The sequence below is a fragment of the Sardina pilchardus genome, chromosome 14 (genome assembly GCF_963854185.1).
Source record: "Sardina pilchardus chromosome 14, fSarPil1.1, whole genome shotgun sequence".
NCBI lineage: Eukaryota > Metazoa > Chordata > Actinopteri > Clupeiformes > Clupeidae > Sardina > Sardina pilchardus.
The window spans coordinates 11,667,751-11,739,427 of NC_085007.1; the positions used below are offsets into that span (position 1 = coordinate 11,667,751).

A 71,677-nucleotide genomic window follows, 5' to 3' on the forward strand; every position below is an offset into this window, starting at 1 on the left:
TGAATATAGCCTTGGTGCTCTGATGGAGGACGCAAGAAGTTAATCCTTTCTAGCGTCATAGCCCCTGAATCTGGCTAATTTGTGGCTTTAGAAATGTTTATCGCAGACTAATTTATCATGGAGCTGCATTATATAGGGTAAGGCCGGCAAAAACTTTCTCTAAGACAAGTGTTTGGAGTTAATTTCACACAAAGAAGACTTCATTGGTGGCAAAGTCCTGCAGTCAAACACTAAATGTAAAACAAGTCAAGGCTGCGCTGTTAGCTGTAGCCATACGTTACAATATTGTGGTGTGTAGGAAATGTCCAGTGCCCTTACAAAAGTTAAATGTTTGCTGCAGATTTTCAGCAAACTTGTGGATGATTTATGGGAAACAAATGAGTTCATCAGAAAATATTGGCAGAAGTTCGCCAATATTGGCTGCTAGAGGCAAACTTCCAGCAAAGTTCTGGCAACAATGAGTTTTGCCAGAACTTTGCACTAACATGTTCACCAGTGATTTGCCACCACACTTAACCAATAATGGTAAACTTCCGGGGAACTTCTGGTGATGAGCCGAATTTGCATATGACATTGCTGCAAATTTGCTGCAACCTTGCCAAAAGTTAACCACAACTGTTTGCCAGAAACCTGAAATTTCTGTAAGGGTATCCTCACCTTTACTGATGATCTAGGTTATTATAGACGTGTAACTCATGTTTATAACCTACACAGACACATTGACACGCTAACTGTTGGCTATGTGGTGTTGGAAATTAACTATTAGTGAATGGGCTGCCTTTTTCTTTTTACCCTGAGTGCCTAGCTCCCAGTATGTCTGAATAGCCCTGCATGACCGAGTCTTGTTCTCAGATGGTCCTCTCTAAAGCACTGGCCTCCAAAATGTTTGTGCATGTCCATGCAGGGAAAAACAGGGACAGTCCCTCTTGAGCAGCTGTGGACTCTGCCCATTATGACTCAGCTTACAATAACCAGCTTTTTGAAGTGGTCTTCTCATGAGTTCCATTATACTGGAATCTGCCATTGTTTCATTTTTGAACTATTCATATTACAGACATAACATTTTATAGAGAGATATTAATGTACAGTATTCCTTGTTATTTTCCAGTATACGGATTGATTTAGCAGGGGGGTTGAGCATGATGAATATGTTTATGAGGCACTGCATATCAGTATGGCTCATTCAAAAGGGTAGAAAGGACAGTACTCCACCAAAAGATTGATCTGACCACTTGTAATAATTGGTGTCATTAGCTTTTGTTTGTTGATGTAGGCCCTCTCAAAAGATCTTCACCTCAACTGAACTTAGTAGGCCATTTTTTTGGATTGATAGCCACTGTCTTTAGCGGCCCCCTAAAGGTCTGATCCTAACTGCCCCATGAACTGCCCCTGTGGTGCGTATGCTGTCAGAGCAAAGAAAACAGAAACTACTCTGCATGCTGATATTTAGTAATGTATAGCCTTCCCTTTATCATCCTGCAACTTTTATAGGAAACCAATATCATGAGATATGGCATATTACAAAACAACAATAATTATGTTTCATTCATAGTCTAAATTGATCAAAAAGACAAATTACAAAGATAGCAGTACACAATAATTAAAAGAGCATTTTTGAAAAATATTAAAACTCTGGGTGGGTATGTCCCCAACTAGCTTCAGTGAGCATCATGTAACCTATGGATATACAATTTCATTTCAAGATTTATATGTTGACTGGCCCAGCCACCGATTTTCCAACTGTTGCAGTTGTCAGAAATACATTTAGCAGCCACAGCAAAAATGTTGTTGTCAAAGCTGCCATGTGTGCGTGAATAAGGGCCTGGATCAGACACACTTTATAGTACCTTGTATGGGACAGGGTCTTAGTGATTTAGTTTCAAGTTGGGCAGCAGCTGCTGTCAGTCAACTTATATCTTCAATTATTTATATACTTCCATGCCCATGACAGAAATAATTTGGCAGAGTCTGTGGGACATTTCAGTAAGTCTTTGTGTAAAGATCTAACAAGGTTTATGTAACCCACTAAGGACTATACAGTCATATGGGGCTTACATGTTAAATTCTTGTAACAGATGGCTAACTGCTAAACTTGGCAATCTTGGTAGCCATTTGTTTACAGATTATGAAAGTGTTTCTGAATGTCCGCTTTATGTTTTAGCAACACAATATTTGCTTATATGCCCCCATTAAAATGTTTTGTTTTGTTGTTTGATCCATAAAATATTAGGTTTAAATGATAGATTTGGTTTGGTCAGATGTACATATGAAACAGGACTGCCACAAAGATACGCCTCAGACATGAAAACTATTCATTACCAGAGGGGAACATTATTTTTGAAACAGATGATCCATTTGTAATGACTTATGTGGGAACAGGATACTGCCAGCTGTAAATGCTGAGGAGGAGGGTTGAAAGCTTGCTGTCACACCAGAAATAAATCACTTACGAGGAGAAGTCGTAACGAGCAGCTGATAACCAAGTATCCACAAAATGGACCTGTTCCAGCAGCCATCAAGATGCTGAACTGTCGCTACACTTCCTCATACTGTGTTCAACTCTCACACCTCCTCAGTATTGTTTGATTCATAAAACATTACATTTAAATGATAGATTTGGCTTGGTCAGGTGTACATAAGAAACAGGATTTCCACAAAGATACAGTACATCTCAATTTATATATGGAAATAATTTATTTCTTATTTAGAGGGGAACATATTTTTTTGAAACGTATGATCTATTTATTATGATTTATATGGGAACAGGATACTGCCAGCAGTAAATGCTTAGGAGGAGGTTTGAGATCTGGCTGTCACACTAGAAGTAAATCACTTTCGAGGAGAAGTCTTAACGAGCAGCTGATGACTAAGTGTCCACAAAATGACAAGGAGGGAAGTTGTGGATATTACAGCACTGCCAATCCCCCTCCACATCACAAGCTTGACTGTGATCTTAAGTCATCTGCTATTGCAGGTACTCCTGTTACACATAAATGTTTCATTACCACGGTTTCAATAGTACACATATATTTATATGGGAAATTTCTTTCATTATTACATGCAATATAAACTAAAGAATAGCATTGTTTTGTTACCATTATTGGTAATTATATTAATACTATGAATGCTAACAACTGCTTTGGAGGGAGTCAATCCACAGCTTTAACTGGTTTATGTGTACTGTATGTAGTTTCAGAATTATTTCTCATATTTGGAAACATAAAGAATAATGTAGCTGTTTCAAAATGCAGCTGAATTTGACAGTGTCTGATGGCTTAACTTAACATTGTAGAGTGTGATGCAAAATTTAACATTGATATTCATTTTGGTTTGCAGGATTACATGGACAAAACTACAAATTAGTTGTGCGGCCAGTTGTGCTGAATATTTTGAACACTGGATGCTCTTGCCTCCTGCTAGTCGAAGAAAATAAAGCATGTTTCCAACTCACCAGCCCTTTCTCTCCTCAGAAAATCACTGTCTTACATACTCTCTCTTCGGTTAATCATTGTTTTTTAACAATGCAATACAACAACATACACTATCATGCTCACTAACCACTAGTTCTCCTTAGCACTGGGACATACAGCATGTATTTGTCCTGCAGTTTTAGATTAATAAGCATTTCCAAACGGGACCGCAACATATCTAGAGAGGCATGTATGCAGACAAGGAATATATGTAGTCAAGACATTATTTTAATCATATGCCCTATGTAACAGTTCAGCACCGAAAATTATTCGTCCCAGCATAAGGGCATCAATTATTATGACTTTGTTTTGAGTATGTGTGACATTGTTTGATGGGCATGACATGTAATAATGATAAAATATGGTGTGTAGGCGACATTCATATTTTATAGGGGTTCAAAATGGTAAAAGTTAAAATGCATTCCGACATTTTGTTTTCCTTTTATTAGATGATCAGATCAGCGTTACGAAAATATGACTTACAAATGTCAATGTCAATGTCAATTTATTTATATAGCACATTTAAAAAACAACCACAGTTGACCAAAGTGCTGTAAAATAAAATAAAATAAAAATAACATAAAAATAAAGTAAAATAATTATAAAATAACTTTAAAGAAACATAGTAAAGATTAGTAAATAATAATAATAATAATAATAATAATGAAACCAAAATAGCAATGCAAAATGGTGGTAGAGTAGATACAGTGAGAATAGTATGTAAGTAAATATTAATAGTAAAATAAAGTATAGAAAAAAAAAAGGTATAGGACAAAGGGTATAGGAAGTTTCAGGGCATACAGTACGTCCACATTGGTTGGAGCTAAGGAATAATTCTCAAACAGCGTAGCAAAAGATTTCAGGAAACATGTTTCTGGTTCCTGCAGGATCAGAACTGCATTTGGCAAGTTGTGGTAATAATGGACACTTGGGTTACAATGGTAAGAGATTTTCACAGTATGATCATGAATCATTGGACAGGACCTGTCTGACATTAATGCTTAAAATGAGATGGAAAATAGTCAACGACCACTCTCATCTTGCCAGTGCCCTTTTCATTCCTGTTCCTTCTGGGGAAAATGTTAAAAAGCATTACATCCAGAAATTCCCTATTCACCAACAGCACATATAGCCCCAGTGAGGGCCTTCAACACACATCATCCCTTAGTATCTGATCCTGACTCCCTTCAGATTCCGTTCTAAGGCACCAGCAGTTTTACTTCATTCATCTATTTTACTGTTCTTACATATTTATTATACCATATGGCCCAGACTTTTTTTGTTTTGTTTTTATGAAATCTTGTATTTTACCCATTTGCTTTATGTCCTGTCTTTCTGTGATATACATATCTTGCACTGTTTGTAAGGAGTTGTGTACAGTATGTTGTAGGCCTACTGTCTGTACTGTATGTTCTGTCTTCTGTCCTGAGCAAAACACCAAACCAAATCCCGGGCGATGTTCCATCGTACTGACAAGATTGACTTGACTATGCTCAGATGCCTATCTGCTTACCTCAACCTGTCACTGAAACCATCACCACGGGCCTTCACAATCGAGAGAGAGAGAGGGAGAGAGTGAGAGAGCGAGAGAGAGAGAGCGAGAGAGAGAGATCTATTATCTGGAGCAAAACAACACTTTTGGAATATGGTATTATGCGTAATTTGTGAAATGGAATGAAGCTGTAACTTGTATTGCTGTCACACTAAAAAACCAGGCTCAGTATCAAGTAGCCTAATCACGTGAAAGTTTTCGTTAACAAGATCTTTTTCACGTTTTAACAGGATAAGTTTCGTGTTATTACATGGAATGATCACGTTATTTTATGATAACGATATTGTCATGTCATAGCATGAAAATATTGTGTTTTTTCAAGATATGATATTTTCATGTTTTTACATGATATTTATCATGTTATTACATGAAATTATCACATTATTTCATGATATTGAAACTAAACAAAAGGAGAGGCAAGAGGCTGATAGGCTAGGCTACTGTGGCTCACGAGTCAATCAAATGGTATGTTAAGATTATGTTATACGTTATGGTGCATTCCAGACAGCATTTAAACTAGTGGGATGTGGGATTTATCCTACCTCCAACTACGAAAGATGCACTGGAACGCCTGTCAAAGTGGGAGCTCTTACTTGCGAACTCGTATGAGCTCAACCTGCCCCGACCTCAACAAAATGAAGTGGGAGGATTATGGCGGCGCCCATGGAGACATGTTCCGTGAGGGATAACTTCAAGGAATATGCTATAAACTTTAGGGTAGGGTTGTTTTAGACACAATAATTAACTTGTTCTTCATATTATGACTTAAAATTGTGTCAACAAAGAATACAACGTATTGTGAGAGTAACGTTATAACGTACAGTTAGCCTAGCCTAATATGCTAACGTTACGACGGTATGCTAACGTTACGTCGGTCACCCATGTTTTCTAAACCTCCCACTCCAAAATGCTTGGAACGCTTTGAAGTGGGAGGTAGAACCTTTCAGGTAGGGTAGGTCCCACCTCCCACTTGTTTGGATGAGGTCTGGAATGCAGCATTAGACCGGCACATCCGGGAACTTCACTTGCGAGAAACGTTCCAGCCCCTTCTGGGGGGAAAACAAACAACGTCTCTCATTAACTCCAATACAAATTAGGGTCAATAAACGTAATTCGTACCGAAATCGTAGGGGTAAATGATAACAGAAAACACAACGAATCAATAGGACCACTCAATATATTACCACTTTGACGGTCGTTGAACGTGAAAAATACGTTCAAAAGCTTAATTCAATCAAAGTAAAAACATGTCCCTTCGATCTCCCGAGTAGCCTGCTAGCAGTAGCAGTGGCCAGTGTCATACCCGGACATACTCGTATCTCATTGAATCTCCAGTTAAATAACTAAATTGTTTTCCTGTATTTTTGGCCTCTTATTTTAATTGTAATGTTGTGTAGTTGACTGACAGGTTTGGATGTAAAGTATGTTTGTTAGATAATTCCAAGATATGATAATTTCTGTCATAGCCGATAGCCTAGCTGCTAGTGTTAGCCAAGTGTTAGCCTAGATTTCCGTTTTCGTTGGTCTGATACATTTTTGGTGTAGCCTAATGTTAGGGGTTCTTAGCTTTGTAGTTGGTACACCCAACCACACAGCAACTTCTCGGCATGTCTGTCTACCGCGAACACTGATCTATAAATGATAAGTTATTCGTTATACTGTAGATCAGTGACCGTGAACAACACCTGTTCACTTTGGCTTGTTTCAGGCTTGTTCTGAGGGCTTGTTTTCCCCCAAAAAGGGGCGTGGCGCAAACAACCTGCTCTGTGTGACGCGGGTCCGGTCTAACGTATGCTTGGTAAAATTTCCTATTGTGATACGCTATTTGGAATGTGCATTATTTTTCGATAGTACGCACGTCGCACGGCTATGAAGAAGTTCCTTATTTTGGGGCTTATCACACTTGAATATTAATTCGCCAATGTGAATGTAACGGTAAAAACGTTGCATCTAAGACAGCGGCAATATAAACGAAACTGATAGTAGCAGTGGTAGAAGCGGGTTAATGTGGGATAATTATCAACTCCACGCCGTGCGTTTTATCTAAGGGATAATGTATAGAACGCCGGTCATTATCGGAAAATAATTCCCGACAGGATGAACTGAACCCCGATCTTTCAAAGTTAACGTTCATCAGAATCCTGGGATGTGCCAGCTTGACAACGGGAGATTAGAACTAACGACTGGCTTTTGGCCATAGCAACCATCCATTTAGAACTAGTAACCGCAGTTTAAGAAATTAGTTGAAATGTGTCTGGGAAAAGTAGTTAAATTAACACCGGAAACGAACACAACGCAAGTGGCAACAGTGGAATAAGCGGGATAATGGACTTCACGCCGTGCGGTTATTCAAAGTTAATGCACTTTTCTAGACGGGCCGTATCACCGTCTAGAACGTGCATTAACTTTGAATAACCGCACGGCGTGTCGTCCATTATCCCGTACATAATGCACGTAAGACCATGCTAAACAAACATGCCTTCAGTTTCTGCTTATTTATTGACACTTTAAAAATATTAGCAAAAAGGAACCAGTAGCTATTTAAGATTGAATAGTTCCTGCAGACATTATCAGTCAAGTACAGTAGGTACAGTACATTGAATAAACCCATTAATGGGTGGATTGGCAAACAACTATTACTTTAAAAAGTAATTTATTGGTAGGATTGGGATAATGCAGAGACCACATTTCCCTCACAGGATCAAAAGCATATACACTTACTGTATTGACTTATATTACACTGCCAAAGTTAGAAATGAGGTCCTACATGTATGTCCTAATTCCATACTAAATCAGGTGCATATTTAATGATCCTGTCATTTCAATGCTATACGATATGATGGTGGTAAGGAAGGTAGGCATTCCATTGCCACATCAATATTTATGCTGTACCTTTATATTATAAATTATTCATTTAAGGCAATCATGATGATTATGAAATCAGTGATAATTTGTGCATGCTAAATACCTGACACATTCATGGTGGAAACAAAGCATGGTTCATCTCAAAGCATAACATATGATACAACTCGCCTCCAAAATATACTGGGGCCGGTTTCCCGATAACGTTCACTCTTAGCGAGCTACGAAGACTCCAAAGGTATAACTTACCAAAGTTGTTTACCTTTCTAGTCGTGGTTCCCGAACTATCACTTAAGAGTCTTCTTACGAAAAGCTCCTTACGTCCGACGTATAAGGCACTGTCCACCATGAAGGTGCTGAATTAGGTGACATTGATTGCTCAGAAATCGATTTTTTATTTCACGCGGAGGCTTGACAGACTTATGAAAGCGTTCTTTGCACCAAAACCATTGCTTATACTATTGCCCCCACAACATTCATGCAACTTCAACGTGGATGAACTTATTAGCGCACAATGATAAAAAACGTAGTCTAGAAATGAAATGATCTACGTAGGTAAGTAGGTTATGTTTTCATCTGGGTTTGTTTGTTGGTGTGTTAGTTTGTTTCCCGCATGGATAAAAAGAATCGAACGCTTCATGTTTGAAAGCAGAGGTCTGCGCTCTCTGAGTGCTTTTCTAGTTTGTTTGTTTGTTTGTTTGTTTGTTTGTCCGTTAGTTTGCAAGATAGGCTAACTCTAAAAGTTAAAGATGGATTTCGATTAAATTTCCAGGGAAGATCTGAAATGACCCAAGGAAGAAACTATTTAATTTTGTGAGTGATTCGTATCACCGTCTGGATGCAGGAGGCGTAGGCTACATGTGTTTGCTTGGGGGAGGTTTGTGCTTTTCTAGTTGAAATAGGCTATGTAGACTTTTTTTAATCACAGCTGATTGACCAACATCCTCATTCAGTATTGTGTGCCTTTGGTTAACATTAAACATGACAGCAAGCCCGCACATTAGGCCTAAACATTGTAGGACGGTGGGGGGAAGCAAAGAATAAAGCGCTTTTAACTATTTTCAAATGCGTGCACGTTTGATATTTGCATGAAAACATTTCCAGAAACTATTTTCTAAATTAGCATACTTACATAAAATCATTGGCGAACCAAAATAGTGATTTTGTATCATATGAGTTGCATGCGTAACGGAAATTGCTGTAGGGTACAGTGGCGGCGACTAGCGTCGCGAGTCGAAACATTGCTAAGGTGCAGCTAAGAGAGGTCTGAGAGTGCTCCAGACCACTCTTACCAACGAACGACGTGCGAAAGACATTCGTAGCAAAGAAGGTTTCGGGAAATGCGTGAAGTACTTAGGGTAGAGCTTAAGATAGAGGTTACGAACTACGTAGCGTTAAGAAGGCTTCGGGAAACCGGCCCCTGGTCTCTAAGCATAACCCTCTTTAAGAAACTCATGTGAAGACCTTTGGCAACACTGTTAGCTGCATGATTATCTGTTCTTGCAAAGGCTCATGGGAACAAAATGAAAAGGTGAAACCATGTGTTCATTTGCATACACTGGTTCAGTATGGCAACCTTTTGTTTTTTTGCTTCACATTGATCTAACATGATTCTGTTGGATGAATTTATTGCTGTGGCAGATAAATGTGTGTCAGTTCAAATGTAATAACATTGTGTTTGAAAGCAAAATCATGAGTTTGTTTAACTTAATGTTTTGTGATCTAATAAATGCGTCAAACCCTATTCCTTTTCTTGACAATGATATTATATACAGTACACTTACCTTAGGTGATTCAATGAGATACATTGATTGCTCAATTGGAATGACTATTTGATCACAATAATGTGTCATTCAAAACTAGGCTGTTTTATGTCACTGTAATGTAATATGGTTCAATAAATTGGACAGCCCTGACTTTTCCTTTTGGATGCACAAAGTATCAGTTGTTTGATGGCACATGTTTTCAACCTCAAGGAATTCTTCTGAATACTGTGACACAACATATTAAGCATGTTTCATTTAAAGACTTCATCTTAAACATTGAAGATAATAAGTACATCTGAATAAGTACATGCCACCTGTATAACACAATCCCTTTGAAATTACATGGACATTTAATGTAGGCCTAAGCCTGATCAATTTCATTAGAATTAACTGATCAAATTCAGTGTATATCCATCCATCTGTTCACCCATTCATGTATCCATCTGCCTATATCCATATACATCCAACCATGATTTGAAGAGACTCACCTGGTGCTCTCACAATCATTTGACTTCATTTAATAAGAGATTTATTTTATGACTTCTGATCCTAAAAACACATTTGGCTGCCAGTGCATTGACCAAATTGGTCTTGATAAACTCATATTATATTTAAGTACAAAATGTTTTGACAAGAGAGTGCTAGGTAAGTCTCTTTACATTTAAAAGAATAGCAAAAAGATATATAAGATTAATAACACTTTGGATTAGATGGGTAAGATTTTGTTGTTTTGCAGTCTAGACTGAAACAGTTTACAAGTCATGTGGCAGATCAAATCAGTGGTGCCTTCAAACTGAACGGAACATACCAGTCTCATAATAAATATGTCAGCATGGTGTTTCAGCTATGGAGATGGTTGGTTGCAGATGCTTGAAGAGCCAACATAAAAAATAAAACACACCTTAATAGGCCAACACGGCTAGCCTGGAAAAGGGTAACAATTATATAAATAGTTTCAAGAATTATAGAATTAAAGATTTATAGATTAAAGAAGAATACAACAATGATTGTTTCTTATAACTTGTGATACCCACTCTTGAGCTTTACTAAGCTTTAAGCTATATCTTCACAGTGATGTCTATTTGCACTTATGCCCTTATATCTACGGCGTTTACAACTGTCACTGAGCACCAGTAATATAACTGCTGCGCTCTTCGCTTTTGGAACACTGACAAAACTTACTGCATGGTGGGCATATATATACGTAGAATGCAGCACATTAATATTTAAAGGCTGTATGAATTACATGTGATTTATTTCAAGGGGCCTACAAGTCAAAAGCAAAAATGCATAGACAAACAGAAGTGTGGGGCAAGCATTGCACTCGTATATGGCAACTGAACTATTTTAAGTTGATTTTAAGTGAAAACCTATTGATGGAAATCATTGCTCAATGTGTTCCTTCCATTAACTTCTTATTTCTGTTTTTCTTTCTGTCCAGTTAAGCCTAGCCAAAGATTTTTACCTACAGTTTTTTAATATATGTATTATTAAATCCGAATTTATCCCATACATTAATCAGTTAAAATATACACAAAATCATTTCACAAAATGTGTCACAAATGAGCCCTCACCACGAGGTAAACCACCTATTTTGTCGATGTGTGTGACAGTGAAGTTGTGGCAATGTTTAAATAGATCCACAGACATCAATCAAACACACCTTGCCTTAATAGCTCTGCTTAGTTGACAGAATACAGCCAATATAAGGACCTGCTGGGAGTATGGGAGGACTGCAGGGGGGTTCCAGTGCACAGTAAGTTTATCTTTACATTCACAGACAAACAGACAGGAGGTGGCTCCTAGTCCTTGTCATCCTCTCTAAAGCATGTAATTAATGAACCTAAGCCTACTACATTACTGTACATGTATTCCTTTACTAAAATAATTGACTTTGTAAATTTCATCATTTTTAGATAATCATAACAACTGAGAACATTTCTTCTGGTTTTGGGAGGAAAAGGTAAGGTATAGCTGTACATCTGATTTATCTGAACAGTCCAGACTTCTAACTTTTACAGTATTGCTGTAAACTTAATGTTTTGAGAGGCATTCACTGATTGCTGGTGCGACACTGTAGAGTCAACACAACACCAAAAAGATTGTGTGTCCGTAGAAATCATTTGTACATGTGCACTCACAAAATATTTCTACAAGTACAAGCACAATTTTATACAAAACTCTATTACACATGTGAATACCTTTTCACGGGCACAAAATCTTTATGGCATTTTTTTTACTCCATACACAGGTGTAGCTTCTTTTCAGGTCTAATTTCTTTAGAAATATTCAGTCTTTGCAGATGGTGTCCAGATGAAACCACTCTGAGTGCACTCATTAAGATGTTCAAACTTACTGTTTGAAGTGGAACTCTAGAAGGCGCAGAAACATTTTTCTTGTGTAAAGGACAGCAAATAGCCAACATGTTTGAGGGTTTTCCAAAGGGATGTGATTATATCTGACGATGATGCAGCAAATAAATCGGTTCAATTATTATTTAGATATAGACTGATTTTACAAAAGACTTTACAAAAGTTTGATATTTTATTACCCTTTGAGTTTGAGTACCCTGTTTACATTGATAAGCTCCATATATGGACGTTAGGCAAGCAACTGTGGCTTTCCATCTTTTCTCTCCTAATGACTGTCAACCACTTTATTTGCCATACTGTGTTTGTACGTGTCTGATTATTATATAAAGTGTGTTACGTTGAAACTGTCTGCTCTTCACGTTTATGATTAATGCAGTAACCAGCAACCATGGGGGACGGTGAAATGGCCGCGTTCGGCAAAGCCGCCATCTACCTTCGTAAGCCTGAGAAGGAGAGACTTGAGGCCCAAACCAAGCCCTTTGATGCAAAGAGTGCTTGCTATGTGTGTGACAAAGAGGAGTTGTACATCAAGGGTACAATCAAAAAGAAGGAAGGTGGCAAAGCCACTGTTGAAACGCTTGAAACCAAGGAGGTACTTTGGAAAGGCTGTTAAAATGATTCTGGTAATACAATGACATTTTCATAGAAAGTTTCTTGAATAAATCTCTTTGTTAAAGCTGTTTTCTACATTGGTTTTAGGAAAGGACAGTAAAGGAAGATGAAGTCTTCCCCATGAATCCTCCCAAGTTTGACAAAATTGAGGACATGGCCATGATGACCCACCTCAATGAAGCCTCTGTCCTGTATAACCTCAAAGAGCGTTATGCAGCATGGATGATCTACGTAAGCATTACACTTTTGACCAAATTAGGAAAAGAAAAAACATAGCTGTAAGCAGCAATGTGGGGGTCTAACAGTACAATCGCAGAAATGCCATGGCATGAGCAAGCACTCAAAGCCACTTTCATGGCAACTTTGTGCTACTAAAAATAGCACTTCGAAGTAGGCATATGTTTCTAGATAAATGGCCATGCAACATGCGTTAATAGTACCAAACTATGCAACAGCCTATATCTGCAATTAGTTTTACCAGAGGATATCAAGAATTAGGTAGCCTAATGTGAAACGTATAGAGATAGTGCCTATATTTAGTTCCATACATGATTATTCACCTGCTTATCAAACATTTCAGATTTAGAAGAGCTTTCCTTCCTCAAAATCTGCGAGGAATGGGGTCGGCTTCACGAATAAGTCCATGCTTAAAACATTTTCCGTGTGTTTTCACATATTTCCGACAGTTTTCAGTACAGCAAAATACAAATGGGACAAGATGATCCGCGTGAATAGCTTAGTGCGAATTGAATACATTTCCCTGTCTGACTGCATAGGCTACTTTGATTTTCCTCGAGTAAGCATTCATATTATTGTTGTCAATCTTGTGCAAAATATAGGAATATGATCCAGAAATCGTTGTGGCAAAGCCAGGATAAACTTCTAGTATGGGTGCGCGATGTGTTCTTACTCGGACACGAGTTTAGAGATTAATATGGTGAAAGAATTTAGGGTCAAGGTCATTCTGGTATGGATTCACTTTTTTTTACAATAGCTCCACCTTTGGATGCAGTACACAATTTTGGGTTATGGGGGTATTGGTTAGTCTGGTTTTCACCATGCTAAGCTCAATCTTTTAAGATTGAACATTAGTCTGGGGAAGATGCCCTTTGATTCTACTGCAAAAAAGGCGTGATCAATGTGCATCGTTCAAATGACTCCGTACGAGCGGGGCTAGTTGGTAAATTAAACTTTTAGCCTACCAAAGCCGGTCGGTAGAATCGCAAACACGTCCTTCTGCTGTATGAACTGTTCCGGGTCAAGTTTTTGTTCTGTTTTCAAAGAAAACGTGCCTTTTTCATCTTCCAAAACAAAAGCGACATCGGCTACTGCTTTTGTTTCGTTGCTGCTTAAGTTTCGGTATCGTCACGTCACCGGCCAATAGTGTGCCAGGACTAGAGTATGGCCATTTCTGATTGGAGCCAAAGATTCTGGCAATGCAAACTAGACCTGCTGGTATCCAGCCTGAGCTGCCGGGCGAAATTCAGAATTTGGGGAGAAATTGAACAGCACAGAAACAATAGGGTTCCTGCAGCTGCGCTGCTCGGACCCCTAATAATAATAGGAAGAGTACTAACAAAAACAATGGGGTTCTGTACCTTTGCTGCTAGACCCCCAATAATAATAGGAAGAATGCTAACAAAAACAATGGGGTTCTGCAGCTTCGCTGCTAGTACCCCAAAAATAAAAAGCTGAGAAACCAATCTTCTTTATCTCTTTCTAGACCTATTCTGGACTTTTCTGTGTCACTGTGAACCCCTACAAGTGGCTCCCAGTATACGACGACGAAGTGGTGAATGCCTACAGAGGCAAGAAGCGCGTAGAGGCCCCACCCCACATCTTCTCTGTCTCTGACAACGCATATCAGTTCATGCTCCAAGGTATGCTTTCAATTTTAAAGCCAACACTGAAAAATACATTACCTATTTGATCCATTCATGTACATCTCTATTTTGCCCCACAGACAGGGAGAATCAGTCTGTCCTGATCACGTACGTGTCAAAGTATCCCTTATAACTTTTTACAGGTTTTAATAAAGGGCTAAATTTTGCATAGCTTATAGAGTATACTCTTCTGGTACACTTTGTAATTGTAAATTACAAATATTGCAATATCTTCTATTCAATACAGCGGAGAATCTGGTGCTGGCAAGACTGTAAACACCAAGCGTGTCATCCAGTACTTTGCAACAATTGCAGTGTCTGGTGGGAAGAAGGGAGCAGCAGATGCTCCACCAGCCAGTGCTGGAAAAATTAAGGCAGGGGCCCCTTGCATATTTATAGGCTAATTATCATAGCACCAGACATGAACTTCAATAACAATATATCTATGGACTTGCAGGGCTCTCTTGAAGACCAGATTATTGCTGCCAACCCACTGCTGGAGTCTTATGGTAATGCTAAGACTGTGAGGAATGACAACTCTTCACGTTTCGTAAGTTTAGTCTCTTATCAAAACGCCTACCTCTATTTTGTTGTTTTTAGACAGAATGAACATCTTTTCTTTTAACAAAACACACTAAAACTTTATTTTATATCTAATAGTATTTTTTTTAACCATTCTCTGGTTTTCTACTTTCTACTCTACACTATCATATTTTACTTTTTGTATCAGTAAAGGCAGTATTCATTTTTACTCTTAGGTCTATTACTGAATATTTTAATATTTCTTTAATACTTTAATAGTTTCCTCATTTGTAACTTGTAACCTGCATTGGTTAACAGCTTCAGCTAAACAAATACATGTCATTTCAAAATGTAATCTCAAACAGGGTAAATTCATCAGAATTCACTTTGGCACATCTGGGAAACTGGCTAGGGCTGATATCGAGACTTGTAAGTATAACGAAATAATTCATCTGTTTAAAGAAATATTTAATTATTGCCTTAAATGTATCAAATGAAAATGCATCCTTTCCTGCTTAACAAGATCTACTGGAGAAGTCTAGAGTGACATTCCAGCTTCCTGATGAGAGAGGCTACCACATCTTCTACCAGATGATGACTAACCACAAGCCTGAGCTCATAGGTAAGGTTAATATTTTCAACCAACATTCAAAAATCAATACATGTATGTCATTCTGAATTCATAATATAATTTGACCCCTACAGAAATGTCCCTCATCACAACCAACCCCTATGACTTCCCAATGTGCAGTCAGGGTCAGATTACTGTGGCCAGCATTGATGACAAAGAGGAACTGGATGCCACAGATGTAAGTCTTCCACATAAGTATTTCCCCCCTTTGATTTCTTGAAAAAGCTCCAAAATAATCAAACAATTTATCATTTCAGGATGCCATTGATATCCTGGGTTTCAGCGGAGAGGAGAAAGTGACCATTTACAAGCTGACTGGTGCTGTGCTACATCATGGCAACATGAAATTCAAGCAAAAGCAGCGTGAGGAGCAGGCTGAGCCTGATGGCACTGAGGGTAAGTTACACTAATGGACCAGTCACTTCTAGTAATAACTAAAGGGTACTCTACTCTTATTTATTTATCCATTCACTCATTCATTTTTGACTGATTCTCAAGCAGAACCATTGTCACTGCTACTGTACACCATGCCCAAAAATGAAATACCGCCATGTGATTATATCAACATGGATATTCATGTATATTCATATTCTAAATTTCCTTCTGGATTAAGAAACTATCTATCTTCATTTAAAGACAAACATTTACAAAACAATGGTCACTCTGATACCTTTCTTTTTGTGAGACTTGTCTATCTTAGACAAATGTTCTGATTTAGGGAGAGGAGATTTAGGTGAACAAACGTGTTTCATAAGTTGTCCCGAATTTGTTTGGAGTGTGGAGTATGAAATTGGTTGCTACAAATGTCAAAATGCTACACTTTGGCACTTTTTTTTAGATGCTGACAAAGTCGCTTACCTTCTGGGCCTGAACTCCGCTGACATGCTGAAAGCTTTGTGCTACCCAAGAGTGAAAGTTGGAAATGAGTTTGTCACCAAGGGTCAGACTGTGCCACAGGTATTATTCTAGTCACTAAGAGCTTCACAAGATCACAAACCACTTGGCAGAGTTTGGACAGAATTGCTCATAGTGAAATTACCTGTTTTTATCATATAAGCATTTTAGTTTTAGGTTTGAATATAGCATGACCGTTGTTTGAATATTCTGTTTCAGGTCAATAACTCAGTTTCGGCCTTGTCCAAGTCCATCTATGAGAGGATGTTCTTGTGGATGGTCATCCGTATCAACCAGATGTTGGACACTAAACAGTCAAGCCAGTTCTTTATCGGTGTGCTGGATATTGCTGGCTTTGAGATTTTCGATGTGAGTGTTATTCACCAATTCAATAGTTGTTCACCAACTATTTATTTCTAGTGACTCATGTTGTAATATTCTCCAATTATGTATGACATTTCTCCTACATAGTACAACAGCATGGAGCAGCTGTGCATCAACTTCACCAATGAGAAACTGCAACAGTTCTTCAACCACCACATGTTCGTTCTGGAGCAAGAGGAGTACAAGAAAGAGGGCATTGAATGGGAGTTCATTGACTTTGGCATGGACTTGGCTGCTTGCATTGAACTCATTGAGAAGGTCAGTTTCAATGAATCAAATGAGTCAAGCACTAGATTTGTGTTGTTTTATAATTCCTACTTTTAAAACTAAGCTCATTTTCCAACAGCCAATGGGAGTCTTTGCCATCCTTGAAGAGGAGTGCATGTTCCCTAAGGCCTCTGACACCACTTTCAAGAACAAGCTGTATGACCAGCATCTTGGCAAGAATAGGGCCTTTGAGAAGCCCAAGCCCAAAAAAGGCTGTGCTGAGGCCCACTTCTCCCTGGTGCACTATGCCGGCACTGTGGACTACAATGTTACTGGATGGCTGGACAAGAACAAGGATCCACTGAACGATTCTGTTATTCAGCTGTACCAGAAGTCGGGAGTTAAACTCCTGCCTACCTTGTACCCACCTGTTGTTGAGGGTAACAAAAAACCTATACATGCCTTCAAGCTCATGCAAAAATATCCTGTTCATGAAATACAAAAAACTGCATATACATATACCTCAACTATTGAATAAATTGTGTGTCACCAGAGCAAGGTGGTGGTGGTAAGAAGAAGAAGAAGGGTGGCTCCATGCAGACTGTGTCATCACAGTTCAGGGTATGTACATTAAACCAAAAACAAAACAAAAAATCATCCTACTAAAAAGCAGAGCGGATCTTTTGATTGCATTTTTATCTCAACAGGAGAACTTGGGCAAGCTGATGACCAACTTGAGGAGCACCCATCCTCACTTTGTGCGTTGTCTGATTCCAAATGAAATTAAGAAACCAGGTAAAGGGTGTTTGGTAGTCAATGAAGATATAGGCATTATTCATCTATTATGTTGAGAATATGAGATCTCATCTCTATTTGACATGCAGGTTATATGCAGAACTTCCTGGTCATCCATCAGCTCAGGTGCAATGGTGTGCTGGAGGGTATCAGAATCTGCAGAAAGGGTTTCCCAAGCAGAATCCTCTACGGTGACTTCAAGCAGAGGTGAACTGAGAAAGCCAATGAAGTATTACATATATTCAATATTGTCTTTAGAGAGGAAAAGGTAATGCTTTATATGGACATTTATTTCATTCAGATACAAAGTGCTGAATGCCAGTGTCATCCCTGATGGTCAGTTCATTGATAACAAGAAGGCTGCTGAGAAGCTCTTGGGATCCATTGATGTTGATCACACACAATACAAGTTTGGACACACAAAGGTAGATACCATGCAATCTAGAGCACAATTTTTCTGTGTCAGATTCATCCTGATATTTTCCTTATTATTGTAATATTTTTTCTCTTTTCAGGTGTTCTTCAAAGCTGGTCTGCTGGGTACCCTAGAAGAGTTGCGAGATGAGAAACTGGCTTCTCTGGTCACAATGACTCAGGCTCTCTGCCGTGCATACCTGATGAGGAGGGAGTTTGTGAAGATGATGGAAAGGAGGTACATTTGTATATCAAACACATTCAGAAGTTTGTAACCCTCTGAATTAACAATGCAATTGTTGTTTGTTAAATGAAAATCTTAAATATGCCTGAGAAGATCCTATTATATGTTTTACTAGGATAATAACGGTATTGTAAATTTCACAATATTGCGATATCAAAAGTGTCTCGATATCATTGTGGACATGTGATGGTATGAAAGGATATAACAGGCAAAAATGTAGTAGTTTAATTTCATTTTGTATGCAACAATGCACTGCATACAAATGAGAGTTTGAATTCACAGAGAATGTTTCATTATCTACCAAATTACTAAACTATTAAGCTTCTTTCAATCTGATGTAGGCAATTGATATCTTAGTTCATTGCCTATAGAAAAATGTCAGATTAGCATGAAGCATATAATAACAGACAGTTTTCCTTTATGCATGTCATAATATCATCATCATATCATGTGTGAGATGTGATGTGATGTGGTATCTAATGACCACGTTTTGCCTATTAATACCAAAATTACCATCCATATTTATGCCATTTAACTACCCGTTTATGGTCTAATACCAAAAGTAAGTTGGTACTGCGGATTGTCAATGAGGTATTATCCTATTGTGTGATTTTGATACGGTTACATCCCTACTTTCTAACCATTTAATGTAATCATGATTCCACAAAGAATATTTAAGTATACGTTTCACCACTCTTCTTGTGTAGGGAGGCTATCTTCACCATTCAGTACAACATACGCTCATTCATGAATGTCAAGACTTGGCCTTGGATGAAGGTGTACTACAAGATCAAACCTCTGCTGAAGAGTGCTGAAACTGAAAAAGAGCTGGCCGGTCTGAAGGAGAGCTTTGAGAAACTCAAAGTGGACCATGAAAAGACAACAGCCAGGAAGAAGGAGCTGGAGGAGAAGATGGTGGCTTTGGTGCAAGAGAGGAATGACCTGGCACTGCAAGTGTCATCCGTAAGTGTATACCATATGATTTCAACATTCAAAGCACTGCCCCGTCTCAGCATTATGTTCTCAATAGCATCTAATGTCATGCTTGTATCGTATGTTTACAATAGGGATCTGAGGGTCTCAATGATGCTGAGGAGAGGTGTGAGGGTCTTATCAAAAGTAAGATCCAACTTGAGGCCAAGCTCAAAGAGACAACCGAGAGACTGGAGGATGAAGAGGAAATTAATGCTGAGCTGACTGCCAAGAAGAGGAAACTGGAGGATGAGTGCTCTGAGCTCAAGAAGGACATTGATGATCTGGAGCTGACCTTGGCCAAAGTGGAGAAGGAGAAACATGCCACTGAGAACAAGGTCAGGAATAAAATGCTGACCAATGTAATCTGTAAAAAATAAAACATCTAAGTCACATTGTTAACTAATGTTAAACTTCCTCTATGCAGGTCAAGAACCTAACTGAAGAGATGGCCTCTCAGGATGAGTCCGTAGCTAAGCTGACAAAAGAGAAGAAAGCCCTCCAAGAGGCCCACCAGCAGACTCTTGATGATCTTCAGGCAGAAGAAGACAAAGTCAACACTCTCACCAAATCCAAGACTAAGCTTGAACAGCAAGTGGATGATGTAAGTACAAATATCAACATTTGACAATGTACAGTATCCTACTGAAATTTGACCATTTCTTACATTCTCACCTCACATTTCAAATTTGCAGCTTGAGGGTTCCCTGGAGCAAGAAAAGAAGCTCCGTATGGACCTTGAGAGAGCCAAGCGAAAGCTTGAGGGTGACCTGAAGTTGGCCCAGGAGAACATCATGGATCTAGAGAATGACAAGCAGCAGTCTGAGGAGAAGATAAAGAAGTAAAAGCATTACTTATTACAAAATATTACTGTTTAATTCCCATGTATACAGCCAACTTGAGAAAGTATTCTTCCTTTTCTCCAATCTGTTTTTAATCAGGAAGGACTTTGAAACAAGTCAACTTCTTAGTAAGATTGAAGATGAACAGTCCCTTGGTGCTCAGCTACAGAAGAAGATCAAAGAGCTTCAGGTTTACTTGTTATCCACAAACTCAAAGTCTGAGCTTTATTAGTTCTCTTTCTAACTTATAATTTTTTTTCCCAATAGGCCCGCATTGAGGAAGTGGAGGAAGAGATTGAGGCTGAGCGTGCAGCTCGTGCCAAGGTTGAGAAGCAGAGAGCTGATCTCTCCAGGGAACTTGAAGAGATTAGTGAAAGGCTTGAGGAAGCTGGTGGTGCCACAGCTGCTCAGATTGAGATGAGCAAAAAGCGTGAGGCTGAGTTCCAGAAGTTGCGTCGTGACCTTGAGGAGTCCACCCTGCAGCATGAAGCTACTGCTGCTGCTCTCCGCAAGAAGCAGGCCGACAGCGTGGCTGAGCTGGGAGAGCAGATTGACAACCTCCAGCGTGTCAAGCAGAAGCTTGAGAAGGAGAAGAGTGAATACAAGATGGAAATTGATGATCTCGCCAGCAACATGGAGGCTGTTGCTAAAGCTAAGGTTGGTGAGATGATTAACCTCATGTTATCTTGTAAACAAATCAATTTACATTAATTTGAATAATGTTTTGCTACAAATGGACATTTTGATGAACAGGGAAATCTGGAGAAGATGTGCCGCACCCTTGAGGACCAACTTAGCGAAACCAAGGCCAAGAGTGATGAGGGTGCCCGTCAGGTCAATGACCTTAGTGCTCAGAGAGCACGACTTCAGACTGAAAATGGTGAGCTTGGTCGCTTGGTTGAGGAGAAAGATGCCCTTGTGTCTCAGCTGACTAGAAGTAAGCAGGCCTTCACTCAGCAAGTTGAGGAGCTGAAAAGACTGAATGAAGAGGAAGTCAAGGTACTAATACCTTTGCATGAAATTAAATTGGATACCATAAATCACCTTTTGGGAAAAGCTTAATAAACACCCTTACTTGTTAACAAACAGGCCAAGAATGCCCTGGCTCATGCAGTTCAGTCAGCTCGTCATGACAGCGACCTTCTAAGGGAACAGTTTGAGGAGGAGCAGGAAGCAAAGGCTGAGCTTCAACGTGGCATGTCCAAGGCCAACAGCGAGGTTGCTCAGTGGAGGACCAAATACGAAACTGACGCTATCCAGCGCACTGAGGAGCTTGAAGAGTCCAAGTGTGTTAAAGAACGTAATTTGGATATAGATTTTGTTCACCTTCTATTTACTGGCACATATAAATCTGGTGTTTTTCTTTTCAGAAAAAAGCTTGCCCAGCGTCTCCAGGAGGCTGAGGAGCAAATTGAGGCTGTCAACTCTAAATGTGCCTCTCTGGATAAGACCAAGCAGAGACTCCAGGGTGAGGTTGAGGACCTCATGATTGATGTGGAGAGAGCCAATGGTCTAGCTGCCAACCTTGACAAGAAGCAAAGAAACTTTGACAAGGTAATACCAACAAAACATCATTCAAATGTGGAATGTAGGTACAAGTTTAATAAGTGTAAGCCTTACATCAAAATTATTTGTTAAAGGTCCTGGCAGAATGGAAGCAGAAGTACGAAGAGGGTCAAGCAGAGTTGGAAGGTGCCCAGAAAGAGGCTCGTACTCTCAGCACTGAGCTGTTCAAGATGAAGAACTCCTATGAGGAGTCTCTAGACCACCTTGAGACCCTGAAGAGGGAGAGCAAGAACTTGCAACGTGAGTCAACAATAACATAAAAAAATCCCCCTCAAAAAATATTTTTATAACTTAAAACAAATCCCCTTCAAAAAATATTTTTTAAACTGCCAGAATATGTTGTCTTTAATATAACTGCATATTTTCAGAGGAGATTTCTGACCTGACTGAGCAGCTTGGTGAGACTGGAAAAAGCATCCATGAGTTGGAGAAGGCCAAGAAAACTGTTGAGACTGAGAAGTCTGAGATCCAAACAGCCCTGGAAGAGGCTGAGGTAAAAAATCAGACGGGCTTTTCTATACAATGAGAAACTGAGATGAGAGATTAAGATGTTTTTTACATTATAAAATCAATCTTCTTTTTTTAGGGAACTCTTGAGCATGAGGAGTCCAAGATTCTTCGTGTTCAACTTGAGCTCAACCAGATCAAGGGTGAGGTTGACAGGAAGCTTGCAGAGAAAGATGAGGAGATGGAGCAGATCAAGAGGAACGCCCAGAGAATAGCCGACTCCATGCAGAGCACTCTGGATTCTGAGGTCAGGAGCAGAAATGATGCCCTGAGAATCAAAAAGAAGATGGAGGGTGACCTCAATGAGATGGAGATTCAGCTGAGCCATTCTAACCGCCAGGCTTCTGAGTCCCAGAAACAACTGAGAAATGTGCAGGGTCAACTCAAGGTCAGTTATATCATAAAATATAAAAAATGATCCCGTCTGATTTAATCCTACTATTACTATATGGTTAATAGTAACAAGTGTGTCCTTAAATCAAATCAATAGTATATGATTTCTTCTGAGCTGTCTGTTGGTAGCATGAGCATGACATGTCTTTTGTCATTGCATGTTTTTCTTTTAGGATGCCCAACTGCACCTTGATGATGCTGTCAGAGGACAGGAAGACATGAAGGAGCAGGTTGCCATGGTGGAGCGCAGGAACACCCTGATGGTGTCTGAGATTGAGGAGCTCAGAGTTGCACTGGAGCAGACAGAGAGAGGCCGCAAAGTGGCTGAACAGGAGCTGGTTGATGCCAGTGAGCGTGTTGGCCTCCTGCACTCCCAGGTAGAGAGACGGATGTTACAAAATGAATGAACTAAAATATACAATATAAGATATATGAATTACAATTGACATGATCTGGTTTGTGAATTTTAGAACACAAGTCTGATTAACACCAAGAAGAAGCTTGAGTCTGACCTGGTTCAAGTCCAAGGTGAGGTTGATGATATTGTCCAGGAGTCTAGAAATGCTGAGGACAAGGCCAAGAAGGCCATCACTGATGTAAGCAGGGTTTTTTTTCATACTTTCGCATTATAAATACTGTATGCAGCTAGTGTGATCTAAAACACAATGTTACATTATTCAGGCTGCCATGATGGCAGAGGAGCTGAAGAAGGAGCAGGACACCAGTTCTCATCTGGAGAGGATGAAGAAGAACCTGGAGGTCACTGTAAAGGATCTGCAGCACCGCCTGGATGAGGCAGAGAATCTGGCCATGAAAGGTGGCAAGAAACAACTTCAGAAACTGGAGTCCAGGGTGAGTGACTAATTGGGTGAGAAAAAAATGTGGAGAATGTAATTAATAAAATGGAGACATTGTCTTGAATTAAAACATTGCTTATGTTAAGGTTCGTGAGCTGGAAAATGAGATTGAGGCTGAACAGAGACGTGGTGCTGATGCTATCAAGGGTGTCCGGAAATATGAGAGGAGAGTGAAGGAGCTCACATACCAGGTGCAAATTTTCTTTAATCACTATTGAACAGCATTTCTTCAGCTTGAGAAGGACCACGACTGACAGGTTGGTTGTCTTTTCAGACTGAGGAGGACAAGAAAAACGGAGGCAGACTGCAGGACCTGGTTGACAAGCTGCAGCTGAAGGTCAAAGCATACAAGAGGCAGTCTGAGGAAGCTGTAAGTAGTTTCTTAAGTTGCCAGTATGGTCAAATTTGCCGTGGATCTGCCCAAGGTTTCTTCCTGAACAAGGGAGTTTTTCCTTGCCCCTGTTGCTTCTGGGTGTTCCTTGGTGCTCCCCAACCCCTCTTTTGTATAGTATCCATTTTTTTCTTTTTAATGTATTTATGGACACTTGAGCAAAAGGAATTTCATTACTTATAAATTATTTTTATGAGTACAGGACAATAAACTTGAACTTGAACTTGAACAAATTTTGTATAAACAAGATAGTTTTTTTTTAGCTTAATTTGAAAACACTGGACTTAAAAGAATAACGTGTTTTCAATTTACTCCTTTTAAAAGAACCTGGAGCCTAAATTAATCTTCACAAATATGGGTATGCTTCAAAACAGAAGCCTTGACACTCATCAGACATGTTTGCTCATTAATAGGAGGAGCAATCCAATTCCCACCTGTCTAAGTTGAGGAAGGTTCAGCATGAGCTGGAGGAGGCTGAGGAGCGGGCTGACATTGCTGAATCCCAGGTCAACAAAATGAGAGCAAAGAGCCGTGACTCTGGAAAGGTAAATCTAATTTACTTTATTTCAATGTATTATGTCAGCCATCACCATATGTTTATACAAAATTTTATTTAATTCCTCAATTTCTCTTTTTCAGGGCAAGGAGGCTGCAGAGTAAATCCTGTGAACTGTCTGGTCACTCCTTTGGATTAATATCCTGATTACTGTGTCCATTTTGTAATTCCTACACAATAAAAGTCTCTTCAGAGTATTTGCGTATATTGTATTTAATCAGAATCAGAATTAGCTGTGATCAGAATCACACTCAGAATAATATGGTTGTTTTTGTAATATGTTTCTACCTCCCTATTTAAATATAAAGTCACTTTTAAAGGTAAACTATGCAACATTTTTCAGTTAATCAATTTGTTCCATACTGTTATATACGATTAAATGAGTCATTACCAATCGAACGGTGTTTTTTTTTCGGCCGCCCTAGTGGTCTGTAGCGGTAGAACCACGCTTGCAATTTCAGGAGCCGCCGGGCACGCACCCATGCTCTACTCCAGGAAGTGTCATGTAAAGTCTCATGAAAAGGCACGGCAGACTGACCGATTGACGAGTTTTGTAAAATATACACGCTAAAGCTGTAGGGGAAGCTCTGCAGAGAAATATACAAGCATAAAATGAGCGAAAACGAAAAGTTAAAGCGAAACCGCGATGAAATCGCCAATCCTGCATAGTTTTCCTTTAAAATGTTTCAACCTCCCTATTTGAATATAAAGTCCCTTTTAAAATGTCCCGGTCTACATTAAGTTAAAACCGACTTCTGCTCCCAGTCTAGCACTTGGTCAAATTAGGACAGACTGTGGTTTATGGTTTAAAGAAACACCATGTAAGTTTTGCTCTTGGGGTCCCCCTACAGTTGGGAAACAGTATTGTCTTCTACTACTGTCATAAAATCTGTCATCCTCACATCAGGGAAGGCTAAACGCAAGTCCACCTCTTAAATTTCAGAAATCGAGTTAATCATTTATCATCTTTTAACATTCAAACATCACACTGTATTACCCACATTCACAATATGTGCACTCATCAACACTCTAGGAACCATTTAATACCACTGGAATTGATATAAACATTAGTCAATAACCTCCACCATCATCAAAGACGTTCTGAATGCCTTTTTTAAAAATCTGATACTGTACGTCGCAGTCCACCTCACTGAGATTGCAGAATTCATAGTTTACTCACCTCTTATTTTACCACTACATCTCTGGATACACGTGCATCTGACAAGCCAAAACCCCCGAACTCTGAAGAAGGAGGCCTCACATCTTGGGCAGACTGCCTGCTTTATCCCAGGTTTTGGCAACACTGTTAGCTGCATGACTAACTCATTGGAACACAATGAAACGGTGATACCAAGACATCCCAGGTGTTCCTTTGCCTCATTGGTTCAGTGCGAATCTGTTGGATAAATGTATTGCTGTGACAAAATATGTCAGTTCAATGTAATAACATTGTGTTTGATAGAAAAACATGGGGTTTTTTTGTCACATTGACTAAACCACAAAACATGAAATTCAACAAACTAGATAGATATAGATACTAGATAGATAGATAGCTAGATAGATAGATACTTTATTGACCTTGAATTTTTTGGGGATCAATAAAGTATCTATATATCTATCTATCTATCTAGTTTGTTACATGTTATGTTTTGTCGTTTAGTAAATGTGACATGAAGGCCTATTTATGCTGGCTGTGTCACAAATACGTGGAAATGACATACTGTAAATACTTCATGTAAACTTAACTTATTAAATTCCATTGAAATTACTAGATCAAATTGGGTTGTCACAGCATGAATCAGTTTTGTAAACTTAGACATTTCATGTGGAACCAAGACATTTCATGTGTTCATTTGCCATTCTTTGCTTCATATTGATCTAACATGATTCTGTTGGATGAATTTATTGCTATGGCAGAAAGTGCCAGTTCAATGTATTAACATTGTGTTTGAAAGCAAAAACATGAGTTTGTTTAACTTAATGTTTTGTGATCTAATAAATGTGACAAACCCTGTTCCTTTTTCTTGACAATGATATATACGCTTACCTTAGGTGATTCAATGAGATAAATTGATTGTTCAATTGGAATGACTATTTGATCACAATAATGTGTCATTCAAAACTAGGCTGTTTTATGTCATTGTAATGTAATATGGTTCAATAAATTGGACAGACCTGACTTTTCCTTTTGGATGCACACAGTATCAGTTGTTTGATGGCACAATGTTTCAACCTCAAGGAATGCTTCTGAATACTGTGACACAACATATTAAGCATGTTTCATTTAAAGACTTCATCTTAAACATTGAAGATAATAAGTACACCTGAATAAGTAAATGCCACCTGTATAACACAATCCCTTTGAAATTACATGAATTAATTGACCAAATTGGGTAGCCACAGCATACATTAATTTTGTAAATCGAAAGAGAAATACTGTACGAATTCTACATTTAGTCAATCGATTGCATGTTATTTTAAAGAATGTGCAAATGTACACAATTAAAAAAGTAAATCCAGTGTTTTTTTTTGTTCAGTGTATATCTATCCATCTGCACCCATCCATATCCATCTGCCTATATCCATACATCCAATCATGATTTGAAGAGACTCACCTGGTGCTATCACAATCATTTGACTTCATTTAATAAGAGATTCATTTATTTCAAGACTTCTGATCCTAAAAACACATTTGGCTGCCAGTGCATTGACCAAATTGGTCTTGATAAATCGTCTTTAAAAAGTCAGACTCATATTAGATTTAAGTACAAAATGATTTGACGAGAGGGTGCTAGGTAAGTCTCTTTACATTTAAAATAATAGCAAAAAGATATATAAGATTAATAACACTTTGGATTAGATTGGCAAGATTTTGTTGTTTTGCAGTGTAGACTGAAGCAGTTTAAAGGTCATGTGGCAGATCAAATCAGTGGTGCCTTCAAACTGAACGGAACATACCAGTCTCATAATAAATATGTCAGCATGGTGTTTCAGCTATGGAGATGGTTGGTTGCAGATGCTTGAAGAGCCAACATAAAAAAAATAAAACACACCTTAATAGGCCAACAAGGGTAGCCTGGAAAAGGGTAACAATTATATAAATAGTTTCAAAAATTATATGATTGTTTCTTATTACTTATGATACCCACTCTTGAGCTTTACTAAGCTTTAAGCTATTTCTTCACAGTGATGTCTATTTGCACTTATGCCCATATCTACAGCGTTTACAATAAAACTGTCACTGAGCACCAGTAATATAACTGCTGTGGTCTTCGCTTTTGGAACACTGACATAAAATTTACTGCATGGTGGGCATATATGTAGAATGCAGCACATGTGCATCATTACATGTGATTTATTTCAAGGGGCCTACAAGTCAAAAGCAAAAATACATAGACAAACATACTGTATGTGTGGGGCAAGCATTGCACTCTAATTATGACATATAATTCAAATTAAATGCATTTGTGAATGTAAAAGTATATGGCAACTGAATTATTTTAAGTTAATTTTAAGTGAAAACTTATTGATGGAAATCATTGCTCAATGTGTTCCTTCCATTAACTTCTTATTTCTGTTTTTTTTTCTGTCCAGTTAAGCCTAGCCACAGATTTTTTACCCACAGTGTTTTAATATATGTATGATTAAATCCTAATTTAACCCATACATTAATCAGTTAAAATATAGACAAAATCATTTCACAAATGAGCCCTTACCACGAGGTAAACCACCTATTTTGTTGTTGTGTGTGACAGTGAAGTTGAGGCAATGTTTAAATAGATCCACAAACATCAATCAAACACACATTGCCTTAAAAGCTCTGCTTAGTTGACAGAATACAGCCAATATAAGGACCTGCTGGGAGTATGGGAGGACTGCAGGGGGGTTCCAGTGCACAGTAAGTTTTTCTTTACGTTCACAGACAGACAGACAGGACGTGGCTCCTAGTCCTTGCCATCATCTCTAAAGCATGTAATTAATGAACCTAAGCTACATTACATGTATTCCTTTACTAAAATAATTGACTGTAAATTTCATCATTTTTAGATATCATAACAACTGAGAACATTTCATCTGGTTTTGGGAGGAAAAGGTAAGGTATAGCTGTACTGTACATCTGATTTATCTGAACAGTCCAGACTTTTAATTTTTACAGTGTTGCTGTAAACTTAATGTTTTGAGAGGCATTCACTGATTTGAATGAGGTCTTTGTGACCTTTCTGATCTTTCTGAGTGTGGCAGACTTTTCAAATGCCTGTAGATACTTTTTACAAATCTGGAATTGCAATGCTTGTTGTGCTGTCACACAGTTGTATGTAATGTAAGTATGTACTGTAAGTATGTATTTCTGAATCTGAATGTATGTATGTATGTAGCTGTGTGCATATACGAATCTGTACATGTATGAATGAATCTATGTGTGTTTTTTTTTTGGAACGTGCTGGTGCGACACTATAGAGTCAAAACAACACCATAAAGATTGTGTGTTCGTAGAAATAATTTGTACATGTGAAATATTGAAATATTTCTACAAGTACGTTTCTGTGCACAAGCACAATTTTATACAAAACTCTATTACACATGTGAATACCTTTTCATTGGCACAAAATCTTTATGGCATTTTTTTACTCCATACACAGGTGTAGCTTCTTTTCAGGTCTAATTTCTTTAGAAATATTCAGTCTTTGCAGATGGTGTCCAGATGAAACCACTCTGAGTGCACTCATTAAGATGTTCAAACTTACTGTTTGAAGTGGAACTCTAGAAGGCACAGAACCATTTTTCTTGTGTAAAGGACAGCCAATAGCCAACATGTTTGAGGGTTTTCCAAAGGGATGTGATTATATCTGACGATGATGCAGCAAATAAATCGGTTCAATTATTATTTAGATATAGACTGATTTTACAAAAGACTTTGAAAAAGTTTGATATTTTATTACCCTTTGAGTTTGAGTACCCTGTCTACATTGATAAGCTCCATATATGGACGTTAGGCAAGCAACTGTGGCTTTCCATCTTTTCTCTCCTAATGACTGTCAACCACTTTATTTGCCATACTGTGTTTGTACGTGTCTGATTATTATATAAAGTGTGTTACCTTGAAACTGTCTGCTCTTCACGTTTATGATTAATGCAGTAACCAGCAACCATGGGGGACGGTGAAATGGCCGCGTTCGGCAAAGCCGCCATCTACCTTCGTAAGCCTGAGAAGGAGAGACTTGAGGCCCAAACCAAGCCCTTTGATGCAAAGAGTGCTTGCTATGTGTGTGACAAAGAGGAGTTGTACATCAAGGGTACAATCAAAAAGAAGGAAGGTGGCAAAGCCACTGTTGAAACGCTTGAAACCAAGGAGGTACTTTGGAAAGGCTGTTAAAATGATTCTGGTAATACAATGACATTTTCATAGAAAGTTTCTTGAATACATCTCTTTGTTAAAGCTGTTTTCTACATTGGTTTTAGGAAAGGACAGTAAAGGAAGATGAAGTCTTCCCCATGAATCCTCCCAAGTTTGACAAAATTGAGGACATGGCCATGATGACCCACCTCAATGAAGCCTCTGTCCTGTATAACCTCAAAGAGCGTTATGCAGCATGGATGATCTACGTAAGCATTACACTTTTGACCAAATTAGGAAAAGAAAAAACATAGCTGTAAGCAGCAATGTGGGGGTCTAACAGTACAATCGCAGAAATGCCATGGCATGAGCAAGCACTCAAAGCCACTTTCATGGCAACTTTGTGCTACTAAAAATAGCACTTCGAAGTAGGCATATGTTTCTAGATAAATGGCCATGCAACATGCGTTAATAGTACCAAACTATGCAACAGCCTATATCTGCAATTAGTCTTACCAGAGGATATCAAGAATTAGGTAGCCTAATGTGAAACGTATAGAGATAGTGCCTATATTTAGTTCCATACATGATTATTCACCTGCTTATCAAACATTTCAGATTTAGAAGAGCGTTCCTTCCTCGAAATCTGCGAGGAATGGGGTCGGCTTCACGCATAAGTCCATGCCTAAAACATTTTCCGGGTGTTTTCACATATTTCCGACAGTTTTCAGTAAAACAAAATACAAATGGGACAAGATGATCCGCGTGAATAGCTTAGTGCGAATTGAATAAATTTCCCTGTCTGACTGCATAGGCTACTTTGCAGGCTCGGCGCCAGGGGGGGACAATAGGGGTCCAGGCCCCCCCAAACAGGTCTCTGTGCCCCCCCAAACAGAGTGCTCTGTAGTAGATATTTTGCAGTATTTTGCCCCCTCCCCCCGACAGGTGCCCCCCCCGTCGATGCTCATAGCCCCCCCACTCGTTGCTCTCTGGCTCCGAGCCTGCTACTTTGATTTTCCTCGAGTAGGCATTCACATTATTGTTGTCAATCTTGTGCAAAATATAGGAATATGATCCAGAAATCGTCGTGGCAAAGCCTGGATAAACTTCTAGTATGGGTGCGCGATGTGTTCTTACTCGGACACCAGTTTAGAGATTAATATGGTGAAAGAATTTAGGGTCAAGGTCATTCTGGTATGGATTCACTTTTTTTTAACAATAGCTCCACCTTTGGATGCAGTACACAATTTTGGGTTATGGGGGCATTGGTTAGTCTGGTTTTCACCATGCTAAGCTCAATCTTTTAAGATTGAACATTAGTCTGGGGAAGATGCCCTTTGATTCTACTGCAAAAGAGGCGTGATCAATGTGCATCGTTCAAATGACTCTGTACGAGCGGGGCTAGTTGGTAAATTAAACTTTTAGTCTACCAAAGCCGGTCGGTAGAATCGCAAACACGTCCTTCTGTGGTATGAGCTGTTCCGGGTCAAGTTTTTGTTCTGTTTTCAAAGAAAACATGCCTTTATCATCTTCCAAAACAGAAGCGACATCGGCTACTGCTTTTGTTTCGTTGCTGCTTAAGTTTCGGTATCGTCACGTCACCGGCCAATAGCGTGCCAGGACTAGAGTATGGCCATTTCTGATTGGAGCCAAAGATTCTGGCAATGCGAAAGTAGACCTGCTGGTATCCAGCCTGAGCTGCCGGGCGAAATTCAGAATTTGGGGAGAAATTGAACAGCACAGAAACAATAGGGTTCCCGCAGCTGTGCTGCTCGGACCCCTAATAATAATAGGAAGAATACTAACAAAAACAATGGGGTTCTGTACCTTTGCTGCTAGACCCCCAATAATAATAGGAAGAATGCTAACAAAAACAATGGGGTTCTGCAGCTTCGCTGCTAGTACCCCAAAAATAAAAAGCTGAGAAACCAATCTTCTTTATCTCTTTCTAGACCTATTCTGGACTTTTCTGTGTCACTGTGAACCCCTACAAGTGGCTCCCAGTATACGACGACGAAGTGGTGAATGCCTACAGAGGCAAGAAGCGCGTAGAGGCCCCACCCCACATCTTCTCTGTCTCTGACAACGCATATCAGTTCATGCTCCAAGGTATGCTTTCAATTTTAAAGCCAACACTGAAAAATACATTACCTATTTGATCCATTCATGTACATCTCTATTTTGCCCCACAGACAGGGAGAATCAGTCTGTCCTGATCACGTACGTGTCAAAGTATCCCTTATAACTTTTTACAGGTTTTAATGAAGGGCTAAATTTTGCATAGCTTATAGAGTATACTCTTCTGGTACACTTTGTAATTGTAAATTACAAATATTGCAATATCTTCTATTCAATACAGCGGAGAATCTGGTGCTGGCAAGACTGTAAACACCAAGCGTGTCATCCAGTACTTTGCAACAATTGCAGTGTCTGGTGGGAAGAAGGGAGCAGCAGATGCTCCACCAGCCAGTGCTGGAAAAATTAAGGCAGGGGCCCCTTGCATATTTATAGGCTAATTATCATATAGCACCAGACATGAACTTCAATAACAATATATTTATGGACTTGCAGGGCTCTCTTGAAGACCAGATTATTGCTGCCAACCCACTGCTGGAGTCTTATGGTAATGCTAAGACTGTGAGGAATGACAACTCTTCACGTTTCGTAAGTTTAGTCTCTTATCAAAACGCCTACCTCTATTTTGTTGTTTTTAGACAGAATGAACATCTTAGAGCTTTTCTTTTAACAAAACACACTAAAACTTTATTTTATATCTAATAGTATTTTTTTAACCATTCTCTGGTTTTCTACTTTCTACTCTACACTATCATATTTTACTTTTTGTATCAGTAAAGGCAGTATTCATTTTTACTCTTAGGTCTATTACTGAATATTTTAATATTTCTTTAATACTTTAATAGTTTCCTCATTTGTAACTTGTAACCTGCATTGGTTAACAGCTTCAGCTAAACAAATACATGTCATTTCAAAATGTAATCTCAAACAGGGTAAATTCATCAGAATTCACTTTGGCACATCTGGGAAACTGGCTAGGGCTGATATCGAGACTTGTAAGTATAACGCAATAATTCATCTGTTTAAAGAAATATTTAATTATTGCCTTAAATGTATCAAATGAAAATGCATCCTTTCCTGCTTAACAAGATCTACTGGAGAAGTCTAGAGTGACATTCCAGCTTCCTGATGAGAGAGGCTACCACATCTTCTACCAGATGATGACTAACCACAAGCCTGAGCTCATAGGTAAGGTTAATATTTTCAACCAACATTCAAAAATCAATACATGTATGTCATTCTGAATTCATAATATAATTTGACCCCTACAGAAATGTCCCTCATCACAACCAACCCCTATGACTTCCCAATGTGCAGTCAGGGTCAGATTACTGTGGCCAGCATTGATGACAAAGAGGAACTGGATGCCACAGATGTAAGTCTTCCACATAAGTATTTCCCCCCTTTGATTTCTTGAAAAAGCTCCAAAATAATCAAACAATTTATCATTTCAGGATGCCATTGATATCCTGGGTTTCAGCGGAGAGGAGAAAGTGACCATTTACAAGCTGACTGGTGCTGTGCTACATCATGGCAACATGAAATTCAAGCAAAAGCAGCGTGAGGAGCAGGCTGAGCCTGATGGCACTGAGGGTAAGTTACACTAATGGACCAGTCACTTCTAGTAATAACTAAAGGGTACTCTACTCTTATTTATTTATCCATTCACTCATTCATTTTTGACTGATTCTCAAGCAGAACCATTGTCACTGCTACTGTACACCATGCCCAAAAATGAAATACCGCCATGTGATTATATCAACATGGATATTCATGTATATTCATATTCTAAATTTCCTTCTGGATTAAGAAACTATCTATCTTCATTTAAAGACAAACATTTACAAAACAATGGTCACTCTGATACCTTTCTTTTTGTGAGACTTGTCTATCTTAGACAAATGTTCTGATTTAGGGAGAGGAGATTTAGGTGAACAAACGTGTTTCATAAGTTGTCCCGAATTTGTTTGGAGTGTGGAGTATGAAATTGGTTGCTACAAATGTCAAAATGCTACACTTTGGCACTTTTTTTTAGATGCTGACAAAGTCGCTTACCTTCTGGGCCTGAACTCCGCTGACATGCTGAAAGCTTTGTGCTACCCAAGAGTGAAAGTTGGAAATGAGTTTGTCACCAAGGGTCAGACTGTGCCACAGGTATTATTCTAGTCACTAAGAGCTTCACAAGATCACAAACCACTTGGCAGAGTTTGGACAGAATTGCTCATAGTGAAATTACCTGTTTTTATCATATAAGCATTTTAGTTTTAGGTTTGAATATAGCATGACCGTTGTTTGAATATTCTGTTTCAGGTCAATAACTCAGTTTCGGCCTTGTCCAAGTCCATCTATGAGAGGATGTTCTTGTGGATGGTCATCCGTATCAACCAGATGTTGGACACTAAACAGTCAAGCCAGTTCTTTATCGGTGTGCTGGATATTGCTGGCTTTGAGATTTTCGATGTGAGTGTTATTCACCAATTCAATAGTTGTTCACCAACTATTTATTTCTAGTGACTCATGTTGTAATATTCTCCAATTATGTATGACATTTCTCCTACATAGTACAACAGCATGGAGCAGCTGTGCATCAACTTCACCAATGAGAAACTGCAACAGTTCTTCAACCACCACATGTTCGTTCTGGAGCAAGAGGAGTACAAGAAAGAGGGCATTGAATGGGAGTTCATTGACTTTGGCATGGACTTGGCTGCTTGCATTGAACTCATTGAGAAGGTCAGTTTCAATGAATCAAATGAGTCAAGCACTAGATTTGTGTTGTTTTATAATTCCTACTTTTAAAACTAAGCTCATTTTCCAACAGCCAATGGGAGTCTTTGCCATCCTTGAAGAGGAGTGCATGTTCCCTAAGGCCTCTGACACCACTTTCAAGAACAAGCTGTATGACCAGCATCTTGGCAAGAATAGGGCCTTTGAGAAGCCCAAGCCCAAAAAAGGCTGTGCTGAGGCCCACTTCTCCCTGGTGCACTATGCCGGCACTGTGGACTACAATGTTACTGGATGGCTGGACAAGAACAAGGATCCACTGAACGATTCTGTTATTCAGCTGTACCAGAAGTCGGGAGTTAAACTCCTGCCTACCTTGTACCCACCTGTTGTTGAGGGTAACAAAAAACCTATACATGCCTTCAAGCTCATGCAAAAATATCCTGTTCATGAAATACAAAAAACTGCATATACATATACCTCAACTATTGAATAAATTGTGTGTCACCAGAGCAAGGTGGTGGTGGTAAGAAGAAGAAGAAGGGTGGCTCCATGCAGACTGTGTCATCACAGTTCAGGGTATGTACATTAAACCAAAAACAAAACAAAAAATCATCCTACTAAAAAGCAGAGCGGATCTTTTGATTGCATTTTTATCTCAACAGGAGAACTTGGGCAAGCTGATGACCAACTTGAGGAGCACCCATCCTCACTTTGTGCGTTGTCTGATTCCAAATGAAATTAAGAAACCAGGTAAAGGGTGTTTGGTAGTCAATGAAGATATAGGCATTATTCATCTATTATGTTGAGAATATGAGATCTCATCTCTATTTGACATGCAGGTTATATGCAGAACTTCCTGGTCATCCATCAGCTCAGGTGCAATGGTGTGCTGGAGGGTATCAGAATCTGCAGAAAGGGTTTCCCAAGCAGAATCCTCTACGGTGACTTCAAGCAGAGGTGAACTGAGAAAGCCAATGAAGTATTACATATATTCAATATTGTCTTTAGAGAGGAAAAGGTAATGCTTTATATGGACATTTATTTCATTCAGATACAAAGTGCTGAATGCCAGTGTCATCCCTGATGGTCAGTTCATTGATAACAAGAAGGCTGCTGAGAAGCTCTTGGGATCCATTGATGTTGATCACACACAATACAAGTTTGGACACACAAAGGTAGATACCATGCAATCTAGAGCACAAATTTTCTGTGTCAGATTCATCCTGATATTTTCCTTATTATTGTAATATTTTTTCTCTTTTCAGGTGTTCTTCAAAGCTGGTCTGCTGGGTACCCTAGAAGAGTTGCGAGATGAGAAACTGGCTTCTCTGGTCACAATGACTCAGGCTCTCTGCCGTGCATACCTGATGAGGAGGGAGTTTGTGAAGATGATGGAAAGGAGGTACATTTGTATATCAAACACATTCAGAAGTTTGTAACCCTCTGAATTAACAATGCAATTGTTGTTTGTTAAATGAAAATCTTAAATATGCCTGAGAAGATCCTATTATATGTTTTACTAGGATAATAACGGTATTGTAAATTTCACAATATTGCGATATCAAAAGTGTCTCGATATCATTGTGGACATGTGATGGTATGAAAGGATATAACAGGCAAAAATGTAGTAGTTTAATTTCATTTTGTATGCAACAATGCACTGCATACAAATGAGAGTTTGAATTCACAGAGAATGTTTCATTATCTACCAAATTACTAAACTATTAAGCTTCTTTCAATCTGATGTAGGCAATTGATATCTTAGTTCATTGCCTATAGAAAAATGTCAGATTAGCATGAAGCATATAATAACAGACAGTTTTCCTTTATGCATGTCATAATATCATCATCATATCATGTGTGAGATAAGATGTGATGTGGTATCTAATGACCACGTTTTGCCTATTAATACCAAAATTACCATCCATATTTATGCCATTTAACTACCCGTTTATGGTCTAATACCAAAAGTAAGTTGGTACTGCGGATTGTCAATGAGGTATTATCCTATTGTGTGATTTTGATACGGTTACATCCCTACTTTCTAACCATTTAATGTAATCATGATTCCACAAAGAATATTTAAGTATACGTTTCACCACTCTTCTTGTGTAGGGAGGCTATCTTCACCATTCAGTACAACATACGCTCATTCATGAATGTCAAGACTTGGCCTTGGATGAAGGTGTACTACAAGATCAAACCTCTGCTGAAGAGTGCTGAAACTGAAAAAGAGCTGGCCGGTCTGAAGGAGAGCTTTGAGAAACTCAAAGTGGACCATGAAAAGACAACAGCCAGGAAGAAGGAGCTGGAGGAGAAGATGGTGGCTTTGGTGCAAGAGAGGAATGACCTGGCACTGCAAGTGTCATCCGTAAGTGTATACCATATGATTTCAACATTCAAAGCACTGCCCCGTCTCAGCATTATGTTCTCAATAGCATCTAATGTCATGCTTGTATCGTATGTTTACAATAGGGATCTGAGGGTCTCAATGATGCTGAGGAGAGGTGTGAGGGTCTTATCAAAAGTAAGATCCAACTTGAGGCCAAGCTCAAAGAGACAACCGAGAGACTGGAGGATGAAGAGGAAATTAATGCTGAGCTGACTGCCAAGAAGAGGAAACTGGAGGATGAGTGCTCTGAGCTCAAGAAGGACATTGATGATCTGGAGCTGACCTTGGCCAAAGTGGAGAAGGAGAAACATGCCACTGAGAACAAGGTCAGGAATAAAATGCTGACCAATGTAATCTGTAAAAAATAAAACATCTAAGTCACATTGTTAACTAATGTTAAACTTCCTCTATGCAGGTCAAGAACCTAACTGAAGAGATGGCCTCTCAGGATGAGTCCGTAGCTAAGCTGACAAAAGAGAAGAAAGCCCTCCAAGAGGCCCACCAGCAGACTCTTGATGATCTTCAGGCAGAAGAAGACAAAGTCAACACTCTCACCAAATCCAAGACTAAGCTTGAACAGCAAGTGGATGATGTAAGTACAAATATCAACATTTGACAATGTATCCTACTGAAATTTGAACATTTCTTACATTCTCACCTCACATTTCAAATTTGCAGCTTGAGGGTTCCCTGGAGCAAGAAAAGAAGCTCCGTATGGACCTTGAGAGAGCAAAGCGAAAGCTTGAGGGTGACCTGAAGTTGGCCCAGGAGAACATCATGGATCTGGAGAATGACAAGCAGCAGTCTGAGGAGAAGATAAAGAAGTAAAAGCATTACTTATTACAAAATATTACTGTTTAATTCCCATGTATACAGCCAACTTGAGAAAGTATTCTTCCTTTTCTCCAATCTGTTTTTAATCAGGAAGGACTTTGAAACAAGTCAACTTCTTAGTAAGATTGAAGATGAACAGTCCCTTGGTGCTCAGCTACAGAAGAAGATCAAAGAGCTTCAGGTTTACTTGTTATCCACCAACTCAAAGTCTGAGCTTTATTAGTTCTCTTTCTAACTTATAATTTTTTTTTCCAATAGGCCCGCATTGAGGAAGTGGAGGAAGAGATTGAGGCTGAGCGTGCAGCTCGTGCCAAGGTTGAGAAGCAGAGAGCTGATCTCTCCAGGGAACTTGAAGAGATTAGTGAAAGGCTTGAGGAAGCTGGTGGTGCCACAGCTGCTCAAATTGAGATGAACAAAAAGCGTGAGGCTGAGTTCCAGAAGTTGCGTCGTGACCTTGAGGAGTCCACCCTGCAGCATGAAGCTACTGCTGCAGCTCTCCGCAAGAAGCAGGCCGACAGTGTGGCTGAGCTGGGAGAGCAGATTGACAACCTCCAGCGTGTCAAGCAGAAGCTTGAGAAGGAGAAGAGTGAATACAAGATGGAAATTGATGATCTCGCCAGCAACATGGAGGCTGTTGCTAAAGCTAAGGTTGGTGAGATGATTAACCTCATGTTATCTTGTAAACAAATCAATTTACATTAATTTGAATAATGTTTTGCTACAAATGGTCATTTTCATAAACAGGGAAATCTGGAGAAGATGTGCCGCACCCTTGAAGACCAACTTAGCGAAACCAAGGCCAAGAGTGATGAGGGTGCCCGTCAGGTTAATGACCTTAGTGCTCAGAGAGCACGACTTCAGACTGAAAATGGTGAGCTTGGTCGCTTGGTTGAGGAGAAAGATGCCCTTGTGTCTCAGCTGACTAGAAGTAAGCAGGCCTTCACTCAGCAAGTTGAGGAGCTGAAAAGACTGAATGAAGAGGAAGTCAAGGTACTAATACCTTTGCATGAAATTAAATTGGATACCATAAATCACCTTTTGGGAAAAGCTTAATAAACACCCTTACTTGTTAACAAACAGGCCAAGAATGCCCTGGCTCATGCAGTTCAGTCAGCTCGTCATGACAGCGACCTTCTAAGGGAACAGTTTGAGGAGGAGCAGGAAGCAAAGGCTGAGCTTCAACGTGGCATGTCCAAGGCCAACAGCGAGGTTGCTCAGTGGAGGACCAAATACGAAACTGATGCTATCCAGCGCACTGAGGAGCTTGAAGAGTCCAAGTATGTGTTAAAGAACGTCATTTGGATAGAGATTTTGTTCACCTTCTATTTACTGGCACACATAAATCTGGTGTTTTTCTCTTCAGAAAAAAGCTTGCCCAGCGTCTCCAGGAGGCTGAGGAGCAGATTGAGGCAGTCAACTCCAAATGTGCCTCTCTGGATAAGACCAAGCAGAGACTCCAGGGTGAGGTTGAGGACCTCATGATTGATGTGGAGAGAGCCAATGGTCTAGCTGCCAACCTTGACAAGAAGCAAAGAAACTTTGACAAGGTAATACCAACAAAACATAATTCAAATTTGGAATGTAGGTAAAAGCTTAATAAGCTTAAGCCTTACATCAAAATTATTTGTTAAAGGTCCTGGCAGAATGGAAGCAGAAGTACGAAGAGGGTCAAGCAGAGCTGGAAGGTGCCCAGAAAGAGGCTCGTAGTCTCAGCACTGAGCTGTTCAAGATGAAGAACTCCTATGAGGAGTCTCTAGACCACCTTGAGACCCTGAAGAGGGAGAGCAAGAACTTGCAACGTGAGTCAACAATAACTTAAAAAAAAATCCCCCTCAAAAAATATTTTTATAACTGCCAGAATATGTTGTCTTTAATATTACTGCATATTTGCAGAGGAGATTTCTGACCTGACTGAGCAGCTTGGTGAGACTGGAAAAAGCATCCATGAGTTGGAGAAGGCCAAGAAAACTGTTGAGACTGAGAAGTCTGAGATCCAAACAGCCCTGGAAGAGGCTGAGGTAAAAAATCAGACGGGCTTTTCTATACAATGAGAAACTGAGATGAATGATTAAGATGTTTTTTACATTATAAAATCAATTTTCTTTTTTCAGGGAACTCTTGAGCATGAGGAGTCCAAGATTCTTCGTGTTCAACTTGAGCTCAACCAGATCAAGGGTGAGGTTGACAGGAAGCTTGCAGAGAAAGATGAGGAGATGGAGCAGATCAAGAGGAACGCCCAGAGGATAGCCGACTCCATGCAGAGCACTCTGGATTCTGAGGTCAGGAGCAGAAATGATGCCCTGAGAATCAAGAAGAAGATGGAGGGTGACCTCAATGAGATGGAGATTCAGCTGAGCCATTCTAACCGCCAGGCTTCTGAGTCCCAGAAACAACTGAGAAATGTGCAGGGTCAACTCAAGGTCAGTTATATCATAAAATATTAAAAATGATCCTGTCTGATTTAATCCTACTATAACTATTTGGTTAATAGTAACAAGTGTGTACTTAAATCAAATCAATAGTATATGATTTCTTCTGAGCTGTCTGTTGGTAGCATGACATGTCTTTTGTCATTGCATGTTTTTCTTTTAGGATGCCCAACTGCACCTTGATGATGCCGTCAGAGGACAGGAAGACATGAAGGAGCAGGTTGCCATGGTGGAGCGCAGGAACACCCTGATGGTGTCTGAGATTGAGGAGCTCAGAGTTGCACTGGAGCAGACAGAGAGAGGCCGCAAAGTGGCTGAACAGGAGCTGGTTGATGCCAGTGAGCGTGTTGGCCTCCTGCACTCCCAGGTAGAGAGATGGATGTTACAAAATGAATGAACTAAAATATACAATATAAAATATATGAATTACAATTGACATGATCTGGTTTGTGAATTTTAGAACACAAGTCTGATGAACACCAAGAAGAAGCTTGAGTCTGACTTGGTTCAAGTCCAAGGTGAGGTTGATGATATTGTCCAGGAGTCTAGAAATGCTGAGGACAAGGCCAAGAAGGCCATCACTGATGTAAGCAAGGTTTTTTTTCATACTTTCGCATTATAAATACTGTATGTAGCTAGTGTGATCTAAAACACAATGTCACATTATTCAGGCTGCCATGATGGCAGAGGAGCTGAAGAAGGAGCAGGACACCAGTTCTCATCTGGAGAGGATGAAGAAGAACCTGGAGGTCACTGTAAAGGATCTGCAGCACCGCCTGGATGAGGCTGAGAATCTGGCCATGAAAGGTGGCAAGAAACAACTTCAGAAACTGGAGTCCAGGGTGAGTGACTAATTGGGTGAGAAAAAAATGCGGAGAAAGTAATGAATAAAATGGAGACATTGTCTTGAATTAAAACATTGCTTATGTAAAGGTTCGTGAGCTGGAAAATGAGATTGAGGCTGAACAGAGACGTGGTGCCGATGCTATCAAGGGTGTCCGGAAATATGAGAGGAGAGTGAAGGAGCTCACATACCAGGTGCAAATTTTCTTTAATCACTATTGAACAGCATTTCTTCAGCTTGAGAAGGACCACGACTGACAGGTTTTTTGTCTTTTCAGACTGAGGAGGACAAGAAAAACGGAGGCAGACTGCAGGACCTGGTTGACAAGCTGCAGCTGAAGGTCAAAGCGTACAAGAGGCAGTCCGAGGAAGCTGTAAGTAGTTTCTTAAGTTGCCAGTATGGTCAAATTTGCCGTGGATCTGCCCAAGGTTTCTTCCTGAACAAGGGAGTTTTTCCTTGCCCCTGTTGCTTCTGGGTGTTCCTTGGTGCTCCCCAACCCCTCTTTTGTATAGTATCTATTTTTTTTATTATTTATTTATGGACACTTGAGCAAAAGGAATTTCATTACTTATAAATTATTTTTATGAGTACAGGACAATAAACTTGAACTTGAACTTGAACAAATGTCGTATAAACAAGATAGTTTTTTTTAGTTTAATTTGAAGTGTTTTCAATTTACACCTTTTAAAAGAACCTGGAGCCTAAATTAATCTTCACAAATATGGGTATGCTTCAAAACAGAAGCCTTGACACTCATCAGACATGTTTGCTCATTAATAGGAGGAGCAATCCAACTCCCACCTGTCTAAGTTGAGGAAGGTTCAGCATGAGCTGGAGGAGGCTGAGGAGCGTGCTGACATTGCTGAATCCCAGGTCAACAAAATGAGAGCAAAGAGCCGTGACTCTGGAAAGGTAAATCTAATTTACTTTATTTCAATGTATTATGTCAGCCATCACCATATGTTCATACTAAATTTTATTTAATTCCTCAATTTCTCTTTTTCAGGGCAAGGAGGCTGCAGAGTAAATCCTGTGAACTGTCTGGTCACTCCTTTGGATTAATATCCTGATTACTGTGTCCATTTTGTAATTCCTACATAATAAAAGTCTCTTCAGAGTATTTGCGTATATTGTATTTAATCAGAATCAGAATAAGCTGTGATCAGAATCACACTCAGAATAATATGGTTGTTTTTGTAACATGTTTCTACCTCCCTATTTGAATATAAAGTCACTTTTAAAGGTAAACCATGCAACATTTTTCAGTTAATCAATTCGTTCCATACTGTTATATGGGATTACAGTTTTTTTCAATTGCTTACACACAATTTTTCAAAACGAGTTCTTTTTAACAAAATGTAAGCACTGCTATCCAAACGCCACACTCAGTTTGCATAATTCCTAGATTATTTGCTAAGTGAAACACTTCAGTCAAAACATACACACTTCAGTGAAAACATACACACTTCAGTGGAAACATATACACATATTTGTAAAAATGCCATTAGTTGTCATTTAACAAACACAGTCCTCAATGATCAGACACTATTGCAGCCAGTTTCACACTGCAGTGATAAATCCAAAACACATTTGTAAAAAGAAAAATTAGGAAATAGCATGTGCTAGATTTTTGCCCAGACATTGTTATGTAAGGGATCATTTAGATGTCCAAAAAATAGTGACAAACCCACAACATTCTTCATGATTAGTTCGACATAGGGAAAGTGTCCATAAATAGGTCTATAAACTTGCACTTGCACTGTACAACACTGAAGACTGCTGTAGACTGAATATTTCAAGTATTTCTAACCATAATCAGTTACAGTAATCAACCACCAATGAAATCAATTGAACAAATAAAATCTGTAGACAAACAAAAATTACTGCATAAAGTACATACACCTTGACTCTGAAGAGCAACTACTGCAAAAGCAACAAGACTGTATAGCACACCTGAGTGCTGCATTTCCAATTTTGCACATGTGTGCTTACACACCTGGTGGATGTGATTATCCAATTCGTTCATTAGTGTAGTCATTGGCAATCCGGGGCTTTGTAATGACAAGGAAGTAACCTCACAATCCTTATCTGTGTCTAAGGTGTGGAAATGTGTGTAGAGTTTTACAAATCACTGTGTGTAATGTTTTGCAAAAAGGGTGAAGCAGACATTGTGTGTAATGTTGTGCAAATCTGTAAAGGTGTTTTGCTCCTTGGAGTAAAATTTAGCTAATTGTGTGAAAAAAAATATTTTAGTGTTTAAACAATCGTAAAAAACTGTAAATAAGTCATTACCAGTCCAACAGTGTTTTTTTTCACCCGCCCTAGTGGTATGTAGCGGTAGAACACAGGAAGTGTCATGCAAAGTCTCATGAAAAGGCACGGCAGACTGACCGATTGAGGAGTTTTGTAAAATATACACGCTAAAGCTGTAGGGGCAGCTCTGCAGAGAAATATGCAAGCATAAAATGAGCGAAAACGAAAAGTGAAAGCGAAACCGGCGATGAAATCGCCAATCATGCATAGTTTTCCTTTAAAATGTTTCAACCTCCCTATTTGAATATAAAGTCCCTTTTAAAATGTCCCGGTCTACTTTAAGTTAAAACCAGACTTCTGCTACCAGTTTAGCATTTGGTCAAGTTAGGACAGACTGTGGTTTATGGTTTAAAGAAACACCATGTAAGTTTTGCTCTTGGGGTCCCCCTACAGTTGGGAAACAGTATTGTCTTCTACTACTGTCATAAAATCAAGTGCTTTCAGTGAAATTGATTAAAGGAATAGTTTAGATCTTTGGACATGGCACCTCATTTCCAACTTAGCCAGTGTGGTTGCCTGTACTGTAGGTTAGTGGATACCATTTTCACCACATTGCATCCAGTCCCTCTAGTTGCAGAGTTTGCCATACTGTATGCTCGCACAAGATAACAGTTTATTTAGACTGCCACTAAAAAGTCTTACTTGCATGTGTCATTTTAAGACTTCATCTTGAAGTCATCTTCCTTCAATATTGAAGTTGCAGTAAGTATATCTGAATGTCTACTCTCAGCACATGCCACCTATAAGACAATCACGTTGAAATTACATGAACATTTCATGTAGGCCTAAGCCTGGTCAATTTTGATGGAATTGATCAAATTGGGTAACCACAGTATGAATGAATTGTGTAAATCGAAAGAGAAATACTATATGAATTCTGAAATATTTAATTAATGTGAAACCAATGTACACAATAAAAACGTAAATCCAGTGGTTATTTGTGTTCAGTACATACATACATCTGTCTACATTCATGTATCCATCTGCCTATATCATAGTGATTTAAAGACAATGACCTGAAGCTCTCTCAATCATTTAATTTAAGAAGAGTTTGATTCATGTTAAGACTTCTGATCCTAGGGAAAACAATCTCCGCACACTTGGATCCATGCAGAAAAGAAAGCTTTCGGTCCTAAAAACATACCTAACTGAGACTTAACAAGACCAAATTAGTCTTGATAACCTTAATGAAGTCAAACTCAAATTAAACTAAGGCCAAATTATCCGACAAGAGAGAGGTAAGTGTCTATAGAAGATATATGTTAGTATAAGATTAATAACACTCGGGATTAGATTGGTTAGATTTTGTTGTTTTGCAGTGTAAACTGAAACAGTTTGGAAGTCGTGTGGCAAATCAAATTAGTGGTGCCTTCAAACTGAACGGAACATACCAGTGTCATAATAAATGTCAGCATGATGTTTCAGCTAGGCTGGTTGCAGATACTTGAAGAGCCACCCTAAAAACACCTTAATAGGCAAACACAGCCAGCCTGAAAAAGGGTAACAATTATATAAATAGTGTCAAGGTTAAAGGTTAACGAAGAACACACAAAAAAATATTGCTTCTTATTACTTGTCATCCCCATTCTTCAGCTTTAATTTCTTCACGGAGATGTCTATTTTGCACTAGTGTCAATATATCTACAGAGTTTACAATTAATATGTCACTGAACACCAGTGATAAAACTGCTGTGCTCTTTGCTTTTGGAATGCTGCCATAAGTTTACTACGTACAGTATGCATGGTGGACATATATAGAATGCAGCACATTAACATTTAAAGGCTGTATGAATTACATGTGATTTATTACAAGGAGCCTACAAATCAAAAGCAAAAATGCATAGACAAACAGATGCATGGGTCAAGCATTGCACTATAATTATGACATACTATAAAAAATAAATGCATTTGTAAAATACTGACAAAAGTATATGGCAACTGAACTATTTTTTTATGTTGATAGTGAAAACCTATTCATGGAACACATTGTTCATGTGTTCCTTCAATTAACGTCTTATTCCTGTTTTTTTCAGCCCAGTTAGGCCTACTGTATCTACAGATCTTTTGCATAATGTGCAGTTTTTTTAATATATATATATGTATTGTAAAATCCTAATTTATCCCATAAATTAATCAGTTAATATACACAAAATAATTTCTCAAAATGTGTCACAAATGAGCCCTTAATTTGAGGTAAACCACCTATTTTGCTGTTGTGTATGACAGTGAAGTTGAGACAATGTTTAAATAGATCCACAAACATCAGTCAAACACATCTTGCCTTATTAGAGATCTGCTTACTTGACAGAATACAGCCAATATAAGGACCTGCTGGCAGTAGGGGAGGACTGCAGGGGGGTTCCAGTGCACAGTAAGTTTTTCTTTACGTTCACAGACAGACAGACAGACAGACAGGGGGTGGCTCCTAGTCCTTGTCATCCTCTCTAACGCATGTAATTAATGAACTTAAGCCTACTTCTTTACATGTATTCCTTTACTAAAATAATTGACTTTGTACATTTCATCATTTTTAGATAATCATAACAATCGGGAACATTTCATCTGGTTTTGGGAGGAAAAGGTAAGGTACAGCTGTACCTCTGATTTATCTGAACAGTCCAGACTTTTAATTTTTACAGTGTTGCTGTATAGTAAACTAAATGTTTTGAGAGGCCCTTACTGATTGCTGGTTCGACACTATGGAGTCAAAACAACACCATAAAGATTTTGTGTCCGTGAAAAGATACTCACAAGTTTTGCAGCTGCATAAAAAAAATGTGCTTGTGAATGGAAACTCTGTACTTGTAGAAATATTTGTACTGTACATGTGCATTCACAAAACGTTGTGAAGTACAACGTTTCTGTACACAAACACCATTTTTTATACAGCTGCAAAACTCTATTACAGATGTGAATATCTTTTCACAGGCTCAAAATCTTTATGGCGATGTTTTGACTCCACGCGACATATGCAGGAGTAGCTTTTCAGGTGTAATTTCTATAGAAATATTCAGTCATTGCAGATTATAATTATCATTGCTCATTATGATATGTTCTTCAAACTTACTGTTTGAAATGGATCTCTAAAAAGCACTTAAACATTTTTCTTGAACAATATGACATGTTTGTTTTAACAAGTTTTTTTTCAATCATTGGGACTCCCCTACACCCATCTGCATATGAAGAGACTCTGACAACATTGCAAAAGTCCATTAATATGCTCATATTCAGTCAATTAATATATTCGCTTCAGTATGATGGGGATGTGATTAGATATCATGACAATGATGCAGCAAATAAATTGGTTCGATTATTATTTAGATCTTTTAATATTGTTATTTAGTTTTATATTTGACTACCTTTGAGTCTGAGTACCCTGTCAACATTAATAAGCTCCATGTATGGAAGTTTGGCAAACAACTGTGGTTTTCCATCTTTTCTCTCCTAATGACTGTCAATCCCTTTATTTGCCGTACTGTGTTTGTACATGTGTGATTATATAAAGGGTGTTAGGTTGAAACTGTCTGCTTTTCATGTTTTCGATTAATGCAGTAACCAGCAACCATGGGGGACGGTGAAATGGCCGCGTTCGGCAAAGCCGCCATCTACCTTCGTAAGCCTGAGAAGGAGAGACTTGAGGCCCAAACCAAGCCCTTTGATGCAAAGAGTGCTTGCTATGTGTGTGACAAAGAGGAATTGTATGTCAAGGGTACAATTAAAAAGAAGGAAGGCGGCAAAGCCACTGTTGAAGTGCTTGAATCCAAGGAGGTACTTGAGCTAGGCTGTTAAAATCACTCTGGCAATAAAATGTCATATTCACATCAGTTTCATGAACACATCTCTTTCATAAAACTGTTTTCTTCTCTGTTTTAGGAAAGGACAGTGAAGGAAGATGAAGTCTTCCCCATGAATCCTCCCAAGTTTGACAAAATTGAGGACATGGCCATGATGACCCACCTCAATGAAGCCTCTGTCCTGTATAACCTCAAAGAGCGCTATGCAGCATGGATGATCTACGTAAGCATTACACTTTTGACCAAGTGAAGACAATGAAAAAAAAAAAAGAAAAGCTGAAAACCAATCTCCTTTATTTCTTCATTCTAGACCTATTCTGGACTTTTCTGTGTCACTGTGAACCCCTACAAGTGGCTCCCAGTATACGACGACGAAGTGGTGAATGCCTACAGAGGCAAGAAGCGCGTAGAGGCCCCACCCCACATCTTCTCTGTCTCTGACAACGCATATCAGTTCATGCTCCAAGGTATGCTTTCAATTTTAAAGCCAACACTGAAAAATACATTACCTATTTGATCCATTCATGTACATCTCTATTTTTCCCCACAGACAGGGAGAATCAGTCTGTCCTGATCACGTACGTGTCAAAGTATCCCTTATAACTTTTTACAGGTTTTAATAAAGGGCTAAACTTTGCATAGCTTATACAGTATACTCTTCTGGTACACTTTGTAATTGTAAATTACAAATATTGCAATATCTTCTGTTCAATACAGCGGAGAATCTGGTGCTGGCAAGACTGTAAACACTAAGCGTGTCATCCAGTACTTTGCAACAATTGCAGTCTCTAGTGGGAAGAAGGCAGCAGAGGCACCAGCCAATGCTGCAAAAATAAAGGCAGGGACCCCTTGAATATTTTTAGGCCAATTATCATAAAGCACCAGATATGAACTTCAATAACAATATATCTATGGACTTGCAGGGCTCTCTTGAAGACCAGATTATTGCTGCCAACCCACTGCTGGAGTCTTATGGTAATGCTAAGACTGTGAGGAATGACAACTCTTCACGTTTCGTAAGTTTAGTCTCTTATCAAAACACATACCTCTATTTTGTTGTTTTTAGAGAGAATGAAAATCTTAGAGCTTTTCTTTTAACAAAACACACTAAAACCTTATTTTATATATAATAGTATTTTTTTAACCATTCACTGGTTTTCTACTTTCTACTCTACACTATCATATTTTACTTTTTGTATCAGTAAAGGCAGTATTCATTTTTACTCTTAGGTCTATTACTGAATATTTTAATATTTGTTTTAATACTTTAATAGTTTCCTCATTTGTAACTTGTAACGTGCATTGGTTAACAGCTTCAGCTAAACAAATACATGTCATTTCAAAATGTAATCCCAAACAGGGTAAATTCATCAGAATTCACTTTGGCACATCTGGGAAACTGGCTAGGGCTGATATCGAGACTTGTAAGTATAATTAAATAATTCATCTGTTTAAAGAAATATTTAATTATTGCCTTAAATGTATCAAATGAAAATGCATCCTTTCCTGCTTAACAAGATCTACTGGAGAAGTCTAGAGTGACATTCCAGCTTCCTGATGAGAGAGGCTACCACATCTTCTACCAGATGATGACTAACCACAAGCCTGAGCTCATAGGTAAGGTTAATATTTTCAACCAACATTCAAAAATCAATACATGTCATTCTGAATTCATAATATAATTTGACCCCTACAGAAATGTCCCTCATCACAACCAACCCCTATGACTTCCCAATGTGCAGTCAGGGTCAGATTACTGTGGCCAGCATTGATGACAAAGAGGAACTGGATGCCACAGATGTAAGTCTTTCACATAAGTATTTCCCCCCTTTGATTTCTTGAAAAAGCTCCAAAATAATCAAACAATTTATCATTTCAGGATGCCATTGATATCCTGGGTTTCAGCGGAGAGGAGAAAGTGACCATTTACAAGCTGACTGGTGCTGTGCTACATCATGGCAACATGAAATTCAAGCAAAAGCAGCGTGAGGAGCAGGCTGAGCCTGATGGCACTGAGGGTAGGTTACACTAATGGACCAGTCACTTCTAGTAATAACTAAAGGGTACTCTACTCTTATTTATTTATCCATTCACTCATTCATTTTTGACTGATTCTCAAGCAGAACCATTGTCACTGCTACTGTACACCATGCCCAAAAATGAAATACCGCCATGTGATTATATCAACATGGATATTCATGTATATTCATATTCTAAATTTCCTTCTGGATTAAGAAACTATCTATCTTCATTTAAAGACAAACATTTACAAAACAATGGTCACTCTGATACCTTTATTTTTGTGAGACTTGTCTATCTTAGACAAATGTTCTGATTTAGGGAGAGGAGATTTAGGTGAACAAACTTGTTTCATAAGTTGTCCCGAATTTGTTTGGAGTGTGGAGTATGAAATTGGTTGCTACAAATGTCAAAATGCTACACTTTGCCACTTTTTTTAGATGCTGACAAAGTCGCTTACCTTCTGGGCCTGAACTCCGCTGACATGCTGAAAGCTTTGTGCTACCCAAGAGTGAAAGTTGGAAATGAGTTTGTCACCAAGGGTCAGACCGTGCCACAGGTATTATTCTAGTCACTAAGAGCTTCACAAGATCACAAACCACTTGGCAGAGTTTGGACAGAATTGCTGATAGTGAAATTACCTGTTTTTATCATATAAGCATTTTAGTTTTAGGTTTGAATATAGCATGACCGTTGTTTGAATAATCTGTTTCAGGTCAATAACTCAGTTTCGGCCTTGTCCAAGTCCATCTATGAGAGGATGTTCTTGTGGATGGTCATCCGTATCAACCAGATGTTGGACACTAAACAGTCAAGCCAGTTCTTTATCGGTGTGCTGGATATTGCTGGCTTTGAGATTTTCGATGTGAGTGTTATTCACCAATTCAATAGTTGTTCACCAACTATTTATTTCTAGTGACTCATGTTGTAATATTCTCCAATTATGTATGACATTTCTCCTACATAGTACAACAGCATGGAGCAGCTGTGCATCAACTTCACCAATGAGAAACTGCAACAGTTCTTCAACCACCACATGTTCGTTCTGGAGCAAGAGGAGTACAAGAAAGAGGGCATTGAATGGGAGTTCATTGACTTTGGCATGGACTTGGCTGCTTGCATTGAACTCATTGAGAAGGTCAGTTTCAATGAATCAACTGAGTCAAGCACTAGATTTGTGTCGTTTTATAATTCCTACTTTTAAAACTCATTTTCCAACAGCCAATGGGAATCTTTGCCATCCTTGAAGAGGAGTGCATGTTCCCCAAGGCCTCTGACACCACTTTCAAGAACAAGCTGTATGACCAGCATCTTGGCAAGAATAGGGCCTTTGAGAAGCCCAAGCCCAAAAAAGGCTGTGCTGAGGCCCACTTCTCCCTGGTGCACTATGCCGGCACTGTGGACTACAATGTTACTGGATGGCTGGACAAGAACAAGGATCCACTGAACGATTCTGTTATTCAACTGTACCAGAAGTCGGGAGTTAAACTCCTGCCTACCTTGTACCCACCTGTTGTTGAGGGTAACAAAAAACCTATACATGCCTTCAAGCTCATGCAAAAATATCCTGTTCGTGAAGTACAAAAAACTGCATATATATATACCTCAACTATTGAATAAATTGTGTGTCACCAGAGACTGGTGGTGGTGGTGGTAAGAAGAAGAAGAAGGGTGGCTCCATGCAGACTGTGTCATCACAGTTCAGGGTATGTACATTAAACCAAAAACAAAACAAAAAAATCATCCTACTAAAAAGCAGAGCGGATGTTTTGATTGCATTTTTATCTCAACAGGAGAACTTGGGCAAGCTGATGACCAACTTGAGGAGCACCCATCCTCACTTTGTGCGTTGTCTGATTCCAAATGAAATTAAGAAACCAGGTAAAGGGTGTTTGGTAGTCAATGAAGATATAGGCATTATTCATCTATTATGTTGAGAATATGAGATCTCATCTCTATTTGACATGCAGGTTATATGCAGAACTTCCTGGTCATTCATCAGCTCAGGTGCAATGGTGTGCTGGAGGGTATCAGAATCTGCAGAAAGGGTTTCCCAAGCAGAATCCTCTACGGTGACTTCAAGCAGAGGTGAACTGAGAAAGCCAATGAAGTATTACATATATTCAATATTGTCTTTAGAGAGGAAAAGGTAATGCTTTATATGGACATTCATTTATTTCATTCAGATACAAAGTGCTGAATGCCAGTGTCATCCCTGATGGTCAGTTCATTGATAACAAGAAGGCTGCTGAGAAGCTCTTGGGATCCATTGATGTTGATCACACACAATACAAGTTTGGACACACAAAGGTAGATTCCATGCAATCTAGAGCACAATATTTCTATGTCAGATTCATCTTGATATTTTCCTTATTATTGTAATATTTCTCTCTTCAGGTGTTCTTCAAAGCTGGTCTGCTGGGTACCCTAGAAGAGTTGCGAGATGAGAAACTGGCTTCTCTGGTCACAATGACTCAGGCTCTCTGCCGTGCATACCTGATGAGGAGGGAGTTTGTGAAGATGATGGAAAGGAGGTAAATTTGTATATCAAACACATTCAGCAGTTTGTAACCCTCTCAATTAACAATGCAATTGTTGTGTGTTAAATGAAAATCTTAAATATGCCTGAGAAGATCCTATTACTGTATGTTTTACTAGGATAATAACGGTATTGTAAATCTCACAATATTGCGATATCAAAAGTGTCTCGATATTATTGTGGACAAGTGACGGTATAAAAAGATATAACAGGCAAACATTTAGTAGTTTAATTTCATTTTGTATGCAACAATGCACTGCATACAAATGAGAGTTTGAATTCACAGAGAATGTTTCATTATCTACCAAATTACTAAACTAATAAGCTTCTTTCAATCTGATGTAGGCAATTGATATCTTAGTTCATTGCCTATAGAAAAATGTCAGATTAGCATGAAGCATATAATAACAGACAGTTTTCCTTTATGCATGTCATAATCATATCATGTGTGAGATGTGATGTGATGTGGTATCTAATGACCACGTTTTGCCTATTAATACCAAAATTACCATCCATATTTATGCCATTTAATTACCCATTTATGGTCTAATACCAAAAGTAAGTTGGTACTGCGGATTGTCAATGAGGTATTATCCTATTGTGTGATTTTGATACGGTTACATCCCTACTTTCTAACCATTTAATGTAATCATGATTCCACAAAGAATATTTAAGTATACGTTTCACCACTCTTCTTGTGTAGGGAGGCTATCTTCACCATTCAGTACAACATACGCTCATTCATGAATGTCAAGACTTGGCCTTGGATGAAGGTGTACTACAAGATCAAACCTCTGCTGAAGAGTGCTGAAACTGAAAAAGAGCTGGCCGGTCTGAAGGAGAGCTATGAGAAACTCAAAGTGGACCATGAAAAGACAACAGCCAGGAAGAAGGAGCTGGAGGAGAAGATGGTGGCTTTGGTGCAAGAGAGGAATGACCTGGCACTGCAAGTGGCATCCGTAAGTGTATACTGTATGATTTCAACATTAATAGCACTGCCCCGTCTCAGCATTATGTTTTCAATAACATCTAAAGTCATGCTTCTATGTTATATTTACAATAGGGATCTGAGGGTCTCAATGATGCTGAGGAGAGGTGTGAGGGTCTCATCAAAAGTAAGATCCAGCTTGAGGCCAAGCTCAAAGAGACAACCGAGAGACTGGAAGACGAGGAGGAAATTAATGCTGAGCTTACTGCCAAGAAGAGGAAACTGGAGGATGAGTGCTCTGAGCTCAAGAAGGACATTGATGATCTGGAGCTGACCTTGGCCAAAGTGGAGAAGGAGAAACATGCCACTGAGAACAAGGTCAGGAATAAAATGCTGACCAATGTAATCTGTAAAAAATAAAACATCTAAGTAACATTGTTAACTAATGTTAAACTTCTTCTATGCAGGTCAAGAACCTAACTGAAGAGATGGCCTCTCAGGATGAGTCCATAGCTAAGCTGACAAAAGAGAAGAAAGCCCTCCAAGAGGCCCACCAGCAGACTCTTGATGATCTTCAGGCAGAGGAAGACAAAGTCAACACTCTCACCAAATCCAAGACTAAGCTTGAACAGCAAGTTGATGATGTAAGTACAAATATCAACATTTGACAACTTATCACACTGAAATTTAACCATTTCTTACATTCTCACCTCACATTTCAAATTTGCAGCTTGAGGGTTCCCTGGAGCAAGAAAAGAAGCTCCGTATGGACCTTGAGAGAGCCAAGCGAAAGCTTGAGGGTGACCTGAAGTTGGCCCAGGAGAACATCATGGATCTAGAGAATGACAAGCAGCAGTCTGAGGAGAAGATAAAGAAGTAAAAGCATTACTTATTACAAAATATTACTGTTTAATTCCCTTGTATACAGCCAACTTGAGAAAGTATTTTTCCTTTTCTCCAATCTGTTTTTAATCAGGAAGGACTTTGAAACAAGTCAACTTCTTAGTAAGATTGAAGATGAACAGTCCCTTGGTGCTCAGCTACAGAAGAAGATCAAAGAGCTTCAGGTTTACTTGTTATCCACCTACTCAAAGTCTGAGCTTTATTACAGTTCTCTTTCTGACTTATATATATTTTTTCCAACAGGCCCGCATTGAGGAACTGGAGGAAGAGATTGAGGCTGAGCGCGCAGCTCGTGCCAAGGTTGAGAAGCAGAGAGCTGATCTCTCCAGGGAACTTGAAGAGATTAGTGAAAGGCTTGAGGAAGCTGGTGGTGCCACTGCGGCTCAAATTGAGATGAACAAAAAACGTGAGGCTGAGTTCCAGAAGTTGCGTCGTGACCTTGAGGAGTCCACCCTGCAGCATGAAGCTACTGCTGCAGCTCTCCGCAAGAAGCAGGCCGACAGCGTGGCTGAGCTGGGAGAGCAGATTGATAACCTCCAGCGTGTCAAGCAGAAGCTTGAGAAGGAGAAGAGTGAATACAAGATGGAAATTGATGATCTCGCCAGCAACATGGAGGCTGTTGCTAAAGCTAAGGTTGGTGAGATGATTAACCTCAAGTTATCATGTAAACAAATCAATTTACATTCATTTGAATAATGTTTTGCTACAAATGGACATTTTCATAAACAGGGAAATCTGGAGAAGATGTGTCGCACACTTGAAGACCAACTTAGCGAAACCAAGGCCAAGAGTGATGAGGGTGCCCGTCAGGTCAATGACCTCAGTGCTCAGAGAGCACGACTTCAGACAGAAAATGGTGAGCTTGGTCGCTTGGTTGAGGAGAAAGATGCTCTTGTGTCTCAGCTGACTAGAAGCAAACAGGCCTTCACTCAGCAAGTTGAGGAACTAAAGAGACTGAATGAGGAGGAAGTCAAGGTACTAATACCTGTGCATGAAATAAAGAAGTTGTATTACATAAGTCACATTTTGGGAAATGCTTTATAAACACCCTTACTTGTTAACAAACAGGCCAAGAATGCCCTGGCTCATGCTGTTCAGTCATCACGTCACGACTGTGACCTCCTAAGGGAGCAGTTTGAGGAGGAGCAGGAGGCAAAGGCTGAGCTTCAACGTGGCATGTCCAAGGCCAACAGCGAGGTTGCTCAGTGGAGGACCAAGTATGAAACTGATGCCATCCAGCGCACTGAGGAGCTTGAGGAGTCCAAGTATGTGCTAAAGTGTAATTTGCTAATACAAAAGCGTGATTTGGATATGGATTTTGTCCACTAACACCTTCTATTTTCTGGGATACGTAAATCTGGTATTTTTTCCTTCAGAAAAAAGCTTGCCCAGCGTCTCCAGGAGGCTGAGGAGCAAATTGAGGCGGTAAACTCCAAATGTGCTTCTCTGGATAAGACTAAGCAGAGACTCCAGGGTGAGGTTGAGGACCTAATGATTGATGTGGAGAGAGCCAATGGTCTAGCTGCCAATCTTGACAAGAAGCAAAGAAACTTTGACAAGGTAATACTCAAAACATAATTCAAATTTGAAATGTAGGTCAAGTTTGAATAAGTTTAACTCTCATAAAAAAATATTTCTTAAAGGTCCTAGCTGAATGGAAGCAGAAGTATGAAGAGGGTCAAGCAGAGTTAGAGGGTGCCCAGAAAGAGGCTCGTAGTCTCAGCACTGAGCTGTTCAAGATGAAGAACTCCTATGAGGAGTCTCTAGACCACCTTGAGACCCTGAAGAGGGAGAGCAAGAATTTGCAACGTATGTGAAAATAACGCAAATACATACCCCACTCAAAAAATATTTTAAATCTTCCAGAATATATTGTCTTTAATATAACTGCATATTTGCAGAGGAGATCTCTGACCTGACTGAGCAGCTTGGTGAGACTGGAAAAAGCATCCATGAGTTGGAGAAGGCCAAGAAGACTGTTGAGACTGAGAAGTCCGAGATCCAAACAGCCCTGGAAGAGGCTGAGGTAAAAACAATTTCTGCAGGCTTTTCTATACAGTGAGAAACAGAAATTAAGATGTTTTTTCTATATGTATATAATAATAATATTCTTCACTTTCTTTTTAGGGAACTCTAGAGCATGAAGAGTCCAAGATTCTTCGTGTCCAACTTGAGCTCAACCAGATCAAGGGTGAGGTTGACAGGAAGCTCGCAGAGAAAGATGAGGAGATGGAGCAGATCAAGAGGAACGCCCAGAGGATAGCCGACTCCATGCAGAGCACTCTGGACTCTGAGGTCAGGAGCAGAAATGATGCCCTGAGAATCAAGAAGAAGATGGAGGGAGACCTCAATGAGATGGAGATTCAGCTGAGCCATGCTAACCGCCAGGCTTCTGAGTCCCAGAAACAACTGAGAAATGTGCAGGGTCAACTCAAGGTTAGTAATATCATAAAATATTAAAATGATCCTGTCTGATTTAATCGTACCATTACTATTTGGTTAAAAGTAACAAGTATGTCCTTAAATCAAATCAATAGTATATGATTTATTCCGAACTTCCGTCTCTTGGTAGCATGACATGTCTTTTGTCATTCCATGCTTTCCTTTTAGGATGCCCAACTGCACCTTGATGATGCGGTCAGAGGACAGGAAGACATGAAGGAGCAGGTTGCCATGGTGGAGCGCAGGAACACCCTGATGGTGTCTGAGATTGAGGAGCTCAGAGTTGCCCTGGAGCAAACAGAGAGAGGCCGCAAAGTGGCTGAACAGGAGTTGGTTGATGCCAGTGAGCGTGTTGGCCTCCTGCACTCCCAGGTAGAGAGAAGGATATTCCAAAATGAATGAGCTCAAAATATATACCTTTCAGTTCATATTAATTATAACTGACATGATCTGGTTTGTGAATTTTAGAACACAAGTCTGATTAACACCAAGAAGAAGCTTGAGTCTGACTTGGTTCAAGTCCAAGGTGAGGTTGATGACATTGTCCAGGAGGCTAAAAATGCTGAGGACAAGGCCAAGAAAGCCATCACTGATGTAAGCAATGTTTTATTTTGAACTTTAGTCCTGTAAATGATGAGCTAAATACTGTATGTAGCTAGTATGATCTAAAACACAATGTCACATGATTCAGGCTGCCATGATGGCAGAAGAGCTGAAGAAGGAGCAGGACACCAGTTCTCATCTGGAGAGGATGAAGAAGAACCTGGAGGTCACTGTGAAGGATCTGCAGCATCGCCTGGATGAGGCAGAGAATCTGGCCATGAAGGGTGGCAAGAAACAACTTCAGAAACTGGAGTCCAGGGTAAGTGACTAAAGTTGGGTAAGAAAAAAATGAAGATGAAGCAAATTGTCATTGTCTTAAATGAAAATCTTACTCATGTAAAGGTTCGTGAGCTGGAAAATGAGATTGAGGCTGAACAGAGACGTGGTGCTGATGCCATCAAGGGAGTTCGGAAATACGAGAGGAGAGTGAAGGAGCTCACATACCAGGTACAAAGTTTCTTCAAGCACTACTGAACAGCATTTAACTTGAGAAGGACAACAACTGACAGGTTGTTTGTCTTTTCAGACTGAGGAGGACAAGAAAAATGGAAGCAGACTGCAGGACCTGGTTGACAAGCTGCAGCTGAAGGTCAAAGCCTACAAGAGGCAGGCTGAGGAAGCTGTAAGTAGTTCTTAAGTTTTCAATGTGGTCAGATGTCATTTTAATACAAGAGATTGTTCTTTTAATTTTAATTTGAAAACACTGGACTAAAAAGCATAAAAGATACACTTTGCAGTGTTCATCCAAACACCATCATAAGTTGTAATGAATGCAATAGGAAGGATGAACACCAGAACATTTTGTAACGCATATTCTTTTCAATCCAATGTTTTCAATTTAGACTTTTTAAAAGCACCTGGAACCTAAATTGATCTTCACAGATTTTGGTATGCAAATATTGGTATTCTTCAAAACAGAAGCCTTTTAACACTCAACAAACATATTTGCTCATAATTAGGAGGAACAATCCAACTCCCACCTGTCTAAGTTCAGGAAGGTTCAGCATGAGCTGGAGGAGGCTGAGGAGCGTGCTGACATTGCTGAATCCCAGGTCAACAAGATGAGAGCAAAGAGCCGTGATGCTGGAAAGGTAAATCTAATTGACCATATTCCAATGTATTGTTATAAGCCATCATGTGTTCATATTCAATTTCATTTAATTCCTCAATTTCTCTTTTTCAGGGCAAGGAGGCTGCAGAGTAAATCCTGTGAACTGTCTGGTGACTCCTTTGGATTAATATCCTGATTACTGTGTCCATTTTGTAATTCCTACATAATAAAAGTCTCTTCAGAGTATTTGCGTATATTGTATTTCATCATAATCAGAATTAGCTGTGATCAGAATCACACTCAGAATAATATGGTTGTTTTTGTAACATGCTTCAACCTCCCTATTTGAATATAGTCACTTTTAAAATTTCCGGTATACCTTAGGTTAAAACCAATTTCTGCTCCCAGTCTAGCATTTGGTCTAATTAGGACAGACTGCGGTTTATGGTTTAAAGTGTAACTGCACCCTGAAATATGTTTTTGAGCTGTTGATTGATTGAAATTACTCATAAGTGGTGACCTACACTATTACCAGGGTTAATATTGATAAAAATCGTGTTTCCCGAGAAAAGCAAAAATTCTTATGATTTTGTATGGTTTCTACCTTTAAAGAAACACCAAGTTTTGCTCTTGGGGTCCCCCTACAGTTGGGAAACAGTATTGTCTTCTTCTAATGTAAAAATCTGTCATCCTCACATCAGTGGATACACACAGGGATGAAGTGGAGGCTAAACGCAAGTCCACCTCTTTAATATCAGAAATCGAGTTTATCATTTATCATCTTTTAACATTCAAAGATCACACAGTATTACATTCACAGTATGTGCACTCATCAACACTCTAATAACCGTTTAATACCACTGGAATTGATATATATGGAATTGATGGTGGAATAACCTCCACCATCATCAAACACGTTCCGAATGCCTTTTTAAAAAATCCGATACTGCATGGCGCAGACCACCTCACTGAGATTCATATTTTACCCACCTCTTATTTTACCACTACATCCCTGGATACACGTGTATCTGACAAGCCGATAGCCCCGAACTTTATAGATGAATCTGCAAAGTTGACAAATCAATTTGCATTTTAGCCTGAGGCAAGACTCTTTCACTAGAGAAATAAATAAACAAACATAAGTATCAGCCTGCAGTCATTATAGGCTAGTTGGCCTAAGAGATGATGTTGTCCGTCCAATCATGTATTAATTCTCTTCAGCCAGTATCACTGCTGCTAAAACGGCTTTCAACAATGTCATGGACTCTCAGAAACATTTCAACTCTCAGCCACCTCCTCCGGTGTCCAACCTTACTGCGGATATCATTGCCTCTTTTTACAAACAAAGTGGCAGCAATCCTCAGTCAATTCTCTTCATGCCCACAAGACACGACAGGCTGAGATAAACTTTTTCAGCATTCACGTCTCTCTCTAAGAGTGAGGTATCTAGACTCCAGACATGTAGTCGTCCTACCACATGCGTGTTGGACCCCAGTTTACACCTCTACTTATGAAAACTTGCTCTTCAGAGAACATCTCCTCTCATACTGAGGCACTACTTACAACTAGTCTTGCAGATCCTTGACTTACAGTAGCCTACAACCTAATTGTGCCATTGAGGTCTCCACGACCTGGCAACCTTGACAGGGAAGAAGGAGGCAGTCATTCCCAACTGTACTCATTGATGCACTTATTCCTACTGCACTCTACTTGTCTAGATTTGACTCATTTTATCCCTTTCTATTTTCTTCACTCTTACTGCTCTCTATCTTTTTAATTTAAAAAATGTTCCTTGAATTGTTGTTAGAGTTGCTTTAACACTAGAAGCGCCAATCGCCGGTCATTTGACCGCTGACGCGCATTACTAGAAGCGCCGTGTAGGTTTGACCTAGATATACCTAGAACTGCCGGGCTGTGGTCATTTGACCGCAGTGATTACAAAAAAAAAAATCTTTTCACTCGATTAAGTTCCAGGACCCTACGTTCACAACTTTTCCTAAATACGCGTGTTTTGTCACCCAGAATTTTTACATGATCAAAAGCACACCGGTACAAGCTAGTTTAGAGCTATTTTGCGCTCACTTATGTGACAACACTATGTTGTCTCGCGTTCGGCCATGTTTGTCCAGGCTGCTATTCTCTTTTCTCACAGCAGATGTCGCAAGGGCTTCCTGTCAGTCGGGCATGAGAATAATATAAAACATATAGTTTATATATGTGCAATATGTATTATATATGTGATTTATTTTAATAACTATTTTTCATTTACATGGCATAGTCTATGGAGGCGATTTACAGTGGTAAAATGCGAGTTTGTTTTGAAAACGTTGCAACGTTGTTCTAAGAGGCAGGCCTAGGCTACATGTGTAAAAAATATTTTCAGCTGAAATTCGTTGTAGCCTATTTATGTACGTAGGGCGCGTATGCCTACGTACATTCATAGTTGTATATCTTATCTTCTATTTGTAGGCTATCTTTTAAAGCTCAGACTAATGTATAACCATTTTCTTACATATTTGCTGGACTGACTGAGTTACGTAATGTCAAACACCTATCCAGAGTTGTACGTAATGTCAAGTGGTGCAGCGTTACCACCACGTCTAAAATCATGAATGATACCAATGAATCATTCTATAGAGAGCCGAAGTCCCGCCCTTCTACTTCCGGTCTATGGGACCTATTTTTCGATTTTTAATGCATGGGAGTCAATGGAGAGATAACAATTATTTTTTGGTCCCATTCGAGTTGGACCGTGCATTTCACATATGATGTGTGGGAATTTAAAAGATAATTTTCCACATTAATAAAGTTCTGTTTTTCGTTAGACTTTAAAAGTTATGTAAGTTTTGTGCGAATCCGTTCAGTGGACTACATCTCTTGTCTCAAGCGATGCACGTCACCAACTAGCAAACGAGAGGCTGGCTAGTTAGCTAGCTACCATGCTAGTTAACGGTTACATCTTGCTGCCAGCTAAGTCACTTAACAGCAGTGTTTGTACAGTCTATGAATGAAATACAACTTATCTGGTGTGTTTAATCCTCTGACTCATGATATTTTCATCGGCAAGGGGGAAGCTCAAATAAGACCTGTTGCTGGCGCCCGTGGCTGTGAATTGGTCTAACGTCACTAACGCGACTGATGTGTACGTAGTCGTTGGAAACACGATCTTTCACAATGTTGTAATTCACTAGTTACAACATACTTTTCAAATGTCTTTACATGAAAAATTGTCATTAAAATTGACAAACATCATATGGGTAATTCAAGGCACAAGACAATCGGGACCAGAAAATAATTTAGATTTCTCCATTGACTGCCATTAAAAAAAAATCCAAAGATAGGTCCCATGGAGGCAAACGGAAGGGGCGGGACTTCGGCTCTCTATAGGACACGGAATGAATAATTGAATTAGTCTGTGAACCGAGCTAACTAGCTAGCGGACGCTAGCTTAAAAAGCAATGGAAGTGTATGGCAGTAACCATGACAATACAGCTATGCGCTGCCAGGTCACTAACAGTTGAAAGACTCCGCTTAAACTGTATATACCGTTGCAAGTTCACTTGAGTATAAACTGCCCACTTTAACTAATGTCACTAATGTTATTCAGGTAGTTGTCATTTCAAAGAAATGACACAGCTCCGTTTAAAATGTTACCTTAGGTAGGCGGCTAGCTAGCTAGCTAGCAACCAGACATTAAGCAGCAGCAGCATGGTCTGATATTAAGTTATTTTCTTAACAAACCCATACACTAAAAATTACACTATTAGGCTTGAAATGATCAGAAAAACGTACAGATTATGACAAAATATTCCAGAATACCGTCAACAAATCCAGAAAGCCATAATGACCAATTTATTGATAACATTCCACAAGTCTCCCATTGACATTAATGCAGCGAGGGCGTTAGACCTGTTCAAAAAAACCTTTTTTGGTTATTTTAAAGCCAATTGCTGTGATTCCCATTCTCCAAGCTGTGTAATGACCAGATATGGTAAAAAATTTGATTTTCGACCATGGGAAGGCCTGCCTCATGTGCCATGAAGTTTTTATGTTGATTTGTGTGAAAAACGCTGGAAATGTTGGATATTGGTGTTCTATTTTACATTATACCTTGACTAGAATTAACCTTAGAGCATCATATGTGGTACCACATGAAAGCTGATAAAATTTCCTTTAATATGATACCCAATACATTAACAATCTAGACTATTATGGCTGTCTTAGGAACGAAAATATGTACATTTTAAGGAATTTCAGAGGTGTCAGGTCAGACAATACACCATTGTACCGAATACATGTTTACTGATTCAACCAAATATAGTGGCAAATAGAAGTTTGAAAGAAAATATATTTTATAACATTGGAACATTGCAAATTACTAAGTCAGTTGGAACACAATATCAGGGTTATGAACATCAAACTAGATAGATAGATAGAGATACTTTATTAATTCCGAAGGAAATTAAGGACTAATAAACTATACTTACACAACATTATACGTTACATAATCACTTATTCAATGTGGCTTTCTTGAAGCTGTCAAATTTCCTCCTATGAAACTCCACAACTTGAAGGAGGCAACTTCTCTGTTGTGGATCTGTAGTTATCTAAGTGGCAAAGTCAGACATGAGTTTAACACCTTGTTCAGCTACATCGTTGTTCACCTTTACAGACCTCACAAACTTTTCAGCCACTTTGAACCCATCATGTTCTTTCCATGTTTCCACTGGTTGAGTTATCCAGTCAATTTCAATCCCAATCATCGTCTTGTTTTCAAGTAGCAGGATGCATAACCTTCCCTCTCCACGCAATAAGACAACGCTAAACGAATCATCTTCTTGTTTTCAAATAGCAGGATGCGTTACCGTCGCAACTTCTGGTCGCATGTCAGTCACCATTATGTTAAGCCCGCCCACCGACTCTACACACACTGTGATGGGCCCGTCCGTTTCTCGGTTTCTCAGCTCCTAAGCTCAATGGAGCATAGCTACTGCCCCGCCAGCCAAATTACATTTGCTGCCGCTAGGGGCGTCTAGATTTCTAGGCTAGTTGTGGAGTATCATAGGAGGAAATTTGACAGCTTCAAGAAAGCCACATTGAATAAGTGATTATGTAACGTATAATGTTGTGTAAGTATAGTTTATTAGTCCTTAATTTCCTTCGGAATTAATAAAGTATCTCTATCTATCTATCTAGTTTGATGTTCATAGTAACCCTGATATTGTGTTCCAACTGACTTAGTAATTTGCAATGTTCCAATGTTATTAAATATATTTTCTTTCAAACTTCTATTTGCCACTATATTTGGTTGAATCAGTAAACATGTCTGAGGTACAATGGTGTATTGTCTGACCTGACACCTCTGAAATTCCTTCAAATGTACTGTACATATTTTCGTTTCTAAGACAGCCATAATAGTCTAGATTGTTAATGTATTGGGTATCATATTAAAGGAAATTTTATCAGCTTTCATGTGGTACCACATATGATGCTCTAAGGTTAATTCTAGTCAAGGTATAATGTAAAATAGAACACCAACATCCAAAATTTCCAGCGTTTTTCACATAAATCAACATAAAAACTTCATGGCTCATGAGGCAGGCCTTCCCATGGTCGAAAATCAAAATTTTTACCATATCTGGTCATTACACAGCTTGGAGAATGGGAATCACAGCAATTGGCTTGAAAATAGCAAAAAAGTTTTTTTTTGAACAGGTCTAGAGGGCGTACTCTGGTCTGCATAAAGGGGAATTCCCTCCCAACCCCCTTGCAATAATAGAATGCGGAAATGGTCGAACGTTGGGCCCTCTCGCTCCGCTTGAACCTCTCTGCTTTTAGTTTAGGAGTGGGCGTTTCTCCTTACTAAAAGTAGGTCTGAAAGGCTTTGTGAATAACTTTTAAGGGAAAACTCCTAACTAAAATCTTCTAGCGCGATTTAGGAGTACTCTTAGTGGTAAGATAAAATGCTTTGTGAATACGGGCCCAGGTCTCTAAGCACAGCACTCTTTAAGAAATGTATGTAAGACTCGAGGCGACACTGTTATCTGCATGATTATCTCAGTGTTCTTAAAGGCTCATGGGAACACAATAGCTACGTTTACATGCAACCATCGGAATGACCAATCGGATCGGTCAATCGGATTGGTGGATCCGATCGCAAAGTTTACATGGCAAGAAGTATTTTGGATGCGCGCGTTTACATGTCAGCTTCACGCACATATAGCCTGCTTGCAGTTTTGCTCCCCGAGATGGACGAGAGCTTAGCCTATGACGTTTGAGGCATGAGATATTCCCTACTTCCAATCCTCTGCCTCTGCTTTCTTCTGTTCAAAATCAGTAGACCTAGAGTTTCGTTTCTTTTCCTTATAATTAGAATGACTAAAACGACGAAAATATAAACTAAAATTGCGTCCTCCTAACACACTCACTGGCCGCTTTCACACTGCACAGCAAATCGGTCAGCAAATGCTAACTTCATGCACGGTCTTCATGCACGGTCATACAGAAGTATTCCAAAGCCAAAAATATAGCTGATTATCCTGTAATCTGACGGGGTAGCAAACCATCAAAACGTCTGACTGAACAGCTAGTTGTTTTGCGCCTCAGATGTTGTTTAACAAGTCCCAGCAACACAAATTCAAACTTGTACGGAAATGCATTCAATCAATAGGTCCTTGCCGTCTACCTAGCTTCCACACTGTTCTTTCAGACATCGAAAAATATCTGTCTCCACTGTAGTTGTAGGCCTAGCTGCAATAGCCGTTTAGCCTCCGAAACATAGCCTACCTGTTAACATTTGGCTTTCAGAAAACGAGACTTCATCACTGCATTTCAGTCGTTGCTTTTACCAAAGCCTACGCAGCTGCCAGTTAGCGTATCCAACTGCCTGCAGCCTAGTACTTCCTAAACTTCAAAGATGCTGTCAGATTTTGTTGTTGTTTTGAAATTGTCACGAAACTAAATATTCTTCCGATGCCATGTTATCCGTCACTGTTTAAACCATAGACCTAAAAGAAACATATGGTTCAACCTCACGCCCAGTGCATGTTTACACCTAACCAAAGATCTTTCATTACTATCTTTAACCCTCTCTGCTTACACCGTGGTGGCTTTTTTGATAAGAGCAATATTGCGCCTCCTTTTCTGAACATGCGCAGAAGGGAAGAGTAGCAGGGAACGATCCGATCCAGTGTATACATGACAACTATTTTACTACCGGACGGGTCCGTTCCACCTCTTTCAATCCGACCCAAATTCCAATCAGATCGGCGATTTTCATTCCGATTGTTTTGTTTACATGAAGGAATTTCAACCCGATTGGGCCTGAATCGGATTAGAAAGGGTGCATGTAAACGTAACTAGTGAGACACCAAGACATCCCAGGTGTTCCTTTGCTTTACTTGTTCAGTGCATACAGGTGTTTCACATTGATCTAACATGATTCTGTTGGATAAATGTATTGCTGTGACAAAATATGTCAGTTCAACGTAACATTGGGTTTGATAGGAAAACATGAGTTTGTTTAATTTCATGTTTTGTGGTTTAGTAAGTGACAAGGCCTCTTTTCCTTTTACCAAGAGGTATTGAGCATGCACAAAGTATCAGTGGTTCCATGACATATGATTTCAACTTAAAGGAATGTATCCTCTTATACTCTGGCACAACATATTCAAAGATGTCCTTTAAATGTTGCAATACTAGGCTAATTACATCTGAAAGCCTATTTCATGCCGTCACACAATGACGTGGAAATGACATAAATACTTCATATAAACTTAACTTATTCTATTGAAAGTACTTGATACTAGAAAAGCACTCTGAGAGCGCAGACCTCCAAGCGCCCTATTGAGTCCATACAAACACTCCTATCAAGCATGTATTTGAAGCATGTGCGTCAGGCCGTTCTAGAGATATTATGCGCAAAGCATGAGATATGGCTGTGACTTTTATTTTGACACACAGGAAACACTTCAACAGGATGTGTAGTTCAGGGAGAGTCAGATTGTATGCTTATGGTGCGTTCACGGGCATGTCGGATGTCGGAGGATTCTACAGAACTCTATTGTTACGGTAGGCAACGTCACGTCTGATCGAATGTCTCATCTCGGACCTCCCACCTTGAAGTCTGAACTTTGGGAGAGCTCCCAGAAGAACGTTATTGCATTATTGCATCATTCGACGATTACCGCCCTCAGCACAGGCACAGCGCGCTCAGCTCTCTTTTACCTCATACTTTCTCTCGCTTTTACAGAAGCAGCAGCGTTTACGTAACATACGTGCATCATGCACTTTTCCTGGTGGGCCGGCAAATATATCGATGAATTCCCCCCTCTCATTCACTATTCCCTGTAGTAGCACAGAATAAAAGCCTTTGCGATTCATGTAATCCCCCCCTCGAATGACAGGCCTTCTAATTTGGATATGGCACCCGTCAATGGACCCAATTACATTATGTATGCCACATGTGCGCTGAAATGAAAAGGCACTCGCCCGCTTCTCACATTCAGTTGGCCAACAAAGAAACTCTGTCGATAGACTGCAAAGGCAATCCAGAACTTCAACCATAGCGTTATGGGCAGCGCCTTGAGAAAGGTCAAATTTATCGGATATTTCCCGAAATGAGTTCTGATTAGCTAGATATAAAAAAAGAAGACTCTTCTTCACGGCTGGCACTTTGCCATCAGAGAGGCCCTGTTGCAGGAGGCGGTGAGTGAAATATTCAAATTGAGCAGGGGTAAGGCGGGTATGCCGGTAGAAGAGTTGGTCCTCCATATTCATTAGCTCTCTCCATCCAGTCCCTGACTTTAGAACAGGCCCAGGGGTTTCAGCTAAAAAAGCCAGAATTGTATTCCTAAAAGTCAAATGACTACAGTTAATAGGCTATAATGTCATGTAGCCAATATATGTATTCAATGGACGAAGTTATTATTGTAGAGGGATTAGGGATGCACTGATCCAGCTTTTTTTTTATTCCGATATTTGGGTTTTAATGAAAGGTAGCCTAGCGCACTGGTTGTTGCAATCCTCTGTGGTCAAGGTCCACATCGGGACCGGTATCGGATCGGTGCATCCCTAGTGTGATGTAAGTGCAGAGGGGTATACTACGAATCTCGCTGAACATAACGAGGTTTTCTTTGGAAGACCTGAATCGACAAATACGAAAGTTGCAATCAGAGTTGAGTCAAAACAAATCGATGGTCGTCAGATATTGCATGGTATGCATGCACGTCCATAGTAGTTGTTCTGACGAATGTTATATTTTTTTTGGCTAAGTCAACCCATGTTATTAGAAGGGTAAGGAGGACACCTAGTGGCGTAACTGGGTAGCGTTTTACATATTAGAAGACGTGTGAAAAGTTATGACATAAAGGATTAAGTGTAGGCCTATCCTGTTTATGTTAGAAACGTCTTCATTTTAACAGCCTAGTTAACTCGTGCGTGTGTTTTGCTAACTATGTTAGTCGTTGTTCTCTGTGTAGAATAATATAAGCTATGTGTTGGACAGCAATTTCATACGAGTAATTGTAGCCTATGCTTTTATTTCTTTAGTTTTACAAAAAAGGAAAATGAATGCAATGGAATAAACTGTCGGGAATAGCAGTTCTACGTCCTTCATTCAATAAGAAGTTAGCTATCTGCCTACGCCTTGTTAGGACACAATTGCCAGGGCAGAAGTGATGTAGGCTATCTGCATGTGCAACATAGTAAGAAGCGCCTTCGAGTTTCGAAATGTTTGAAGAGGCGGAGCTGCTTCCAGTACAATGTATGACAGTGCTCACACGTGAGATAACTTAGTTTTTGAAGATAATTGATTGGTCAGTAGTCAGTAGGATTAGTAAGAGGGCGGTGATTTTTCACGATTTGATTTTGAACTATAACTTAACCTGCTCCTGACCAGGTTTGGTTTCGAGCATAGGATGGTAATACAGCTAGCTGCTACGCTAAAACAAATCCACTTTCGTATGGCAGCACACCCTGACTTTCGAGCGCAACATTAGTATCCAACGCACTAATCGAGCATCGTAGGACACCCCATTGGTGTGACTTGTCGTCTGACAGTTATGTAGTCATGTCATTATTTGCTGATAGCCTACCTAGCTGTTATGTTTTATCAACATATGTAAATGAAACTTAAAGGAAAAGCAAAGCTTTAGAGATAACAATACAAGTAGCAGCTAGTATAGACCTCGTCGTAGCTCTCTGTACTTCCTCTTCAAGGATGTGTGCTGCCAAGTGTTGTAAGACAAGCCTCATGTATTGTATGACAGCTACAATTGCTGCTATCAAGGGGGCAGCCATGTTTTTTATTTGTTGTTGTCAAGTGAACGCTGTTTCATAGGAAGTCGGGACATTCTAAACGGTTATAAAGCGAATCCTCCGACATCCTACATGCCTGTGAATGCACTATTAGAACCTGAGACCATTGGATTCACAGGTGTTCTGATTAGCCCGGGAACTACTCTGGGAGCTTAACGAGCGCAGCTGGCCTAGGCCATTGTGACATCACAGCCTCCATTCAAGTGCATGGGGGAAAATAACAGCCTTTTAGCGCAATGTTGATAATTAATCCTTTAATTAGAAATAATCCTGCATCCAGATCACTCCAAACTTGTGTAGTGACTAGTGAGAAGCTGGTAATGAACTGGCTTCCTTTTCCAGCTACATTATTCAGCAAATTGGTATGTAACTTGTAATGTTGCAGAACATGGTCAAAGTTTGAATTGATGGCAGAAGAAAGGAATTTTCTCTTAAAAATTACATGTAAATTACTCAGGTAAGACCATGTTAAACAAACATCCCACTGAGAAAAAAATGGTCCAAAATATGTCAAAAAGACGTGGTCGCCGAACTCCAGAAGACGTCCTCAGACTAGCCAGAATGAAAGTTTTTAAGATGTCTTTTCTGGACGTTCTATACATGTGTTATTTTGGGTGTGATATAGACGTAGAAGACGTTTGAAATACTTAATTGTTGAGAATCCAGAAGACGTCATCAGAGTAGCCAGAATTAAAGTTTTTAAGATGTCTTTTCTGGACGTTCTATACATGTGTTATTTTGGGTGTGATATACCGTAGACGTCCTTAACCCTCTGGAGTCTTAAACCCCCCAAGGGATTTGAAAAACTGTTCCAAAAACACATCTCAATCTCTGCTAGTTTTTGTCCTAGACACATACAGTAAGTAGTCCTTTTTCCATCAGAATTTCAAGCGCATTAACTCTTAAAGCGAATTATCTTTTAGCGATATAAGAAGCGCCAAGACGGTTTTCCATTCAAAAGAACAATTCTAGCGAATCAAAATGATGTCACCAGAGCACTGTTAATGCGTATATTTCTACAGCGCTAGATGGTTTTCCATCAACAGTTGTAGCGAATGGAACACTTCTAGCGAATTAATCAAAGGTGGTACACCATTGTGAGGTGAAGGTCTTTGTATGCGCGAGACAGAACTCAGATTTTAGCGCCAACTTTGTGAACATTCTAAGCAGGCGTCACAGTAACTTATATCGCTACAAACCTTTTCCATCACATTTATATCGATTTAACTCTTCTTAATCCACCTCTGGCGAGCGAATTAACTTATCGCGACAAAACCGAGGTTAGAGCGATATAAGCCATTTTCCATCACATTTGTCGCATTAACTTTTGATGCGCATCGTTTTGAAGCGAATTAACTTTTTAATGGAAAAAGGGCTAGTGACACCATTAGAAACCTTTAATATTTTTTTTCAATAAAAATTAAACAATAAAAGAAAATCTTAGGATTTCAGTCCTCTCACCTGCAGCTGGCCCATTCAAAAGGCCCATTCACCTTAATTTGCATTTGAAAGAGGCACTCACTAAATTAACCATTTATTCTGACTTGTTTCCAATTTGTAGTAAAACTACTTAACACTTTTGAATGTTCTTTTTACTTATTTGGAGCCAACACCATTGTTTTCAAGGTTCAGACTTCAAAAGTCTTAGCTCGATATATTTATAGTGTGTTTTTTACCTTTGACCTCTGACCTTTGAAAATATTTTTTTAAATAGTTGTGTTTATACAGAATTATAATAAAAAGTAATTTCATTACATCCACTTTACTCTCACGTAATTATTGTGGAGGACCTCTAGAATATACCCATATGTGCCACTTTTGCATAGATGCTTTTAATTAGATGAAAAACTTAAAAATCTCAAGGTATAGCTGACTGCCTCAAAGTGTCTGAAAAGGCCCCGGACCCCCAAGTGTTAATAGTCATGATTAATATTGTATAACAAAGTAAATATTTTATTTGATAAAATTACATTCCGTAGCGGCTATATTGTAGGCTAGCTCTATGTTAAAGCTAAAGGTAGCATAGCATTTATTAGTGTAGCGTATAATCAGCGTATAATCAAGCATACCGAAGACGGCACAGGAGCCATACCGTTGTTTTCAAGATTCAAACTTCAAAAGTCTTAGCTCAATATATTATGGTGTGTTTTACCTTTGACATTTAACCTTTGAAAATCGTTTTTTTAAGATGAGGTAGGACACCAAGGCCCCCCTGGTTCCCTTGTTGCCAAAAGCTCCACTGCACATTGTTGCTATGAATTTCCTCACACTCAGCCGGCCGGTTGACCACTATCAGAACATCTTGGTCGGGACAGACTTGTTCACCAAGGCAATTGGCAAGGGCAATTATAATCATATAGCGCATTTCTTACCAAGGCAGTTCAAGTATGCACCAAGTATGCATGGGCCATCCCAACCGTCGACCAGACCACCACCACTGCCCGGGCTCTATGGAACACCGTGCTTCAGCCCTTTGGTTGCCCGGAGACTACCCACTCTTATCAGGGCCCCAACTTCGAGTTAAGAGTCATCAAGGAATTGTGCCAACTATATGGGTGCAGGAAAACCCACACCACGCCGTTCCACCCCCAGGGTAATGGAGGATATGAGAGGTTCAACCAGACCCTGCTAAGCCTATTGGAAACCCTTTTACAAGCACACAATAACACCGTACACAGCACTACGGGCTATGCTCCCTCTTATCTGATGATCGGGAGGTACGTGCGTATACCCGTGGACTTGCTCCTATAGGGACGGCTCCGACTGAGGGGGATCAAACTACCACCGAGTGGGTAGGTCAGCTTCACCAACGACTACCATCCGGCCCCTGTTGTCATGGCCCTCCTTCCCCCCTACTGACCCTTTGTGATAAATCTAATAAAGAAAGTCCTATTTTTATCCCTGACTCCTGCCCTTTCTGTTTGTGGGTTTACAGATGACTCCTTGGGTTAGTTGGTAATTAGGGCACTAATGCACCCCCTGCTGGTGACACAATCACTGTCAAATCATCCACACAAAAACAAATCCTTGAAAAGAAAAAAACTGTGTGTGTGTGTGTGTGAGAGAGAGAAAGAGAGAGAGAGAGTATGTGTGTGTGTGTGTGTGAGAGAGAGAGTGAGAGAGAGAGAGAGAAAGTGTGTGTGTGTGTGTGTGTGTGTGTGTGTGTGTGTGTGTGTGTGTGTGTGTGTGTGTGTGTGTGTGTGTGTGTGTGTGTGTGAGAGAGAGAGAGAGAGAGAGAGAGAGAGAGAGAGAGAGAGAGAGAGAGAGACAGGTGGTGGTAGTGTAGTGGTGAGCTGGGCTAGCGTTCAGTAGACAGTAGTCGGTTCAATTCCCGGCTTAACCCCAAGTTGCTCCATGGACAATGTAATCCCTTGTTATATAGTTGACATATGTAGGTCACTTTGACAAAAAAGTGTCTGCTGAATGTCATGTAAATATC

The 71,677-nt window shown here is 39.5% G+C and overlaps 3 protein-coding genes across 3 annotated transcripts; all 3 read left to right on the forward strand.

The window, feature by feature from the left end:
• The first annotated feature begins 12,410 nt into the window (after positions 1–12,410).
• On the forward strand, positions 12,411–24,796 carry LOC134100423 (myosin heavy chain, fast skeletal muscle-like). Its single transcript, XM_062553611.1, has 38 exons — positions 12,411–12,614; positions 12,722–12,865; positions 14,358–14,514; positions 14,598–14,625; positions 14,765–14,885; positions 14,969–15,067; positions 15,405–15,468; positions 15,563–15,661; positions 15,745–15,848; positions 15,928–16,066; positions 16,509–16,627; positions 16,784–16,933; positions 17,036–17,206; positions 17,295–17,595; positions 17,709–17,776; positions 17,863–17,950; positions 18,040–18,157; positions 18,252–18,375; positions 18,466–18,602; positions 19,316–19,571; positions 19,676–19,918; positions 20,008–20,184; positions 20,276–20,421; positions 20,522–20,612; positions 20,690–21,079; positions 21,176–21,421; positions 21,512–21,708; positions 21,793–21,976; positions 22,063–22,228; positions 22,357–22,481; positions 22,575–22,883; positions 23,062–23,265; positions 23,359–23,484; positions 23,570–23,740; positions 23,832–23,936; positions 24,020–24,115; positions 24,550–24,681; positions 24,776–24,796. Exons 1-38 carry the CDS (start codon positions 12,411–12,413, stop codon positions 24,794–24,796), a joined length of 5,820 nt encoding a protein of 1,939 aa, XP_062409595.1.
• Positions 24,797–29,841: 5,045 nt separating this feature from the next.
• LOC134100424 (myosin heavy chain, fast skeletal muscle-like) lies at positions 29,842–42,356 on the forward strand. The gene is made up of 38 exons (XM_062553612.1): positions 29,842–30,045; positions 30,153–30,296; positions 31,980–32,136; positions 32,220–32,247; positions 32,387–32,507; positions 32,593–32,691; positions 33,035–33,098; positions 33,193–33,291; positions 33,375–33,478; positions 33,558–33,696; positions 34,139–34,257; positions 34,414–34,563; positions 34,666–34,836; positions 34,925–35,225; positions 35,339–35,406; positions 35,493–35,580; positions 35,670–35,787; positions 35,882–36,005; positions 36,096–36,232; positions 36,946–37,201; positions 37,306–37,548; positions 37,638–37,814; positions 37,901–38,046; positions 38,147–38,237; positions 38,315–38,704; positions 38,801–39,046; positions 39,137–39,333; positions 39,420–39,603; positions 39,690–39,855; positions 39,950–40,074; positions 40,168–40,476; positions 40,649–40,852; positions 40,946–41,071; positions 41,157–41,327; positions 41,419–41,523; positions 41,607–41,702; positions 42,110–42,241; positions 42,336–42,356. Exons 1-38 carry the CDS (start codon positions 29,842–29,844, stop codon positions 42,354–42,356), a joined length of 5,820 nt encoding a protein of 1,939 aa, XP_062409596.1.
• A 4,850-nt stretch (positions 42,357–47,206) lies between these two features.
• LOC134100421 (myosin heavy chain, fast skeletal muscle-like) lies at positions 47,207–58,118 on the forward strand. Its single transcript, XM_062553609.1, has 38 exons — positions 47,207–47,410; positions 47,516–47,659; positions 47,747–47,903; positions 47,987–48,014; positions 48,154–48,274; positions 48,360–48,452; positions 48,797–48,860; positions 48,955–49,053; positions 49,133–49,236; positions 49,316–49,454; positions 49,896–50,014; positions 50,171–50,320; positions 50,423–50,593; positions 50,677–50,977; positions 51,091–51,161; positions 51,249–51,336; positions 51,426–51,543; positions 51,642–51,765; positions 51,853–51,989; positions 52,698–52,953; positions 53,058–53,300; positions 53,390–53,566; positions 53,653–53,798; positions 53,899–53,989; positions 54,069–54,458; positions 54,555–54,800; positions 54,894–55,090; positions 55,202–55,385; positions 55,469–55,634; positions 55,727–55,851; positions 55,953–56,261; positions 56,436–56,639; positions 56,736–56,861; positions 56,959–57,129; positions 57,213–57,317; positions 57,397–57,492; positions 57,830–57,961; positions 58,054–58,118. Exons 1-38 carry the CDS (start codon positions 47,207–47,209, stop codon positions 58,072–58,074), a joined length of 5,817 nt encoding a protein of 1,938 aa, XP_062409593.1. The 3' UTR covers positions 58,075–58,118.
• Positions 58,119–71,677: the final 13,559 nt, after the last annotated feature.

What these genes read in the sequence shown, in the direction of transcription:
- LOC134100423 (XM_062553611.1), top strand. Translation starts at nt 12,411, where the DNA reads ATGGGGGACGGTGAAATGGCCGCGTTCGGCAAAGCCGCCATCTACCTT. An exon ending in AGGAACTGGATGCCACAGAT is followed by an intron (nt 15,849 to 15,927) that starts GTAAGTCTTCCA and finishes TTATCATTTCAG; the next exon opens with GATGCCATTGATATCCTGGG. An exon ending in AGGCTGTTGCTAAAGCTAAG is followed by an intron (nt 21,080 to 21,175) that starts GTTGGTGAGATG and finishes TTTGATGAACAG; the next exon opens with GGAAATCTGGAGAAGATGTG.
- LOC134100424 (XM_062553612.1), top strand. Translation starts at nt 29,842, where the DNA reads ATGGGGGACGGTGAAATGGCCGCGTTCGGCAAAGCCGCCATCTACCTT. An exon ending in AAACGCTTGAAACCAAGGAG is followed by an intron (nt 30,046 to 30,152) that starts GTACTTTGGAAA and finishes CATTGGTTTTAG; the next exon opens with GAAAGGACAGTAAAGGAAGA. An exon ending in TGGCACTGCAAGTGTCATCC is followed by an intron (nt 37,202 to 37,305) that starts GTAAGTGTATAC and finishes TGTTTACAATAG; the next exon opens with GGATCTGAGGGTCTCAATGA.
- LOC134100421 (XM_062553609.1), top strand. Translation starts at nt 47,207, where the DNA reads ATGGGGGACGGTGAAATGGCCGCGTTCGGCAAAGCCGCCATCTACCTT. An exon ending in AAGTGCTTGAATCCAAGGAG is followed by an intron (nt 47,411 to 47,515) that starts GTACTTGAGCTA and finishes TCTCTGTTTTAG; the next exon opens with GAAAGGACAGTGAAGGAAGA. An exon ending in TTCAGAAACTGGAGTCCAGG is followed by an intron (nt 57,130 to 57,212) that starts GTAAGTGACTAA and finishes ACTCATGTAAAG; the next exon opens with GTTCGTGAGCTGGAAAATGA.